At 37.6% G+C, this 72,089-nt stretch overlaps 3 protein-coding genes across 6 annotated transcripts; all 3 read left to right on the forward strand.

Moving 5' to 3' along the window:
- The first annotated feature begins 3,056 nt into the window (after window positions 1-3,056).
- On the forward strand, window positions 3,057-25,222 carry LOC148875355 (putative phosphoinositide phosphatase SAC9). Of its 3 annotated transcripts, none has more exons than XM_088965314.1 (15): window positions 3,057-3,206; window positions 4,418-4,500; window positions 4,612-4,683; window positions 7,382-7,977; window positions 8,720-8,852; window positions 10,131-11,344; window positions 12,621-12,728; window positions 12,855-13,025; window positions 15,679-15,921; window positions 20,035-20,490; window positions 20,665-21,504; window positions 21,892-22,089; window positions 23,247-23,702; window positions 23,825-24,058; window positions 24,768-25,222. In XM_088965314.1, exons 3-15 carry the CDS (start codon window positions 4,671-4,673, stop codon window positions 25,047-25,049), a joined length of 4,944 nt encoding a protein of 1,647 aa, XP_088821440.1. In that variant the 5' UTR covers window positions 3,057-3,206; window positions 4,418-4,500; window positions 4,612-4,670; the 3' UTR covers window positions 25,050-25,222. The 3 variants fall into 3 exon arrangements, with proteins under 3 accessions (XP_088821440.1, XP_088821441.1, XP_088821442.1); XM_088965315.1 differs by lacking the exon at window positions 3,057-3,206 and adding an exon at window positions 3,731-3,826; XM_088965316.1 differs by lacking the exons at window positions 3,057-3,206; window positions 4,418-4,500; window positions 4,612-4,683; window positions 7,382-7,977 and adding an exon at window positions 8,520-8,627.
- A 2,343-nt stretch (window positions 25,223-27,565) lies between these two features.
- LOC148875356 (uncharacterized) lies at window positions 27,566-32,556 on the forward strand. Of its 2 annotated transcripts, none has more exons than XR_016100810.1 (3): window positions 27,566-28,400; window positions 31,351-31,763; window positions 31,844-32,556. XR_016100810.1 is itself a non-coding variant. In XM_088950007.1 (3 exons), the coding sequence occupies exons 1-3, from the start codon at window positions 31,231-31,233 to the stop codon at window positions 31,985-31,987; spliced, it is 600 nt and encodes a 199-aa protein (XP_088806133.1). In that variant the 5' UTR covers window positions 27,575-31,230; the 3' UTR covers window positions 31,988-32,556. The 2 variants fall into 2 exon arrangements, 1 of the variants encoding a protein (XP_088806133.1); XM_088950007.1 differs by having other exon boundaries at window positions 27,575-31,273.
- A 23,086-nt stretch (window positions 32,557-55,642) lies between these two features.
- Window positions 55,643-65,622, forward strand: LOC148875357 (uncharacterized). Its single transcript, XM_088966541.1, has 9 exons — window positions 55,643-57,020; window positions 57,399-57,444; window positions 57,532-57,610; window positions 57,716-57,761; window positions 57,879-57,977; window positions 62,311-62,379; window positions 62,466-62,790; window positions 63,199-63,344; window positions 63,432-65,622. Exons 1-9 carry the CDS (start codon window positions 56,523-56,525, stop codon window positions 64,857-64,859), a joined length of 2,736 nt encoding a protein of 911 aa, XP_088822667.1. The 5' UTR covers window positions 55,643-56,522; the 3' UTR covers window positions 64,860-65,622.
- The last annotated feature ends 6,467 nt before the right edge of the window (window positions 65,623-72,089 follow it).

The raw sequence follows: 72,089 nt of genomic DNA on the forward strand, positions 1-72,089 counted from the left end.
AGTTTGCAAGTTGAATAAATCAACATATGGTTTGAAATAGTCACTTAGGGCATGATTTGACAAGTTCAGAGGAGCACTTATTCGTTTTGGGTACATACATACTCAATCTGACCATACTTTCTTTGTAAAAAGGAGAGAGACACTATTGTCAGTATTGATTGTATATGTAAATGATATAGTTGTTATAGGAAATTATCTGAAGGAGATTGATGTATTCAAGAAGTCACTACAACAAGATTTTGAGATCAAGGATCTAAGTGAACTGAAATACTTTTTGGGGATTGAAGTTGCAGGATCCAAGTATTGGATTTTCATCTCTTAGAGGAAGTATGTGTTGGACTATAGGAGATTGGGAAGCTCATCCAGACATCTCCTATATTGTTAGTGTTGTGAGTTAGTATATGCATGCTCATTGGGTTGAACACTGGGAAGCCATTGAGATGATATTTGCATACCTGAAGAAGCATCCTGGCAGAGGAATTATTTTCTTAGAGTATGAAAACTTAAAGTTGAAGTCCTACACAGATGCAAATTGGGCAGGTTTCTTAGATGGCAAGAAATCTACATCAAGGGTTTGCACTTTTGTGTGAGGAAACTTGGTTTCATGAAAGGTTAAAAAACAACCAATTGTGGTTAGTTTAAGTGTAGAGGTTGAATATAAATATATGGCTATGGTGTTTCAAACTATTTTGAGTGAGATTTTTATTGAGTGATATTGGAATAAAAGTTGAGGAGCCCATGATGTTATATTTTGACAACCAAGCTGCAATCAATATTGCCCACAAATCCAATTAAGCATGACAGGACTAAACCCATTGAGGTTGATAGGCACTTCATAAGAGAATGGATGGCAACTGGAGAAGTCTACTTGCCTTATGTTTCATTTGAACTACAATTAATTGATGTTTTCACCAAAGGGGTTGCAAAAAACAAGCTGAAATACAATATATGCAAGTTGGGAATGTGTGATATTTACTCCCAACTTGAGGGGGAGTGTTGAGGTTTTAGACAAATTGTGTGATTTATAGTAGTGGCTTTTGATTATTTGTTGTTTAGATAGAAAGTGAGGACCACAACACTCTTGTCGGGTCATTTTTTGAACAATTATTTTAATTGTTTTATGCTATTTTATTTGTTAGTCACCCTATAAGGGCATATTGATCTTTGCACTCTTTATTATTTTAGATTGTAAATAATAGTAGAGATGGCGACCAACATTATTGTTTTTTTTTCTCTTTCAAATCTATTATCTTCCTTTTCTCATTTTCTTCTCTTCTTCTTCAAGAAATATTATTTTCTCTTACATATTTTTTATTGAAGTACTTTTCTATTGATAGTTTTTGAAACTATAGGTTATAAGTAATTTCATTGAACCGCAAGATATACATATAAATATGTAATTAACCCATGTATTTAAGCCCAAAATAAGGGACGGAAATTTTCAGGAATTCACTAAACAAGAGTTGGATAAATTATAGTCTTACAAACAAGCACCTGCACTTAGGGGTGGTGATACATCTCTTTGAATTAGCAAAAACCTTCTTAAATTTTTAGATTTCAGCACTTTGCTACCTACTTTGTTAATGAAATTGATGAAGGTAAAATTTAAATTGTTCTTTCATCATTTGATGAACTAAGAGAAAAAAATTATCCAAATAACAAAAAATGGGCATGATAAAGTACAATATTTCTTTTTGACTTAATTAACATACTTCAAAACCTCAACAAGTTGGTCGAACAGACAATTGACTACAATCTTTGTGTTTATATGTTGCTATATTGTGTTCCATTGTAAGATAAGATATCACAAAGTATAAATTACCCAAGTACCTAATACCCTTTTGTAAGGTGAGTAAGTTACTTACTATCTTTTTTACTTGGGTAATGTGTATTGCACAAGGGCATTGGAATCTTACTTACCTAGGCAAGTGAAGCATAGGTAAACATATTTACCCAGGCAAATGAACACGAATGGATAGAGATGGCAACTAGGCAGGTTCAAGGAGGGCTTTATAAATTCTAGACCTTACCTACCACCTAATCTGTACCTTCCCCTAAACATGTAATAGGTTGGATTTTGAGAACCCAAACCCTCTTCGAACATGAGAACACAAAACCCTCATTCACACTACCCTCATTTCATTCAAGGGTAGGGTGGGTTGGGTTTTGAACCCGCATCTAATTTTCTATGATTTATTGTTATATATAAGTAATAAATAAGTAAAATAACACGAATAAACAACAAAATTATTTGATTAAGACATGTAAAAAAACACATAAATTATCAATTATCATTCACATAAAATTCAAAATACTATAAAATTCAACACTTGATACATAAAATTCATATGATTTTCTATGATATACGGGTCAGGAAGGATTGGGCTTAACCTAATACTACTGGTACATGTTGTAGAATCTCAAAACCCATCCCACGCCAAAGGTCCCTTTCTTCAACAAAAAAGCTCCATCCAAATGAGTATCCACGGAATAGGATAGAAATTGCCATTCCTACAAACGGGGCTTTAAAAACAACCCACTCCAAGAGAAATACCATGTTTTAGCACATCCAATTTCCTCATTTTTTTGATAGCACTTCTTTCAGGTTCATCAAGGTTAATGGAAATCTTAAAGTCCTTTGCATGATGGCAGTCTTACTATTACTTTAGCAGTGTAGCAGGCTGTGGGATCAGTACTAACGTGCCACAGTGATAGAATACATGGGAGCCACACTGAGTTGAATGATTGTAGGTCCTATATATTTTATGATCGATGTGGAGTCTTATAATTGATTCCACAGCCTGCTGAACAGCTATTGAGTTCAGCTAATTCAATCTCTTAATTTACTTTGGTGTGTTGTTTTTATCTTTTCTATTCTGTTACTTCTTTCTTCCTTCCTTAGACAGCGAACTTGATGCCAATCAGCCAATCACGCTGTTTGTATTGTTCTTGTCTTCTGTTTAATGATACTATTTTAAAAAAGGGGAAAGAAAATAAATAAATACAATGCAAAATAAAAAAAAAAACATAAATACAGCCCAAAGTTCATCTTAACCGCCACGGCAAAGATCCGAGGAGCTGAGAGCTCCAATCGTCCAGAAACTACTACCGAACAATCATCTATCGGCTTCTTCGTTTTCTCTCCTTTCTGATTACATGATATAATCGTCAGTCAGAATATCCAAAATTTCCATATCGCCAGCCAGGTATGACCTTTGTCAATTTCCATACAATCAGTTCCTTTTTGGTTTGTTCCGCACTCGATTTTGATCCTGATTCTGGTTGCCGTCGAACAATTAAATCACGCCAGTTCACTGCGTTTTTGTGAAATTAAGTTTTGCACACTTTATTCCGTTCTCTTTCGAACGACAAGTTGTTCAATGGTCATGTCGTCTAGTTTGGTTAACTGGAGTAACTAAACATCCGAAACACCGTATCTGTCCAATAATTCGACAGTTGCTTTGTGAAACTAGTGGCCTTCAGAGATATGTTGTCTTTACTCTTTACAAACTTTGCCGGTGTCCGGTGAGACTTTATGCTCCTATTGTTTGGTGGTTCACCTCCGTAGAATGGAATGGTGAAATACGAATGGTTCAGCTTGCCTCTATATAGTTGATTCGCCAAGGCATTCTTTTTCTCTTATCAGAATTGAGTAATTTTCCTTCTTTCTTTCTTTCCTTTTTTTAACTGAACAAGCCGAGTTTCTCTAGTTTTTTAAGTGGGTGTTGGAGACTTTGTTAGAGCAGTCACTTCTCCAAGGGATCGGACTTCTGCCTACCATTTGGTTTTGAGCCGTTGAGGTGTAGGAAGACAGAGATGTTTTAAGGTTGGATGTGAAGTTCCTTTTTTTGGTCCTAGAGATTGAGTCACCTTTCCAGATAGGCTGGATTCTTGACCTTTGAAATTGGATGTCTTCTTAAACTAAATTCTAGATCTGCTATCTTTAGTTGCCAAGGCTTGCTAGAAATGGTATCTTGAGGGGCAGGTTCTTTTCAGGTTCATTATTATGACAGATATATTTTTTTTTGGTATTTTGCACCCACATTTTTCTTCGAGGGGTCAAAAGTCTTTGTATCTTCCTTTTGCTCTTTTATTAACATATTTTATTTTCTCTTTGTTACTAATGTCTAATGAAGCATTGGTGATAGATTGAATGGTTTTTAATATTTATTTTTCAATGTTCTGCATACGTCAAAGTTATATTGTTCTTTTTTTCTCCATGATTCTGTGCATCAAATAAAATTTCAACCATTATTTTTGCTTGTCAGCCTTCCTGTTATATCTTGTTGTTTCTCAGACAATGGAAGGATTTTGAAAATGAAAAAAAGAAAAAAGATATGCAACTTGAGGAATCTTCTGAAAGGATTAATGATGATGGTATATATGAGTATGAAGTGAGATTTGTTTTGCCTTTCAGGTAGAGAGCTTTGAGGCGTGCATGGTCGCTGCTTCTTGAATCATCTCTTCCAACCCAAGAGAAATTTTGGGTGAACTAGTCAAGTGAGCCTCACTTACACCTTTTATTTGTTTAACCATTTTATATTCTTGAAATTCCCATTATTTATTTAATTTATTTCATCAAATTTTTGGTATTTCTCTGTTCCTTTCTAGTTCGGAATTGCCAACATTAAGCCTCCACAAAATTGTAGGAGTGATTGGCTGTGACACATATGGAAGCACAAGGTATCCTTTCTAATTGCTTTTCATTGTGGAATTAGACTTGATTTTTAAGTGGTATAAAAAACTTGGTTTAGTTTTGACAAGTGGGTGAGTTTCTGAGGTGTGTGAAGAAAACATCCCCCTCCTCTCTCTCACAGATACACACACACACACAGACAAAACCCAATAACCCTAATGACTCCTTTTTATATGTGTGTTATATAAATTATAGATTATAAATATTAATAGGGGGAATTTGAAAAAGTTGTTCATACAATAAATGCAGCACACATGCTCATTATTTCAGACGGTCCCTAAAGGGACCACCCTCTGCATGTGCCATAGCTCCAAATGTCACTAATTTAGCAACCCAAACTCTTATGGACATATGCCAAGTCAAAAATGGTCTGAAATTTGGCCAATTTTTGGATAGTACCACATCCTAATAATCCAGATTACATAATTTGGGGGCCTTTTTTTGACCAAAGAGCTGTCATTATTGATAGTAAGTGCTTTGCACAGATGTTTCAGTTTATAGTCAAATTCAAATGAAGGCTTATTATGTGATTAATTGGGAATTAGGACCTTAGTGCTCTTGATACCTGTTGGGGGTGGAGTGAATCTCTTGATACCAGTCCATAAATCCACATTTTGGAGGGATAAAATACGAAAGATCTGTAAATTCATATCATAGGGAGTGAGAACTGTGAAAAGCAAATGTGAACTTTGGGGTTGGAAAAAACAATGATGTTGCAATAACCTTGCAAATTTATGTTTCCAAAATTTAAACTATGGTTTCCAAGCCGTGAACCTAATTAGTTTTGGAGCTTACATGGAAAATAATGTAAAATAGGGTAAAAGAAAATAGAATTTAAGGCTCTTCAGTCCCTTGAGGAACAAAGTTTAAGATGACCAAAAATGGGGTCCCACCTTCTCCATCCTCTCACTCCCATGCATGAAGCAATCTCATAAGTAATGAGTTTAGAGTATTGATAAGTATTGGTTGACACAAATCTCATACAAGGATTAGAGTATCGATATGTATCAACCGATATGCATCTCATACAAGGTTTAGAGTATCAATACATATTAGACAATAAGATATCTTAACCTATCTTATTATCTCATACAAGGTTATTGATACATATAGGCCGATATGGTCCTATACATAGTGTTTTTTAGGGTTATCTGCACATTGCACTGGTGGAATGGCCCAGTTTTGGTGCCATATCACCCATATCCACAGGTATGACATAGTTTCAGTTTGGTATTGGTCTGTATTGGCCAATACAGATTGAGTATTGGTCTGTACGAATGAATACCAATACATATTGCCCATTAATGCTCCCTTAAATCCTGCATTAATACTGCTATTAACATTAATGCTCTTAGCTCTTGATTTATAATACCTTAAATCCTTGATCCTATATTAAGTCATTAACTCCTCAAATCCTTCAACTACTTATTTAAATTTTAAATTCAAATTAACTCCCTTCTATTATTAAATTTAAACCAGCATTAAAAATTAAATGTTATAATATTGCCAAGATTTTAACCCAACTTTGCATTGTGCAAAAGGCAAGTATCTTACAATTGTGCACCACATCATCACAACTTGCTAAAACTCAAAGTTACATGGGTTTTAAATTTTATAACATTTAATCAACCTTTATTGATCTTTAAAATTAGTATTTTTTAAATACTAGTTATATTGATATTAGCATGCATACATGATACACACATACAATGAATATGGCACTGAACAGAACAGAATGGCAAAGGATTCATGTAACTGATCCCATTTAGTTGGAGCAAGTCTTAGATGATATGTATCTTTTAATTCTACTACCATTTTACATCATTTCCGAAGTGCACTTCACACAAACTATTAAAATACGTGTTTCTTATGTCTTCATACCTTATTTGCAGTCATTTGAGCCTTAGGTTTAGTATAATCAATGTATTTTTGGGATTTATGCAAGTTTCCCTAGTGTATCCATGAGTATCTTAATTTTTTCCACTATTCATGCATTTACAATGCACACCCTGATATGTTTCTTTAAATTACCTGATACTCTTTATTATATCAATTCTTTGAATCTTGATCTCATAGATATTTTAGATATGGTAGTACCTTTGCTTCATTTTTTATTTTTTATTTTCAGTTACTTACATGTGACACAATGTGAAGTTTAAATATAACCATCTGGGTTTAAGGGGACTCCCTTTTGGTGATTGTTTGGTGATTGTTGAGATTGTATAAGACTTGTTGTTTCAGAGATAAATATGTTGGTGCACTGAAATAGTATATTGTGAGATTCTATAGTAGACAAATTATGTACGGATAAAAAAATATAGTAGACAACTTGTGATGTATCAAGTTATGAAATTCCATGACAGATAATCACCTTCTCCTGGAGGGGGGTGTCTTTCAAATACACCCTGGTGGCATGGGATAATCTCCTTTTATATTTAAACTACAAGGGGGTGTATCTGTATTAGTAATTGTTTGCTTTAATAAAATTCTCCATTTTGTTAGGTTAAAAATCCAACTTGAAGTGTATGCTCCATGGTTTGCATATATATGCAAGTGATACTTGACCTTTATTGTTCTGTTATTGTTCTGTTATTGTTCTTTCTTCTTTGTTGCATTAATATGGCTGGTTCTTTTACAATATTAAATGCTTGTCCAGTTCATGCATGTTTTTGGTGTTTATTGCAGTTAGTTTGAGGGATACCTCTGTTGTTGTTGCTATACTTGATACTGGTGAAGTATATATAGTTGTCAGCTTGTCCACAAGGAGTGACACCCAGGTGATTTATATTGATCCCACAACTGGATTACTTTGTTACAATGGGAAGATAGGAGTTGATATTTTCAGTTCTGAAGACGAAGCTTTGAACTGCATTACAATTGGATCAAAGTGGCTTTGTAAGAGTAAAATTTATGCTAGAGCAATACTGGGTTATTCGTCCCTAGGGAGCTTTGGGTTACTTTTAGTTGCAACAAAATTGACTGCCAGCATACCAAATTTTCCTGGTGGAGGATGTGTATATACTGTGACTGAGAGCCAATGGATCAAGATCCCACTTCAAAATCCTCAACCCCAGGGTAAAGGGGAACTAAAGAACATCCAAGAATTGGCTGAGCTTGAGATTGATGGGAAGCACTATTTCTGTGAAACAAGGGATATAACTCGACCTTTTCCAAGCCGCATGCCATTGCAGAAGCCAGATGATGAATTTGTTTGGAACGGATGGTTTTCAATGCCTTTCAAAGAAATTGGGCTGGCACAACACTGTGTAGTTCTTTTGCAGGTTCTTCTTCATACTTGGTGTACTGATTTGATGATTAATTTTAAATGTTAATTCATCCACTTCTTTCTGAATTTATTAAGGCTTCTAACATTATCTCTTTTGAAGTGTTAGTTAAGTGTTTTATTTAGTATATGATGCTTGCCATTAGAACATACTTTCGCTCTCACTCTCTAAAGACACACACAAAAACATACTCTCACCATCTCATCCTATTTTTAATTCCTTCTTAAGATTTTCCTTTCAATCTCTCCACTGTTATTTTAAAAGTCTATATGGATTTAGTGGGCTGCATGTTCTTTTGTTTTGCAACCTACCCTGGATGCTTTAAGATACTCTTACATTACTAGTAAGGGAGTTGATAGCACTTCTCTTGATTCTTATTAAGACTTAACTGTGTAGGAGATCAATGCATACTTCTCTGTACTTGTTTTATTCTCGTTTTTATCCATTGCGTTTTGTTTCAGTTTTCTGTGAACCTGCGCAACCAATATTGACATTGATCTACCTGCTGTAATTGATGCATATATCTGGATTGCTCTAAAATACCACCTCTGATTATGTTCAAACCTATGTTACCTGTATATGCCTCGCCATGGTAGGACATGGTATTAGATATAGAGTTCAAATAAAAAATTGAAGTATCCAACATGGTAAGGTGCCCTTGTACAGGTATCCAAGTATCATATCACAGGTTCAATCTAGCTTGTTCACAATGTTAACTTCTATTGACATCTATTTCTAGGGGTTCGCAGAATGTCGAGTATTTGGAAGCTCAGGTCAGCAAGAAGGAATGGTTGCTCTCATAGCTCGCCGCAGCAGACTGCATCCTGGTACTCGATACTTGGCTAGAGGGTTGAATTCATGTTTTGGCACAGGTGAAATTTCATCTTCACCATAAAAAATCATTTTATCCTTCCAACACAATTAGAGGCTTTCATTTGGTTTTGCTAGAGGAAGAAGATATAAAACATCATGGAAAGAGGCATCCTGTAACAAATAAGAGAAAAAAAAATCAAAGCATGTACAGTATAATTGCAAAACACTGAACATAATCCTTTTTTTAATGCCTTATAGCTGCCAAAAGTCTTCTGCCTATCCCAATCCAGGTTCTAGGTAGTAGCTATTTGTCTATATTCACTTTAATACAAAACCTTGCTACACGAAGCCTTGAACAAGGAGGAGTTGAACTGTCAACTTTGAGGACCCCTCCCATTGCTGCTGTAATCAAGGACAAACTTCATTGGAAACAGCAGTGATAGGAAAGGAGTTCATAGGTGTATCTATATAGGTTTGAATGATACCATGTTCCAAAGTGAAATAGAGAACCATTTGTTGAAGATCTAATATACCCACCAAAGTCTCACCATTAGTAATTTTCAAGTCCTGGAGGTAACTTGTTATCAGATCAAGGCAATGCCTTCCATGGTGAACTTCCCAATCAGACAGTTTCCATGGCTGTAAAAGTCAACCCATTTCTTTGCATGCGAAAGGGTTGGTTGGCTCTGCGAGGTGTCTAACTGGTTGACATAAAGAAATCTCTATTTTTGCTGCAGAATAGTTTCTGAAGAATGATGCATGGGATCATGAATCAATATATTGTCTTAGCACCCCTCTCAGAGTATCAATCAGCTTTTAGCTCTGTTCTCTTTCCTGTTGAAGTTCCCACATTTTATGTGATTAGTTGATTCCTAATGGAATATGTTCATTGCCCAAACTCCTCTTTAACGATGTGAGAATCCCTGTTAACCTGCCATTACAACTGGATGCTGCATTGCTTCATTGCTTTTAGGGATTGTAATACCTTAGTTTTGCTTTTTTTTTTTTTTTTCCCTCTGCAGCGAGGTCTCTGTTAGTGCATCACTTCTGGTGAACACCCTAGATTAATATGCAAGTAAAAATAAAAAAAAATGCATTTTATTTTTCAAATTCAGAGTATTTGTCACGTATTCATATTCTCTTTTTTTTTTTTCATTTCAAATACATTGTTTAGATAATGTAATTTCAATTTTGTACTCATACATTTCTATACTCCAGATACTTGCATTTTCATTATTAATGCAAATATGTTTATGCTATTTAGCATGCCAACTATAAAAACGGAGTTATTGGTACGATGTGATTCCTTTGAGCTCATTAAAAATGTGGATTGGCAGGAAATGAAGTAGAGTGTGAGCAAGTTGTGTGGGTTCCTATGAAGACTGGTCAAAGTATTCCTTTCAATGTGTATATTTGGCGACGAGGCACCATACCAATATGGTGGGGTGCAGAGCTGAAGATCACTGCTGCAGAGGCAGAAATTTATGTTTCAGATAATCCTTATAAGGGAAGTTTGCAATACTACCAGCGATTAAGTAAGAGATATGGTGGTTGTAATTCAGCTGCAACTCCTGGAGTTAATCAGAAGAAGAGTTCTTTGGTTCCTATTTTATGTGTCAACTTACTTAGAAATGGTGAAGGGAAGTCTGAATCCATCTTAGTACAGCATTTTGAAGAATCCTTAAATCATGTCAGATCAACTGGGAAACTTCCATATACTCGGATTCATTTAATAAATTATGATTGGCATGCAAGCGTAAAACTGAAAGGTGAACAGCAAACAATTGAAGGGCTCTGGAAACTCCTGAAACAACCTACGATAACTGTAGGCATTTGTGAAGGTGATTACCTGCGTTCACGTCAGCAACTCAAAGACTGTCAAGGAGAACTTGTCTACAATGAAGATTTTGAGGGTGTTTTTTGCTTAAGATCACACCAAAATGGGGTGATACGTTTTAACTGTGCAGATTCTTTGGATAGAACAAATGCTGCTAGTTATTTTGGGTCACTTCAAGTTTTTGTAGAGCAATGTAGACGGCTAGGGCTATTACTTGACACTGATGTCATGCTTGGTTTTCCATCGGTATATAATTACGGTGGATATAATGCTCCTTTGCCACCGGGCTGGGAAAAACGTTCTGATGCAGTGACAGGAAAAACATATTACATTGATCACAACACTAGGACCACAACCTGGGTGCATCCATGTCCGGATAAACCTTGGAAGAGATTTGACATGACTTTTGAAGAGTTCAAGAGATCAACAATATTATCACCAATTTCTCAGCTTGCTGACCTTTTTCTGCTTGCTGGTGATATTCATGCAACACTATATACTGGTTCTAAAGCTATGCATAGCCAAATTCTCAGTATCTTTACTGATGAACCTGGCAAGTTTAAACAGTTCTCTGCTGCACAGAATATGAAGATCACCCTGCAGAGAAGGTACAAAAATGTGCTTGTGGATAGCTCCCGACAGAAGCAATTGGAAATGTTTCTTGGAATGAGACTCTTCAAACATCTCCCTTCGGTTTCACTTCATCCTTTGAGAGTATGCATTTTTTTTTCATTGGTATCTTGTGGAAATATGTATTGCAGATGACTTTTAAGTGGCTTTGCAATATGTGTACGTTTTTTGTTTGATGCCTTTTATTTTATTTTTGATCAATAACAGTGATTTCACTAATTGATTGAGGAACGGAAATACATAGAAAGGGAGCTAAAATATCTTAACTCTCTCCACAACTGCCACTAAACACCCAAAATACAAAAAACAATTACAATTGAGGCCAAAAAACAGAACTCCTATTTACCCCTTGTCTAGCTAAGCCTTCTGCAAAAGAGTTTGCACTTCTCTTTATCCACGTGCATTTCTACTTTCATGTCTTTGGTCAATCATTTGTATTTCCTCTTCTCATTGCTGTAGCTCCATAATCTTGAGTTGTCTTCTTTTAACCAGTTCACTACAGTCTCAAAGTCTCCTTCTATGATCAGCTTGTTTATGCGCAAATCCTTATCTCTTTGAATCCCTTCCAAAGCTGCTAGAGTCTCAGCCTTCAATGAATTTCCTATTCCAATTGGCTCAGAAAACATGGCTTGTTTGATGCCTTTTATTGTGACAAATTGGACTAATCTAAAGTTGAGGTTATGTTTAGACCCGGTCACATTCAGGAGTACCCTTTTCTTTTTATTGGTAATAAAAATATTACATTAATACATGGAAAGGACACATGAAAAGGAAAGAAGTTTTTTTTTTTTAATTCCAAATTTACAAAAGGAAAAGGAAAAACATATTGAAGTGAATTCCTAGACTGTAGTGTAAGAACTTCTTTTTCTTTCTCCCAGTATCTGCCTTTTCTTTTTTCAATTAAAAATTCTATTTGAAGCTAGATGTGTGGGTTTCATATTGCTATAAATTATTGTGAATTCCCCTTTTTTGATGAAATATACTTTACCTTTTCTTAGAAGAAAAGAGCACTTGTATGTGGCCTGAAACTCAATTTGCAAGGCATATTAACTTTGTGCTCTAGGTTCTTAAAAATCTCAGCTATTGGCTGTAATAGCTAATAACAGAACTTTCTTATGAAAGTAACTAATGTAATAAATTTTGGTAAATTTGAGGACAAGATTCTGACTTGAATTGTTCCTTTCTAGATATTGCCTGTTATGGCTTCATTCATTAATGAAATTTACAGCTTTTGTTATATTATTGGATGAACTTAAGAAATACTTTTATCTCAGCACCTCAGAGTTTTCTTTTCAAGTGCTTTTTCATTTTACAGACTGCAGATTGGTACTAATTAACAACTCAATGCTGATTGGGACAGGTTTTATCCCGACCATCTGCTTGCTTTCTGAAACCAGTGGTGAATATATGCCCAAGTTCCAATGGTGAAGCTGATCTTCTGAGTTTTAAGAGAAAAGACCTAATATGGGTATGCAACTCTGATCTGCATTTGAAAGGGCAAAATAATCCATCAAGTTACAGGAATTAAATTCTGTTATTGTTGTTAACTTATAATTTCTGCTTATTTAAATGTTTCTGTTGTTCATTTTCACAGATTTGTCCCCAGGCTGCAGATGTTGTTGAGCTTTTCATTTACCTCAGTGAGCCTTGCCATGTTTGTCAGCTTCTTCTCACAGTTTCACATGGTGCAGATGATACAACTTTTCCAGCAACTGTTGATGTCAGAACAGGACGCAACCTAGATGGTCTTAAACTTGTTCTCGAGGTCTGTATTATTACTTCCATATGTCTTGCTTTACTGAACTTTTTAATTGGAATGGACTTTCTTTTTTTTGGATAAGTAATTTAATTAGAAGAGACTTGCACATCTGCATTCTTGAACCTGGAATTTGTTTTATTGTTTGACAAAGAGCTTATCTACTCAATCCAGAGCATGAAGAGAACTAATGCAACACTTCTTTGGGTGTTGACCTACCTTGTTGTCACTAACCCGAATGGGCCAACCCACTGCAGTGATGTATGATGGGATTTGTCATGTTGGTGCATGATTTATGCAAGCATTGGTATCTCCCAAAGTAGATCCCCACCCACCCAAAAAAGTCTATCAATTCAAGTTACACGATTCTATCAAATTGAATGTCCAATCCAACAAAAAGTGCAATTTCTCTGCACAAATCCATGGAATGCCTCAATTGAATCTTGAAGAACTTGGTTTTTGGTGGGAGTTGCCAACTTGGTAAAGGTTCTGGTCCATTATACTAGATGGGCAAATGGAAAAGGTAAAGGTCTTTGATCATAGATAATGTCATCATCTAAGCCTTGTCCCAACTATATGGGGTTGGCATCTGCATAGATAATGTATTGGCTAAAGGTGAGTGGTTATAAGATTTAATGTTCTTTCACATATGCTTAGTGATGCAGATATTGAAGCAAGGAAAGGATCCATGGAGAAACAAATTATTTTTTTCCATTCTTACACCAATTTCTAGTTGAATATGTCATAAGAATGGAATTATATTTTTTAGAACTTCATTGCTATTGCAAAATTACTATTTGTGGTAGCGTTCAGACTTACTATTAATAGCAATTTTCATAGTTACTTTTTTTAGGCCCCGTTTGGCGCATCTTTTTGTGCAGGCTGTCAGCTTTTTAGAAGCCCGACAGCCCACATTTTGGTCTTTTTTTGTTTGGTTGGGAAAAGATCTAGCTGTCAAAAGCCACAGCCCTGAGAAGACACGGGAAGCCCATTTCAGGCTATTTTCAGGAAGCTCCAAATGGAGCTTTTGCTTTTTTTTCAACTCGTCTTTGCGTGGAAAGACGTGCCTTAACCAAACGGTCTTCAAGCTGCTAAGATCTTGATGCAAAAGCTCACATTGTCTTTTGACTATCAGAGCTTCCAGAAGATCTTTCAAAAAAAGACTTGCCAAAAGGCCCCTAGTAAAGTTGCGGTTTACTATTTTTAGTAATTTCTGATGTCTTTAAATTGAGCTAGTTTTAGTAGGATTAGGAAAGTGCTATTAGAGTTGTTTAGGAGTTAGAGTCCTTATTTGTCTTTATACTTGTGGATTGTCTTAGTTTTAAAGAAACTATAAGTTGGCTTGTGTCAGTTTCCTGGTCCAAGTTGGAGTCTGTAAAGGGACATCTGAGTTCTTAAGTTGGGTCTATAAATAGTCATTGTAATTGGAGTGGAAAAAGAATTAGTTTGAAGAGATAAAGTTTGGTTTAGTGAATTCTTGTTGTTGCCAGGATTTTTTTTAATCTTTTTTCTCTCACCTATTTTTTCTTATGAGTGATCTTTCTCTTTGTTGTTTATCCTAACAGCAAAAGTTACAGCAAGCTGTCTACTTGTTTCTCTACCCTTATTCTTCATCCTAGATCACCCAAATCTCTTCCTTCACCCCATAAAGCCCATCATCTATTCTTTAAATTAGTAAGAACCCTACCTGATCCTTCATCACTTAGGATGCAAAGATGGTTATTTTAGCAGAAAAAAGCATAAAAATAGGCACTTGTTGTATATAGAAAACTCTCTTTCTAACCTTTTTCTTACTATTTACTTCTATAGTTGTCTTAATGAATCTTCTTAACAGCCTAAACACTTTCTCTTTTGACCCCCAGTCAAGTGATCAATGGACATGGAAATGGAAGGCTGATAGAAAGTTTCCGGTTAAATCTTTTTTTGAGGGTCTGTTAGAAGGGAGTCTGAGTTTCCTTTTAAACAAGTCTCTCATCTCCCTCCAAAATCAACTTCTTAGTCTGGGCTTCAGCATTGGGGAAATGCCTAACAAGAAGTAACCTGGCTAAAAGGGGAATCATTTTAGAGGATCTGAGCTGTGGAATTTGTGGGCTTGCTAAGGAGTCCATTGACCACCTATGCATTCATTGGATGGTTGCTTGGAGGATATGGTTCCATTTCTTACATGCTGTGGGCATTTGCTGGGTTATGCCGGGCTCAGTAAAGGAACTTTTACATAACTGGTGCCTTCCGGGCTTATCTTAAAAAGGCAAATACATTTGGAGGACTATTCCAGCAGCAGTGATCAGTAGAGCATTTAGAAATGAAAACAGGAGTTCTGATATGTTGATCCATTGTATTGTTGCTAGGATAGCTTCTTGGTTATCATCTATGCCTGAGAACATGTTTCTGATGCTAAACTCAGTTAATTTGTGGGATCTTTGATCGGTAGATCTAGTTCAGAGGACTGTTTCTGGTTCCTCTCTGATTTGTATGTTATTTTTCCAGAAATAAAATTACCTTACTTTTTTTTTCAAAAAAAAAAAGTTGTTTTAGTTGTGCTACCTTTGTCATTGGAATTCTACTTTTTTATATTGGCCCTTGATATACCCAATGAGGCTACAAATTTATCAGTTCTTATGTTTTTATTAATTGTTAATATTTAATTCCTTTCCATATGCAGGGAGCTTCTATACCACAATGTTCAAATGGGACAAACCTTATAATACCTTTAGCAGGTGCAGTTAGTTCAGAGGATATGGCTGTGACTGGAGCAGGTGCACGGCTTAATGCTCAAGATTCATCTAGTCTTTTATCATTGTATGATTTTGAGGAACTAGAGGGAGAAATAGACTTCCTTACTCGAATTGTTGCTCTTACATTCTATCCTGCTGTTCCTGGAAAAACCCCTATAACTCTTGGTGAGGTACAAACCTTCTTTTTGAAATGCTAATTGTGTTTATTATCTTTTCCAATTGTTAAATATCTCCTGAATTTAACTGTATTAGTTTCTTATGATATGTTCTTCTATTTTCCTTCTCCAAAATAAAGAAAATCTTCTATTTTAGATGAGAAAGCATTTTTAGGTTGATCCCTCTTCTTTGCTTTTGGGTGTGATAACTTTGTTCTCTTTCTTTCTGTGTGTTTATGTGTGTGCATGCATGAGCGTGTACATGTTTATTTCTGCCTCCCTTCCATCAGTAATTTGTTGTTTATTAGAGGAAAAATAAAAAGCATGGCCTTGTGAGAGTAAAAGGCCATTACCTAATGTTGGTCTACGCTATCTGGGGTCTTGGGATGGTATGAAGTGACCACTCTCAGACTTGAACCCGTCTTTTGAAGCTTGCCAGCCTGAGGTTTTACCATTACACAAAGTAAGAATGGAGAAAGAACTTTCAACAATAAGCCTAGAAACACCTAGGTGCAAGGCTAAAGGTCAGAAGTGAAGCCACAATGCGATAGTTATCCTACAACTGTTTGACTCATTCAAATAAAATTCTACAGTCCAGTTCAACTGTTTGACTCATTCAGATAAAAATGTGAAAAAATAAAAAAATTTAAAACATTAAAAATAATGTAGATTCTACATTATTTTTAAAGCTATTTTACATCATAATAAGTTTAAAACAATAAATATTAGAGGGTATAACACCAGACATGTTTACATATGTAAATGGGGTAAGCTTGACCAAGATCAAGTAAACATTTCTAAGAACTGTGCAATCAAAAAACCTTTTTGGCTTCTGGTTCCTGGTTCTGTCTGTATGATCAGATGGTCCAGTTCAGGTCTGACAATATACCTCTAGATCCATGGTGGTTATTTTGTTTGCTGGAAGGGGTTGAGGGTATGAGATGGAAGAAGCGATATATCTTATTATCACCCTTTGATACATGAAGGTTTGAAGAGTTATGTTAGAGTTTTGATGAACTTTGCACATTGACATCCACCAGAGTTGGGTGGTAAGGCACATATTGGCTTTTCTGATGTCCATGGCTGATGGTGAATGGGGTCGAGTAGTGCTCAATAAAAGAGGACTAACAATGCATTCTTTCTCAGACGTCAGCTTTGGAGTAAAACTTCCCTAAGACATGTAAAAAATGTTCAACCTCCCTAAGAAGTAAGAACCAATCTAGAGACACAAGAACAAGAACTGGAAAATCTATATAACCTCATTAAACTGTTAGGGAAACATCCAAGGACCTCTCAGGAGGCAGTCATAATCTGATTGTGGTAAAGAACCCTGAGATCATACCCCTAAGGTAAACAAAAATGGGCATAGCCTATGCTCTTTTAGAATCTTCCTTGCTTATGAGACTGCAACACGACCAATTATGTTTCCTTCCCTATCTGAAACAAAATACTATATTCCTGAGAGCCCTTAATTCCTCCTGTGCTGAAGCCAAGAGGTTATCATGAACAAGAGGTCTTCATGGATGAATGGAAGAGGGATGAAGTTGTTTTTGACAGTTCTGTTTCTCTTGTAGGTTATTCCCCCAATGTCCCACTCATTGTGGTATCCAGTGAAGAAGTAACTTCATAACATCATGAAGAGGATCACACACTGCCTCGAGCACACCTAAACAGCAGTTCCAAAAAAGAAGAGATAGATTGTTGATCAACTTCTCATTACCTAAAACTCATCTGCTAGAAGATTAAAAACAAGCACTCAAGTAACACAACATAGAAGTAAGCAAGACAATTAAAACCAAGTAGAATTACTATAACCAAAATTAATAATTTTTACCACAGACCTATTATCTATATTTCTACCATAAACCTCTTGCATCATATCCAAAACCACATGATGTCTACTCAAGGCATATATATGTCCCAGAGGATGTTTCCCTGTAACAAAGGGAATATATAAAGAAGATTATAATAGCAAACTATGAAATTGAGCCTTCATAGAGGAACACAACTTAGAAGTAACCAAGACAATTTAAAACCCAAGTAGAATTACTACGACCAAAATTAATAATTTTTACCACAGACCTATGATCTATATTTCTATCAAAAACCTCTCGCACCATATCCAAACCACATGATTTTCTATTCAAGGCATATATATGTCCCAGAGAATGTTTCCCTTTAACAAAGGGAATATGCAAAGAAGCTTGTAATAGTGAACTATAAAATTGAGCCTTCATAGATTGAAACCGTAGTTTTGTTTTTTGCATTGTCAAGACATTGAGTACAAAGATTCGAGGATATACCTACTGCAGGTTTTGGCCCTGGGTAGAATGGAATAGCTACATGGGATTTATGTAGTGGGTCCATGAGGTTCGGCTTTGAAAGTTGAACAAGATCTGGATGATGATGGATGTGACAAATATATGAATGGGATATTGCATGCCAAAGGGAACCCCTACATTCTGAAGTATTTTTGTTAACCTTATTATAATTTTTATTTGGCTGAAATAAACTTTTTTCTGTATAATCAACTTGTTCTGCTCCAAGTTCTTTCTTATCTTTTTCAGATCCCTCAACTCTGTTTTTTCATGGCAAAAGTGTACTTCAATGTTCTGTTATTATTGATAAAGATGTATTTTCTGTTACTATTTGTTGTTAGTATTGGATTGAATTTGACCCAGATTTTACAGAAAGTTTCTTCTCAATGTAAATCCTGCTACCATTCTGTTCAGTGTCATTTCCATTGTTAAATAATGAGTGCTTGAGTCATTTCTTACTACTTGAACTCACTTCCTTTTTAGTCTGCCCCTAGCCCTTCTAGCCTCTTCAACTTGCAACAAATCACTTCTTCTTACAGGTACTGTAGATGGTCTTTTTTGCATGTGACCGAACTATCTAAGGTACTGTAGATGGTCTTTTAAATTGCTGACTGCATGTTATTGGGATAATTATGCTTTTACTGGTGATGATAATATTGGCCTTTGAATTGTCTTTTCACATAGTAACATAAATGTAACATTCTTTCTTCATTTAAATTTGTCCTCAATTTTTATTTAGTTTTTGTTTTCTTCTAAGGATGCTATTTCTTTATTTATTTTTTGCTTTTGAGTGGAGATTAGGACTGTTAAGAATGAAAGAATAGCCATGGCTCATAAAATGTTCTGATGTAATATGCTATGGTTTGTAAGATAATGTAACCATACATTATGTCTAGAGAGGATAGTGATTTAAGTTTTCATCTCAGTCCTTCTACAACAACCTTGTGTCTAGGACAGTGATTTCCTTTGGGCTTTGATCTGGAATTCCCATGCTCCCCTCGAAAATTGCCTTCCTGGTTTGGTCTTGGTAAATGCCTAACATCAGATCAGCTGCTCAGAAGGGGGATGCATCTTCCTAGTATCTTATGCCCTTTTTGTAATGAGGTCCCTGAATCCTCCAGTCACCTTTTTATCCACTGTAATTTTTCTCATCAGCTGTGGGAAATGGCTTGGTCTTGCTTTGATGTTCGTTCCTGCCTGCCTGAATCAGTCCTTCAGCTTCTGCAAAGGTGGACTATCAAGGGTTTTCATGCTAGGGGCAAGCTGCTTTGGAGGATTTTTCCAAGTGCCATCTTGTGGGCTATTTTGGAAGGAAAGAAACTGCCAAATTTTTTACAACTGTTCTGATTTAGCTTCAGTTAGTAACACAATTATTGGCTTTTGTGTTCTTGGTTAAGTGTACAAAGGGCTTTCAATGGTGTCCATCTTTTATCTTTTTTGCAAGCTGGACCTTTTTTTCACTGACTTCTCAGTTTTTTTTTTTTTTTTTTTTTAATATTTTTTTGTATATTCCCAATGTACAAGCTTTCATTGTACATGGGCTGATGTATTTGGTTTTTACTTCTAATACAATTCAATACTTCTTCTTCTTCTTCTTCAAAAAAAAAAAAAAAGCTCGTCAGGAATTGTTGTTTTAAGTCCATGAAAGGGTTGACTTCTACTCTTTATACATTTCTTTATTTTTTTGCTCAACTGCTACTGTTGATTTGCAATTGACTTGATAAAATCTCTCCTTGTATTCTCTAATGTTATTTTTCTTCCTCTAGTTGTAATTGTTTTATGATAATTTATTTAGTTAATCTTGTTACAGATAGAGGTACTTGGAGTTTCTCTTCCTTGGAAGGGTATACTTTCAATGGAAGGGTGTGGTGAAAAATTCTGCAAGCTCCTTGACAAGTTTCAGGAGACCAATAACAAATCCCAGGAGACCAATCCTTTTCTTTGTGGTTCTGATACCAACCCATTTGTTGGTGCATCATTAGCCAATGGAAATGTTCCATCAACACAACCAAATGCCACCTCTGGCATCTGGGTGGACCTCTTGACTGGTGATGCCATGCTTCCCGATTCCATTGCTCAACCACAGACAAAAAATGTTAGTTCTGTGGGGGGTGAGTTGCTTGATTTCTTAGATGATGCTGTTACTAAATACCATGGTCCAGAAGCAGATTCTAAATTCTCTTCACCAAAAGATGGAGGAGGTCCAGATCACAGTGCCACCCAACATTACATAAATTGCTTGAAAGCCCTGACTGGTCTGAATATGGTATTGTAGCTATCATTGTTTCTTCAGATTCATTTTTTGATAACTCGAGCAGTTAGTAGTTTATTTGAGTGAAGTTTTATTTTCCACATTTTCATGTATAAACTTTCACTTTAAACATAAAATATGATGCAATTTCAGCTAACTATTACTACCTTCTTAAATTATGCTCTTCAGGAAAGGAAGCTAGACTTCATGGAAGCCATGCAACTTGAAATTGAACGCTTGCGTTCAAATATTTCTGCTGCTGACAGGGATAGAGTTTTATTATCAGTTGGCATTGATCCTGCTACCATAAATCCAAATGGATTACTTGATGATTCTTACATATCTCGATTATGCAGAGTTGCAAACAACATTGCACTGCTGGGGCAGGCTGCACTAGAGGACAAAGTTACTGCTGCAATTGGTCTTGAGACTCTTGATGATAACTCTATAGATTTCTGGAATATTACTAGAATTGGAGAAACTTGTTCTGGTGCAATTTGTGAGGTTCGCGCTGTAAACCATCCTGCTGCATATGCGCCTTCTATGGTTTCCCATGGAGGAGTATTGCCATCCACTTTGTTATGTTCTCAATGTGAAAGAAAGGTGTGTAAAGTGTGCTGTGCTGGAAGAGGAGCTCTCCTGCTTTCAAGCTACAACTCAAGGGAAGTATCAGGCTTTAATGGCTTGTCAAATAGGAGTGGGTCTAGCCATGGTAGCCAAACAGATGGTGTCTCCACAAACCGTTCTACCATACTGGATGGAGTTATCTGTAAATCATGCTGCAGTGACATTGTGCTTGATGCATTGATCTTGGATTATGTCAGGGTCTTGGTTAGCTCATGGAGAAGTGCTCGTGCAGATAGTGCAGCATATAAAGCTATGAATGAGGTGATGGGGCTTACCTCAATGGATCATCTTATTGAAAGAAACAGAATGTCTGATGGTCAACAAGCTGTTGATATCATAAAGAAACTACTTAACGGAGAGGAATCACTTGCTGAATTTCCATCTGCCAGCCTTTTGCATTCGGTAAAGTCCGGATGATGCCTTTACTTTCACTATTTATTTTTGATTATAAGCCTGAACTGTTTCATTTTCACTGCATAATCAGAAACATATGTTCATAACATAGATTTTTTTTGTTATTATCCATGGCTTTTTGGCTACTAAGCACTTACTATTGCCATATAGATATTTTATTAACCAAGAGAATTAACATGAACTATTCGGTGAAATCTATAGCATATTTAGGGTTGAAGACTTGGATCAAGGCTAAGGATCAAGAAACCAATATTCAACTAAAATAATCAGTACTTGTCGTATAGTGATGAACATCAGAAGTTGGTTGTAATGCAAAGTTTTTGTGGTTTTTACTGTATTTGTATTGATATCTTACTAGATTGCATGTTATCATAGGTTGAAACGGCAGTAGGCTCAGTGCCATCCTTGTCATTGCTAGCTCCACTTGATTCTGGACCACAGCATGCATATTGGAGAGCTCCTGCCAATACTTCGTCTGTTGAATTTGCCATTGTTCTTGGCAGTCTTTCTGATGTCTCTGGGGTGATCTTACTTGTTAGTCAATGTGGCTATTCAACAACAGACTCGCCTACTGTGAGTACTGAACTACATTTCCACTTTGTGCCATCATTTGTTTGATCAAAATGAATATTGGGAATGCTTTTTTTTTCATGTTGACATTGTAATTTCTGTTCCTTTTATGTGTTATGATATGTATCTATTTATGAAATATGCAAAATATGAAAGTCCCTTCATCCCAGCTATTGATATCTTGCATCAACTAGCAGAACATTCTCCAGGCAATCTGGTTTCCCCCTATTTTTAACATTTTATTATCAAGGTTGTGTTGGATAATAGCTGAAATGGGTGCTGAAAGTGGAATTAGAAAAGATTCCATATTAAATGCCCATGGATTTAAGCTGTTTGTTTGTGCTTTCAGTATCTAATTTAGCAGTTATCAAACACGATCTAAGCTTCCCTGTTGAAAGTATTCATCTTAATTCTCATTTAAGTTTTATTAAAAGCTGTTTCTAAGATCTCTTGAGTGATGTAAGTACTTTAAGGTTTAAATAAAGTCTCTTCCTAAATAGCCTCTTCCTGTGCAGGTAATGTATATCTATATGCATGCATGATAGGTTGGAACCCTTTTAAATAGTTACGCTATTTTTTCCAAGACGGGGGGCTATAACCATTAGTTTTATTTTAATTGATACTCTTTTGTGCAGAAGCAGGTATTTGTCCCTGTTTTATATTATTGCTTTTTTCTTTTTCTACCAGCATTGTCAGACTTGGACCAGACTGGACGTTTGGACTGGGAACTAGCCAGCCAAAATGGTTATGGACTGCTGATTCTTAGAATGTTGACTTGGTCAAATCTACCTAAAATATGTGTATTAATACCTGTCTAAACCTATAAAATTTATTGTTTTGAGTTTATTTTGATACCAAATAGCTTTAAAGGATAATCTGGAACTATTTGCTATTTTTTCTTGTTCTTTTTCTTGTATTTTTTATTTGAGCAAGTCAAATGTCTGAACTATATGGTTGGACCATTTGACCCATAACTGAGTGACCAAAATGGTTTTGTCTTCTCTGAGTCTGAGAACATTGGTTCTATTCTACGCTTAGTTGTACCTTACCCTTCCCCCCCCCTCTCAAATGTAACAATTTATTTTTTCCTCCTTATTCTGCACTGTGTTTTCTACTACCTATATGCCTGTCTTTGATATGCCTTCCATCATTGTTTACAGGTACAAATATGGGCCAGCAATAAGATAAATAAGGAAGAAAGGTCATGCGTAGGAAAATGGGACATCCAATCCCTGATCTCATCTTCCTCTGAAATTTATGGGCCAGAAAGATCAGGTAGAGATGGAAATATTCCAAGGCATGTGAAATTCACCTTCAAGAATTCAATAAGATGCCGTATCATTTGGATATCTCTATGTCTTAGGCGGCCTGGTTCAAGTTCTGTTAATTTAGAAAAAGGGTTTGATCTTCTTTCTCTAGATGAAAACCCTTTTGCATTTAGCCATCGTGCCTCTTTTGGAGGTAGTACAGTTGAAAGCAATCCATGTCTTCATGCCAAAAGGCTTTTAGTAGTTGGAAGTCCTGTAAGGAAAGATCTGGGGCTTGCATCACAAGGGTTTGACAAGATAAATTTGAAATCCTGGTTGGAGAGAGCTCCACAATTGAGTCGATTTAAGGTATGATATTTCTAACTCAGTAATCTTATACATCCAGTTTTCTTTTCCAGTTATTTTCTGCTGAGTAGCATCTTAATTCATCACTTGTGTTTTTTTTTTTTTTTTTTGTCTTGTCTTTCAAGGTTCCAATTGAGGCTGAAAGACTGTTTGGCAATGATTTAGTCTTGGACCAGTATTTATCACCTGCATCACCTCCACTGGCTGGATTTCGTCTTGATGCCTTCAATGTGATAAAGCCTCGTATTACCCATTCACCTTCTTCTTTGGATGTGTGTGCCTGGGATACCTCCTTAACCTGTTTAGAAGACAGGTGTCTCTCTCCAGCAGTCTTGTTTATTCAAGTATCTGCTCTCCAGGTAGTTAATGAATCTGCTTTATCTATGCTACTATTGCATTATCAGAATTGGCATAACTATTGTAACTAGTCTACCCGCAACTTGTACATGAATTTGTAAGGAAAAAGCATTTATGAGAACTAAAGGCAACATCATGTAGGAAGACTTGGAAGCTGACTAGACCTGTTAAAAGAACTTAAAGACAAGACTCGTATGACATAATACAAGTTTCACATTAATTATGATGGTCAAACCACTTACAGAAACTAACTTCTACCAAATTAATTCTAAGAATAATTAAAAAGTTAAGTCCAAAAATAGTGATTCCCGTCACCAACATATCTGCATATTTTAGGTGTTCTGTAAAATCATGTCATAATGCAATGCAGCTCATCGGATTTAAGGTTCATTTTTTGATGGTACAAAGCATTCATGAAAATTTGTACTTGTATGGCTGTAAAAAGCAACAATTGTTAGGTTATCTTCATTTTAACTGCTTGTTTAGTGGTCGGATGCCCAGATATGGCTTAAAAAGAATGAGCTATTTCATGCCCTACATCAGAAACTGTCTAGACACATCCTTGAATCTCGTGCATGAACTGCAATTTAATTGCTTCAATCTAGAACATGTCTTATTTATAACACATCACTAGTCCAGTGTCATTGGCTTAATTGGTATCAATGAAGAAAAGAAATAATAAGGTTGAAGCTATGACCAATAATTTTGCAGGAACCTAACAATTTAGTTACTGTTGGAGAATACCGGTTGCCAGAAGCTCGAGCTGGGACAGCTATGTATTTCGATTTCCCAAGACAGATACAGGCGCGTAGAATCACCTTCAAACTTCTTGGAGATGTTTCTGCTTTTGTAGATGATTTAGCAGAGCAAGATGATTCGGATTTCCGAGGTCTACCATTAGCAACAGGATTGTCTTTGTCAAATAGGATCAAGTTATATTACTATGCTGATCCTTACGATCTTGGGAAGTTTGCCAGCCTTTCTGCTGTTTGAATATCATTTTTCATTGTATGTTGTTACTTGTAACATATGAAGAGGATTCTGGGCATGGAGATGGCTGGTCGTTTTATGATTAAATTTTGTTGTAAGATGAGCTTTGTGACAATTTTTATGTATATTTATTGTTGTTGTTTACGGGAAAGATTGAATATTGATTCCTCTTGCTAGCGGACTGACCTCGTCAGGTGGTTTGTTTCCTCTCTGTTTTTATTAGAAAAAAATATCTATACGCAACCGTCGATGTTTTCTGTTTTTAACTTTTTTTTTTGTTTGTTTTTTCTCTACAACACAACCGCCAAAGTTACACTCCATATCTCCCACCCACACTCTCTTCCCATATCTCCACCCACAAGACCCTGATCCGAACCCGCAAAGTTAAATCGGATGATCAGGAACTAGTGGATTTTGTCACCAGTTAAATATATTCGATCAAAATAGCGAATTCGACAATGATACGATAAAGGCATGGTACCTAGAAAGCTGATAGCAATCAACTTGTGTCTTAGAAGTGGCGATCAATGAAGTGGCATTCATCAAATTGACGGTGGGTTTTGATTGGTGAAAGCTTTTCGGTATCATACAATTAAGCGTCACAGAATTTATTTTTTGATAGGGAAATCGAAGTGGGTCTAAATTTGCCAGCAACAGTTATTTATTCATTTATCTTGGTGGCAATGATACGACCAGCCAAAGATTTTATCAATCGAATCACCATCAGTCGATAATTTACTAATAACGAATAACACTAGATATATATTTGTATTTAACATCCTGGCAAAACTGCTGCAGAACCAGGGAGACGAATTACTTACAGATTATGTTCAAGGGCAGTGGCAGACAAACAGGGGCTTTGTGCAAATAGAAGGGGTGGAGGGTTCAGACAAACTCTGTAATCTGTATCGAGTCTTTTATTTTATCCAATTATGCTTGATTACTCAAAAGACACAATCGGCCGCTCGTCTCTCTGTATTGAGGTTAGATGATGGCTTTCTAGTCAGCTGGCAGCTTAGCAAGCTTTCATAAATTACGCGTGGCAACATGTTTTGGGATTTAACCAAACCTAACTTGAAAAGAGCACTTCCTTGATGGTTTATCACAACCACCCAAATGGAATCATGTTAGATTGGCCCCACTTTGCTGATTCACCTTAATTTGTGGTGGTTGTACATGTTTCGTATGACACTGATTTCAGTATTAGAACCAGTTTTGTTTTGTTTTTGATAACCAGTGGAAAAAGCATGATTAGCCTAAACTACTGAGTACTGATCATGATTTTGGTCAATAACGTTGGATAGGGCTGCAAATGGATCGGATCTTACATTCATCTAAGATTCAATATATATATATATATATGTTGGACACTGAGTTCTCATCTGGGAATAGTTTTATTTAACTAGGGCTTGAGATTTAGGCACTTTTGTTTTTATATAAATTCTTATTTTATATTTAGAGCTCGTTGGGTTGACCGAATTGCTTCGGAAAATTTATTTGAAATAGTTTTACTGGAAAGTCGATTTTATTGATCAATATAAGCCTATTTCATATTACAGATTTTTATTGAACATGACTTCATGACCTTTCAGTTTCTCAGCTCATGTAACGCCATAAGCAGCTATTGAAAGCCCTCCCAAATAGACGGGCACTTAGTTTTCTAAGAGCTTGTTTGGTATTGATGTTGTTGTTCCAGAAAACGGTGATACATTAACATCATATTAGAAAAAATGGTGCTCTAGAAAATGTCAGTATGTTTGAAACCGTTTTTTCATAAAAAACGTGTTTCAGGAAACACCAATATGTTTAGAACTATTTTTCTATAAAAAACGGTGTTCCAAGCCATGCCTTGAAAATTCAAAAGGCGTGGTTTTGAGCAATGCTGAATTTGATATTTTCTCAAATTGAAGCTCGTTGCTACCAATGAGGACATGATGTGGTATTGACGTAGACTTTCCATAATGGGTACTAGTGCTGAAAACAGATATAAAACACCGGTACCAAACAGAAAGTGATGTTATTGCTCTAGAAAATGTCCTACTTCAGCAACATTTCCAAACAAAAAAAATAATACTATTTTATGAGATAACGGTTCTTCTAACCCACATGTCAGCAGCACAATTTTCTAAAAAAACAGTACTATATCTACAATATCTATGCCAAACATATACTAAATTTATCCTGATTTTATATGAATTTACTAGTTTTAAGTCGGGATATATACATATACCCCGCTTACGAATTTGATCCGCTGTACATTTTGGGTGACAAATGCTGCTACGTCATTTATTGGCATTGTCCAATATGTCCACCTAAAAACCGGGGTTCTGTTTGGTTCGCGCAGGGTTTGATTCGTGTTGATTGTGAAATGCTGAACAGCCTGAACTGAACCCTTATCTTGTTTCTTCCGTTCCGTGTGTACCGTGCGGCGTTTACCTGCTTCACCGTTCAAAATCTAGAATGGTAAGATAAAAAGGGAGAAATAATAACTTGGAAGTTGTACCTACTCACCTAACACTAGAATTATTCTTCCTCTTCTCTTCTGCATTTTGCTTTTAGATTTCTTCCATACCAAACCAAATCATAGAGCAAGTTAAAGGGGTTCATTTGGATCCTACCCATCTTTTTCTCCTTCAATTAGCTTCCCTGATTGTCTACAGATTATTCAATGAGTGGCTTTCATTTAGCTTGGGATAGTGGTTGACGACCTTTGAAACTCTACAGAGCTCTTCATCAAACAGTATCCTAGCCTCCAACAAAGATCCCACCCTTATCCCCCCGTCTCACCCAGGCTGCAAAGACGTTGAATCCAAAGATAACTAGAGGACCCACTTCGAGTTTCTAAGCTGAATTCCATATGAGAAGCAAGGTAGCTTAGAATTATTTGATTATGAATCAACATATAACCCATTACTGCTCTCTTCTATGTCCCTCTCCTTCTCGCACTCGTCTCTCTGGTTCTCTTTGTTCTTCTCCTTTTTAGGCAGCAAAACGTCAGTAGCGGTGCCGGTAAGAGGAATATGAGACAGATTTCCGTGCTGAAGTAACTGTACTGTACTGTAAAGGCAACCTTTGAACGACGGCAATGGTTCATTACAAGAAGGAAATTAAAGGCAAATTCTCTCTTTCTGAGGATCGGGTTCTTCTGCAAAATTGCACAAGAAGTACCGTGGCCGTTCAGGAGCTGTGGTTCGATTGAGAGAGAGAGTATGTCAATCAGAAAAGCTGAGGTATTGACGTGCCTCAATTTGAAGACATGGTTAGACGACCCATAGCCATGTTTTCGGATTGAGCCGCGTCAATATCTCCTCTCTCTCTCTCTCGTTTACCGGCCACATTCAGATACAATCCAAGGTGCGATTAATAAATAAATCCTGTCTTCCTTCTTTTCAATTCTGCTGCTTTTCTTTTTCTCCTTGATATATATATATATATATATATATATATATATATATTAATAACTTTGTGGTAATTGTAAACATTGTTCACAGATTCATTCATATACACACTAAAAAGAAATTCTAGGTTGCCGACTTGCCATTTTCTTTTTCCTTTTAAATCCTTTTTAAACTGATTATACGAGGCATCTTCACTTTTTAGGGTTGTATAGTTTATTTTTGTTCTTCCAAGCTACCCAATTAGCAATTAAAATTTACTAAAACGAAATAGTTAAAACTGAAAATTTAATCATCATGGCCCACATACATAAAAGGGAGCAGGTAGCTAAGTCTGTGCGGCGTCAAGCTGACCCATAAAATTCATTAAAAAAATTCCTTCCACTAATCTAAAAAGGGATCCGGTGTTTACTGGTAGTATAAGCCATGCACCCATTATAAAAGTCGATACATCAGGCGGTTAGAGATTGATCATCCATTGAGGACTCAATGAGATCGATCATCCTTGATTAAAAGGGACATTGGGAGTATTCATCGGATGGTGGGTGTGATGCCACTACAATTAGTTCTTAATTTGCACCATGGACTATGGCTCTGTTCGATCGCTTTCATTTATCTGGATACTGGGTAAATATATTTCTCTCTCTATATATTATTTTTTAGATAAATACATTTTAATCATAAATATGGAGTATTTTTTTTCCATTCAAATATTAAACTTTTCTTTAGGTGAAAAAACTATTTATCCCATCTAGGAGATGGATGCCACTAACAAAAAAAAAAAAAAATTTACTGTTCTTTTGAAAATATATATCACTTACTCCGATAAGTGATACTTAAAAAAATAAACTTTTCCTTATCCTCATATAAATCTAAAAGAATATAGATTTTTTTGGTTAACATCCCCTCTCAAAATCTAAAAAACTAATGCCTCCTGATGATGTGCGATCTAAAAGCTTTTAGCTGGAAGATAGAGGATTAGAGCACTCGGGGTGGCTAACCCGACGAAGTTGTTCCAATGTTTAAGTCAGTACTGTGTTGTGATTGCGAGTTAGAATTTGAGTGCTAGAGAGCTTGGATGCAAGTAATCGCGTGTACTTGGACCATGGAGGGATTGATGCCTTTATATAGCTGAGTTATTGCGGGTTTCCCGGAATAGTTCCGAGATCTACGGTTTGAATGGACGAAATCTGTTTTCACTTTAGTCGGGGAGTAACGTATCAATCAATGGACCTTATTGTCGCCGCCCGATCTGGACGGGGAGAAGATAAGTCTTGCTGTTATGCGGTGTGATCCCATAATATTCTGAGTTTGCTGGGAAGCTACTGGGATTGATTACGTGTCACTTTGTTTCTCGAGCCCCTAACTCGATTAGGCGACGAGGTGGCATTATGCCGAGGTGGCCGATCATTCGAACTCCACATACCGCTGACTAGGCTCCTCTTGCTAACTTGTCATCCTACAGGCAGATTGCGTCTACGTGACTTTTATTTACTAGGTCGTGCCAAACTACCCCTCATCAATTGCCCCCCACTCCTCGTGGCAGGGGTCCTGACTCGGTGCAGGGAGTTCACGACAAGCTTATGTGGATTTGTCACGGAATCTAGGTAATGTGGAGGGGGAATCATTGGTCGGACCTATTCGACCGTTTGGCTCAACCGGGAAGTGACCCAGATCGCATACCCAGTAGTCACGGATGTCAAGCCGATTATGGACTCCGCGGACATCAAAACATGTGCTAAATCAATTTCAACTTCAGGAGGCGTGCAATCGGTTTTCCTAGGAGTCATCGAATCGTATTGATCTTGACCATTGATTCTCGAATATATTGGTTATAAATAGGGGCCAAAAGGCCCATTTTCTTTGCCACAATTCCGCAAGTCCACAATTTTTGAGGTCACGCTCAAGTATTCTAGTTCGGTATCAGCTTTTTCTAGGTCCGAGGTCGTCTCCCTTTCTTCGTCTTCCTTTTGGTGAGTCCACTTTACTTTGCTTTTTTTGATTTCGTTGTCCTTTCCTTTAATATGTCTAGCCTTAGCTTAGATAGTCTTCTAGACGGGAGTGGCAAGTCCGTTGGGACCGGGGTGGGTACCTCGACTCAGACTGTGGAGCCTCAGTCTGCCCGAGGTGGACTCACCTCGGTGGGAGTTAGAAGCTTCTAGCAAATCAACTTCCACCTCACACCCAGGTCAGCTGCCAAACAACTTCGGCCCATCAATAATGATGGCGAACAGGCTCCTAGCCTTAGTAGCTTTGTATAAACTCCCTAGCGACTTTGTATATAGCATCCTCTTAGGCAACTTCCCTTGGGATCATGATCATAACAAGATCGTGGTCTTCGAGAAGCAGCTCGTAGATGGTCAACGTCTTCCACTTCACCCTCTTATAATCGAGATCGTTAAATACTTTAACATCACCATAGACCAGTTACACCCAAACTTTATCCGTAATATCGTAGGGACTATTTCTCTTTTCACGAGTACAACCGTCCCCTTGACCTCGATGTCTTCTCTTCGATCATTTCCATTAAGGAAAACTCATCCTGTGTTCTGCCCGAGCACAGGCGAACTTATTACTTGTCTCCTCATCCCGGGTACAAACTGTTGCACAAGCTCGCTAACAAGGTCTCGGCCTAGAAGAGGCATTACTTCGTGGTCCGCAACACCAATGGGTGGCCCATCCCGAATCACTGGAGGGCAGCCATCCAAGACCCTGCGTTAGTCTGGACCTGAAGACAAGGGAGGAGGTCCGATCTTGGGCGGAGCTTGGCCTGAAGTTCGAAAAACTTCATGACCAAGGAGAAGCTCGTGCAAGCCGGCCTAAGCCTTCCTGGTAGGTTGCTACTTGCTGTATGTTTTCTATTCGTTTTACTTTGGTATTGTATTTGACTTAGCTCTTTCTTGTTGCAGTTTCCATGGACGACATCCCTGCCGATGAGCTCTTTGGGAGCATGAAAAAGGGAAATAAGAAGAAGAAGAGAGCACCCAAAAAGGCTCGCGTCGAGACTGGAGCCACCACAATTAAGTTTGCAATTTCTGAGCCCAAACACCCACTTGTCGCTGAGCAGCCTCCCGTAATCGATCTGGTTGAGGAGGACCCAAGCAAGGCCACCCCACCCCACATACCTGAGGAGATTATGTCTTCAGAGCCCGTTCCAGCGACCGCCACTTCTTTGGGCAGCAATGCTCCAGTCTGGAGCATTTTGACTCTGAAGTTCGGCCTTCTCAAGAGCAAGGACACAATGTTCACTGAGGAGGTCGCTCGTTGGGCAGACTTGCCAATTGCTCAGCTCGAGGCCCGAGCGGCCACACATTATATGGTGGTATGTTCTTGAACTTATCTTTCAAGTTGTCTTATACTTAGATTTTTTGTATGTTGATACTTATTTTCTTCTCTTGGCAGGTGAACTCCTTTACCCATGCCATGGCCTACCAGTCCGGGGTCAACCTAAAGCGGTCTCTCGAAGCCGAGGAGTCTTCTCAAAATGCCCACGTTGAACTTAACTTAGCTTGTAACAAAATCAACCAACTGAAGAACAATGTGTGAGAAGAAGGAGCTGCTAACTCTGTTGATGATAGAGAAGAGGGAGCTCGAAGAGCGTGAAGTGGCATTGAAGAGGGAGGTCGAGAACCTCGAGGCCCACATGAAGGAACAGACCAAACTCCTACTTCAAGCGATGGTGGAGGCCAAGGTTAAGGCAGTTGAGGAGTACAAGTCTTCGATGGAGCTTCGAGAAAGGTTGGTCGAGGCTGGGACAGAGGGCTGCCACAAGGGGTTCATGCTCAGTAGGTGGTTGACCCAGTGTGAATTTTCCCACCTCGACCTCAGTGCCATCACCATGTTGAAGATCACCAAGGAGATGGCTGTTGAAGCTACCAAGGATTCGGACTCCGAAGCGGAGAGCGATGACGACCTACTTGATAACGAGGTAGAGGAGACCAGTGCCGCTGAGGACCATATGGAGACAGATCCTCTTACTGAAGTCTCCATTAAGGATGAAGAGCCCCAAATAGATTGACGCCTCTTTTCTTGGAGACAGCTCGGTTAATTGTAATCTTTCTCTCTTCTTTTTTGTACTCGAAGTTTTTTATCAATGAAATACAAGTGTTTTGCAATCTTTGTGTGCAAATTTTTCTAAGTGTAGATTCCTCCCGATCTTGTGAGCTAAACCAAATATTTTTTCTAAGTATAGATTACTCCCGAGCTGGCGAGCTAGACCAAATAGGAGTGAAATTTTTTCTAAGTATAGATTACTCCCGAGCTGGCAAGCTTGACATTGGTAGGAATGATCTACTCGTCATTGTATGATAGGGCGAACAAACACTATAGGGTACATACCCGACCAGTTTGTGCCTGGGTCACTTTGCTTTGCCCATGCCAAAGCGACTAGGTTTTAAGCTGCCTATGCCGAAGAGGCACTAGGACTTTTATCGTGCCGAGGTCTGTTATCAGCTTGGCACCATAGTCCTTAGGATTCTGGGAGTGACTTATAGTCCTCTTTCCAGCTCGTCATCTATTTGATCAGTTCGGTGATCTCATGAGTACCTTATACATGGAGTTGTGGGCTCATACATAGTACCTTCTTAAGTTGTCGATGCTCCATGCTCGAGGTACCGGCTTCCCTTACAAAGTCTCGAGCTCATATGTGCATTCCCCGTACACCCATCTTATATGGTATGGAGCTTCCCAGTTTGGTCTGAGCTTACCCACGTCGGGCTCAGGTACCATAACTTTCTGTAGAACTAGATCGCCAACACGAAAATGCTGCTTCTTGACCTGAGCGTTATAGTACCGAGCCACTTTCTGCTAGTATGCCACAATCGGGATGTAGGCCAGGTTTCGTACCTCCTCTACGGGGTCCATGTTGGTACGGGGCTCATCATTATTTGCTTCCTCATCTTAAGCCTTAAGTCATAATGTGGGCATTTCGATTTCTGCCGAGATCCCCGCCTCTGTACCATATGTGAGGTTGAAGGGGGTCTCACCTATCATTGTCTTGATGGTAGTCCGTTAGGCCCAAAGAACCCTGGGTAGCTCATCGACCCACAACCCTTTAGCTCGTGCAAGATGATCTTTCAACCCATGGGGGATAGCTCTGTTCGTTACTTCGGCCTGCCCGTTTTCTTGTGGATATGCTACCGAAGTGAAGTTCTGCTGAATCCCCATCTTAGCGCAACAGTTTTGGAATTTAATATCTTTAAATTGCTTCCTGTTATCTGAAATCAAGACTTTGGGGAGTCTGAAATGACACACGATGTTTTTTCAAAAGAAATTTTGCATGTTCCAAGTTGTAATGCTTACTAGCGGTTCGGCTTCTACCCACTTCGTGAAGTAGTCTACTGTCACGACTAAGAACTTCCTCTGTCTGGTTGCTAGCGTGAATGGGTCGAGGATGTCAATTCCCCACTGTGCGAAGGGCCATGGGCTAATAAGATACTTCAAATCGGCAATAGGTTGATGAAGGATGTTGGCATGCCTTTGACATCTATCGCATTTCTTGACGAGTTCGAGTGTGTCCGCTTTCATTGTGGGTGAATAATAGCCATGCCTTAATGCTTTTTGGGCAAGGGCCCTACCCTCTAGGTGTCATCCGCATAAACCTTCATGGATATCGCGAAATACAAGCTCAACTTCTGTGGGTTGCAAGCAACGTAGGTAGGGGAGCGTGATTGATCTCCTGTATAGTCGTCCATCTATGAGGATGCACTTAGCTAATTGACGCTCTACCCTCCGAGCTACATTGCGTTTTGCAGGTAGGGTTCCGTGGAGCAGATAATTAACAAGCGGGTCAATCCAGTTCGGTTCCGCTTGCAACACGAAAGAGGCCTCGTCTGCCCCCCTGATAATGCTAAGCCAAGGTAAGTCCTCTATGTACACAGTCTGCATAGTGTTGTCGGTCATGCTTGCCAGTCGTGATAGAGCGCTGGCTTCGGCATTCTCAGACCTTGTGATTTTTCTAATGAAGTAGGAGCTGAAGCTTAATAGGATCTCTCTGACTCTGGCTAAGTAGGCTGCTATAGTCAGGTCATGAGCTTCATAGCCATCTTTGACTTGGTTAACTATCGGTTGAGAGTCACTACAAACGATGAGGTGCTTCGTTCTCATTTCCCTTGCAAAGTTGAGTCCAGTAATTAGCGCCTCATACTCCGCCTCGTTATTAGATGTCTCGAATCCGAACCGGAGAGCATACTCCAGCTTCACCCCATTCGGGCTGTACAGTATTAGTCTCGCTCCTCTTCCTCGTTGGTTGGACGAACCATCAACATGGAGGATCCAGGGCTCCTCGTCCCAGGTCGGTATTACTACGATCGGGATCGGTGCCACACTGGTTGATGCCTCCGATGTGCGAGCGGGATCAGTCAGTTCAGGGGCCGGTGTGTTGAACGTGCATTCTGCTATGAAGTTTGCCAAGACTTGGGCTTTGATCGCTGGTCGTGGCTCAAACCGGAGGTGGTATTCGCTGAGCTCAATGGACCACTTCGTCAACCTCCCGGACACCTCGGGCTTAAGTAGGATGTGCCTCAGAGGTCTATCCGTAAGGACAACGATGGTATGGGCTTGGAAGTAGGGGCGTAATTTTCGAGTTGCTACCACTAGCGCATACACCAATTTTTCGATGTCGGGGTATCTGGTCTTTGCATCCTGTAGTACCTTACTTACATAGTAGACAGGCCGTTGAACCCAGTATACCTCCTTAATTAGTACTGAGTTGACTACCTCGTCACTCGCAGAGAGGTACAACTTCAAAACATCACCTTCCTCAGGTCGGGTTAAAATTAGGGCAGTACTTAGATACCTTTTGATCTTGTCAAATGCGAGCTAGCATTTTTCAGTCCATTCGAAAGTCTCATTCTTTTTAATTGCTTTAAAGAAGGGGAGGCATCGACTTGCCAACTTAGACATGAAACGACTTAGTGCTGCTACCCGGCCAGTTGGCCTCTGGACTTCTTTTATTTTCCGAGGTGGTCTCATATCTATAACTGCCTTTACCTTTTATAGGTTGGCTTCAATACCACATCGGTTGACTATGTAGCCTAAAAATTTCCCCGAAGTGATTCTGAAGACACATTTATTCAGATTTAATTTCATATTATATTTTCTCAAAATTTGAAAAACAACGTCTAAATCATTAATTAAAGATTCAGAGAACTGGGTCTTTACAACCATGTTGTCAATATAACACTCCACTTTATTGCCAATCAAAGGCTAAAAAATTTTATTTACAAGTCGCTGGAAGGTTGCTCTAGCGTTTTTCAAACCAAAGGGCATAACATTATAGCAGTATAGCCCTAGTTCGGTTACAAAGGCAGTTTTGTCTTGGTCAGCCATGTCCATTCTAATCTGATTATAGCTGGAGTGGGCGTCCATGAAACTCAGCAACTCGTGCCCTGAGGTCGCCACTTTTCATTGACTTTCTTCACGAGCACTGGGTTTGCGACTCAGCTCGGGTAATGGACCTCCCTGATGAAGTGTGTAGCGAGGAGCTTCTTGACCTCCTCATCGACTACTCTCCACCATTCCGGGGCGAGGTTGTGTTTTCTTTGTCGGACTGGCCTGACTAAAGGGTCCACATTCAGTTTGTGAGTTATGACACGACGGTCAATTCCGGGCATTTCTGCCTTGGACCAGGCAAACACATCTAAATTTTTGAGTAGAAAACTTACTAGTTTATTTCAAAGCAGTTCGCTTATGAGTGCACCGATCTAGAGAGTCTTGGTCGGTTCGGTATCGGACACTGGTATGTGGACCGTCTCTTCCATCCGGGCAGCTCACTCCTCGTTGTAGTCTGTTGGTCGCTCCAGTTCGACGTCCTCTACTAACTTTGCTTTTCCTTTGAGAGCAGCCACATAACACCTCTGGGATTCGAGCTGGTCGCCTCGTACTACTCCCACTCCGTAATCTGTTGGGAACTTCATCGCGAGATAGTAAGTCGACACTACTGCGCATAAAAGATGTGTAATAGGCCAACCTATGATGGCGTTGTATGGTGATGGGGTAGTGACCACCAAGAATGTGTGCTCGAACCAGACAATATTTGGCCACATTCCCGCCTCCACTGGTACTGTGGCACGACCTATAGGCCTAACTTCCTCTTCGTTATTGTGCACCCCGCTACAATAGATCCCCCGGTGATCATATTAATCACCCTGCGGATCGGTCTCTCTTCTGGTAGTGGGCGAGGTGGCTGCTTGTTCTGTCTGCTACTCTCTGGGGCATCTTTTTTTCCAATCTCCCTGTCGGTTCCCCTGTTCATTTTCTTCATGTAGAATGTACTTTTTCAAGTACCCACAACGGATCAACTCTTCAATTTCATCGTGAAGGTTTCTATAGTTTTTTGTGTTGTGACCATGGTCCCGATGAAAGTGACAATAGATGTTCGGGTTCCTGGTCATTAGGTCTCCACGGGGTCTGGGTGGCCATTTGACGATAGAGGAATCCTTTATTGCCATTAAGATCTCTCCTCGCTTCGCGTTCAAGGGAGTATAGTTCGTCCTCTCCACTGGAGGGGTCCTGAAACGCTGACCCGACTTGTAACTTCGTGAGGGGGATTTATTCCTCGAGCTCGGGGACTTACTTTTCTTTCTTTTCTTGTTGTTCATCCTCTCTTCCTCCCTCTTCTTTTTTTCTCCTGGCTGGTTGTCTGTTTTCTGGTTTATCTCTTCTTCAATGCTGATAAACTGATCTGCCAACTGGAGGAACTCGGTGATGTTCTTTGGTTTGTTGGTTACGACGTGCCACTTGAACTCTTTATGGGTGATGCCTTTGCGTGCTGCGGTGAGACGTACTGCTGGGTCAAGGTCCGGTATTTGCAGGCATGTGTCGTTGAAGCATTTAATATAGTTGCGGATTGACTCTCCCTCCCTCTGCACCACGTTCAGAAGGCTCTCCTGTGACTTTGGGCACTTCTTACTAGTGATGAAGTGGGTCGTAAACATATCTGCGAACTATGTCCAACTCCTAATGGAACCCGGCGTTATGTTTTTGTACCAGGTTTGAGCTACTCATTTGAACATGGTGGAGAAAGCCATGCACATACAATCCTCATTGGCCCTAGCGAGGTGCATCTGGGACTGGAATGTGTCCACATGATCATTAGGATCAAAGGACCCATCGTACTTGTCTAGCGGCGGGACCTTGAAATCTTTTGGCATTAGGGCTGCTAGGAGATCGGGTGTCAGGGGAGAAGGCCGGCTCAAAAGAGAAGGCGTTGTTCCTGTGGCCACCAAGATCACCTCCTCTCTTTCCCGACCTTGATCGGTTGGATGGCTGGGCTTTGCTGCTGGATCATTTCTTGCCGATGAACAGTGAGTCTTGCGACATCACCATTGCTGCTTTTTCGGTGGAGCGACGTTTGTACTGTTGGCCTCCGTGTTGTTAAGTACTTCGATCTTACTTCGAATAGTAGGGCGAGCTGGTTCAGAGGTTCTTCTCGTTGCTTCCTCTTCGTCGTGCGTTCGATGCTGGCTGCTGCGAGGAACCGAGGGGTCTCTCTTGGAGCCCGCACCTCAAACCTTGGGTTGGTGCTCCCCATGGGAAATTTGTCGGCTGTGCTTCTCAGGATGGCTGGGTTCGGGCCTATTCCATGAGCTTTCTCTTTGAGAAGCAGGGGGAGTATGTCGGTCACCTACAACACCCTGGGGTAGGGTTCGTCCCGAATGGGGGACCGGTACCAGCAAAGTTCTCTCCCTGTGGGGAGGGGACTAGTGCTGATTGTTCGTTGGTTGGCTTGGTTGCAGTGGTGGGAACTGCTGCTGATACTGTTGATAAAAATAATATTGCTAGAACTGATGAATTTGTTGAACCTGAATCTGCATTTTTGAGCGCTCTGGACGATGTCGCTGAATTAGGAGTGCCTGATCCCAGGGGGAATCATGGAAGGCTCCGAGAATGTGGCGCTCACCTGGGGGAGCGAGACACTCACCTGTTGGGCAATGTGGGGTGCAGACAGTGATGGGACCCCGGATACGGTCCGAGGAATGGTGAACTGGCCGATTGTCATCGAGGGTCCTTGGGGAGTGACTATCTACTACTCTTGCCTTCAGTGATGTTCATGTTACCCTTACCGTTGTGGCTGGAAGATGCCATTGAGGTTGAGACTAAGTTTGAGACTATAAAAAAATTGGGATGACCTTTCGATCGTTTCCCACAGACGACGTCAATTGATGATGTGCGATTTGGAAGCTCCTAGCCGGAAGATGACCTGGACCTTAGTCGTGTAGCAAGCTGAACCAAGCTGTAAGATAGAGGATTAGAGAAATCGAGGTGGCTAACCCGACGAGGTCGCTCCAATGCTTAAGTCAGTATTGTGTTATGATTGAGAGCTAGAATTTGAGTGCTAGAGAGCTTGGGTGCAAGTAATCGCGCATACCTGAATCATGGAGGGATTGATGCCTTTATATAGCTGAGTTATTATAAGTTTGCCGGAATAGTTCTAAGATGTACAGCCTGAATGGATGAGATCTGTTTCCGCTTTAGTCGGGGAGTAATGTATCAGTCAATAAACCTTATTTTTGCCACCCAATCTGAATGGGGACAAGATAAGTCTTACCGTTATAGAGTATGATCCTATAATTTTCGGAATCTACTGGGAAGATATTAAGATTGATTATGCCCTGAAATCAATTAGGCACTGAGGTAGCGTTATATCGAAGTGACTTTATGCTAAGGTGGTCAATCATCCGAACTCCGTATACCGCTGATTAAACTCCCCTTACTGGGTTATCATCCCATGTGAAATGAGACCGTGTATAATCACTATACTAATATTATTGTTTGATGGTCACGGCATTTTTTCTTTACACTTTAATTATGGGGAGATATATTTTTTCTTATTTGGTGGAAGCTGAGGGCATGAACTAATTACTCATTGATCATATTCTTGAATTCAGAGTCAAGTAGTACAGACGCTTTATGAATCAGACTTTGTTCCTTAACAGAAAACTTAAAGTTTGCATGATAAATTTCCACTTTGGAACTCAGCTGCCTCTGTGCTGTTTGAGCAGTATTTTTTTTTTTATTTTTTCCTTTTCCTGTTTAATAATATTACAGAGAGAAAGAGAGAGAGTTGATGCAGGGATCATCATATCCATGACCAGTTAAATAAAATTAAAAGGCGCCATGGGTAATGCAGAAGGAGCCGTGAAGACGACACCTGCAGAGTCCAGGGTCCAGGGTGCAGCAACCCTTTCACATCACATGAGACACCAGATTTGGTCCACTCAAAATATTTTGTTTCCACGTTGCTGAATGCTGATGTGGTTGGAAACATGGTCTCCTTTCCATCTGTTTCAACAGCATTTAATGCAATTACGTAAGGTCTTATCTATTTGTGGCAGACCTGCCATGCAGTTTACATCATCATCTCTTACTGGGTCCCTCTGCATTTAAATGCCTATCTGTTCATCTGTATCCCATTAATCATTTATGAGTTATGAACTGCTTCTGCTTAGTTTATCTCATCACTGTCCTCGTTTTGATTGATTTTTACTCAGAAAATTCGGCCATTTTTTTAATTAATTTTCTTTTCTTTTATCTTTCAGAGTTTAAACAAATTAGTATGTATTCAGTAGAGTTTTCCTTTATTAATTAAATTTTTGTATTCGAAGAAAAAAATCATGTCAATTATTTATGATAAGTAAACACATAAATAAACGTTTTAAAAGCATTAAAATAAAATTTCTCTAATGGTAAAAATACACATAAATCAAGGTCAATTTTTGTAAGTGTGATCATTTGATGCATGGATTTCTAATTAAAAACGAGTAAGGGTGTGTTTGTGTGTGCTACGAAAAAGCTAAGCAAGCTAGCGATGGAATCCCAATTCCCAAACCACACCACACTGTGAGAAGTAAAAGCGAAGCAGGAGCCATCAGTCAAAAAACTTTATTTTTTATTTTTATGCTTTCTGCCTTAAGTAAACGTTTGTTAATCAAGGATGATGACCTTAATTACCGTCTTATGGTGAACTATTGAAACAGCAAACTCAACTCTCACATAATCCACCCATTGGTTTTTCCCCATCGCCTCACCCTTTAAGCTGTGGAACTTGGACAGCCAGAGTTTTTTCCCATTTTGTAGAAATCCATGTATAATTTAGGATATCAAACAATCATATGTCAACTGGAGTTTGTCTGTGTATTGGAGAGATGGGCTCATTCTCATGTGTGTATTTCTTGATTTAATTTGCATATTGGAACGTATTAGGGCTTTGTGAGGGTTGAAGCTTAGGTTAAGTTACTTTCACTTTTTCACCAAACAATACTTGTTGTTTGGATGGATATATAGAGCCCAGGACCTTACAAAGCCAAAAGCTACCACGGGATAACACTCTCAAACAGGATGTAGAAGGGGGGTTTTTGGAGTGTCTATGTAAAAAACAAGTGAAATACGTGGGACTCTTTTGGGACCCCAACAATGATGTCATAGGTTTCGCATTTGATAACTGCTGAAATGGTGTAGCTAAATCTTCAAAAATAAAAAAAATAAAAATTCAATTCAAATTTTAAGTGCTGAGCGGTGAATATATACTGGCCAGGATGATTATTTTACCCTTAAGAATATCACCATGTATGACTTATAGCACTTATTTCACAAGTATCCAAATTTAAGGTGATGTTTGACATTGATGCCGTTTTTTTAAAAAACAGTGTCATATATGTGTTACATCACAGAAAGCGGTACTTCAAATAACGTTTTTAGCAATGCCAAATTCAATGTTATTTGAGAAGTGGTGCATTGCTTTCAATGGTGCAATGATGTGGCATCAATGTGGTATTATCTTGGACGTTGGAAAATATAGATCAATGTTGAAAATATTACTACTGGCACTGGTACCAAACAAAACCAATGCCATTTTATGGCAGCACTGGTTCCAAACAAAAAATAATACAACTCTCCATGCTCAACACCATTTTTATGAGAAAACATTGTGATTTTTGCAACACTGATGTCAAACACCTACTTAATTCATATATACCAAATTTAGACTTTTACGGCTGAGGCTTGGGCTCTATTGGATGCCCCAACCGGAATTTAGATTGAGACGGATTCTGAGGTGCTCGTGAACAAAGTGAAGGGTGTGGTTGTCTATGCCTTAGACCTTATTTACTGTCCATTTGGGATTTGGGATGAATTTAGTTTTATTTACAGAAAGCGAGTTACTCACACGTATAGCTTTATATAGTTGGGATAGGGCAATATATATATATATATATATATATATATATATATATATATATATATATATATATATATTCAAGAAGAGCTCATTGTTCAGTGGGTTTGGGGCAAGGCAGGCCATGTCCTCTCTAGCAAAATGTAATCTAATTTTTGAAATGATTAATAAAATTTTAAGGTACCTGTGCCCCTCTAGTTGGAGTAAAGTTTGGGGTTTAAACAAAAAATCTAGATTTTACATTTTTATTATAGATTTGCTTTATTAATGAGAAATATATTTGAAACTTTATTTAATATAGCTATTGAATAATAAATTTTCATTTGCCATTATTTGTTATTAGAGGGTCAGTGGTCTTGCCATCATCGTCTATTCTTCTTCTTCTTCTTCTTTTGTAACAATTATTACAACTATGTTTAAAGTGAGAGCACATTAACAATAACTCTATGAAAGTGGAAAAGGAATAGTCCATTTGGAAAACAATTGATGTTTCCTCGGAATTTTAATTATTGTGGAGCTTAATTGTGTACTCCTCATGGTAAATTTTGTTTAATGAGATATAAAGGTCAAGGAAATTTGGATAACAGGCTGTATTTGGTTTGAAGGAAAAGGTAGGGAAGGGAAGGGAAAGGTAGATAAACCTTTACAAACCTTGTATAGGTTTTCCTGTCTTCCCCTTCCTTTTCCTACATTTTCATTCAAACCAAACATTGCCTAAGTTTTAGATTTTCTTAAATTTTTAGTTATAGGTTGCCTTTGATTGCAGTATAAATTTCATTTACATTAGTGTATATGCATGGGAGTGCAAAAAGGGTAAGTAAATTCTGGTCTACTTTTGCTTTAGATTTGACTTTGTCTAAGAAGTAAAATAAAATGACCTCCACTTTAAATGAAAGAAAATGGAAATAGGAGGAGGGTTATCTTTTTAGGAGTAAGGTAGGATGCATGATAATGTGGTATCCACTTTATATGAGAAAGAATTGAGATAGGATGGTGGTACAAATTTTGTATAAGTTGCTGGGATGTGAAATTTGCACTGCCAATGAGTTCAAAAGAAGTAAAAAGTACAAATTTTGTATTAGGTACAAATGCTAATCATAATTACAAATAAACGAAAGCAAAACTGAACTTTTTTTTTTGAAAGAGAAAGCAAAGCTGAACTTTTTTTGAAAGAGAAAGCAAAGCTGTACTGAGTACAAATTTTGCACTGGGTCAAGATTTACACAGCAACCAAACATCTGATTTTTATTTTTCCTTTTTTTGTCCCTTTTCCACGTTCAATATTATAGTTTGTTTGGTGATTGGGTTAGTTCACCTGAATAAAGGCTAGACTATGTACAGTATTATTCCGCCATCTATCTAGATTTTGTTTATTCAAAACTGCCAGGAATAGTGGTCGAGGATGCTCCAAGTCTCTGGTTAAGGTTCAATTTGGAAAGAGTATAAATGCAAATATGTACAGTGTAAATACATATAAAGTAATACAAAAGTATTTTTATGAGAGCATTTTTATGAAAGCATTTTTATAAAAGTACTTTTATGAAAATATTTTTAAAAAACAACTTTTACGAAAATACTTTTATAGTAGCACTTTTATGGAAGTACTTTTGCGAAAGTGTTTTTATAAAAGCATTTTTGCGAGAGCATTTTTATAAAAGCACTTTTGCAAAAGTATTTTTATAAAAGCACTTTTACAAAAGTACTTTTATCAAAGTATTTTTATGAAAACACTTTTATAAAAGTATTTTTACAAAAACATTTTTATAAAAGCACTTTTACAAAAGAACATTTACATAGGGCACTTGCCAAACTGAAAAGAATTCATTTTTAGGAAAAAAGCTTTGGTTCATAGTAATATTTTCTCATTCTCCCTATTTTGACCCATTCTTGTCCATTTTAGAATTTCATCTTAGGTAAAAATGAAAACAAATGAGAATTGAACCAAACATGGCCTAACTTTCCCACATAGGAAGAAAGTTGCTAACACTTGAATGGAACAAAAATTCCCCATTTAATAATGGATTTTTATGACTAAAATGGTCATTACCTTATTTACTTGAGAAATAAAAGAACACGGGTTATTGCACTTACCTAGGTAAGTGTTTCTCAGGAAAAACTTACCCAGGTAATTGCGTATACCCGAGTAAGTAACTTATCAAAAAGCGAGCGAGGCCTTATAGGTATAATGATCAGATTTAGTTTGAGTTGATATGTCAAACTTGGATTTTTTGTCTGTGTATTATTTAATTATATTTTTTTAGATAATATATCTTTTCCATATCATAGTCAAACCCTTTTTCTTTTACTTTTTTTTTTTTAAATTGGGCCATAAACCCAAATGAAATGAAGAAAAGCAAATACAATCAAGAAAACTTCAAAACTAGACCAACCTATCCCACCCATCAAGGTTTGAGGCTTTGAGCTCAGTGTGAGCTATGCGGAGATTAGGCTAACAAGTTGGGTTGGCTCTAGGCTTGAGTTCCAAGTATTAGTGTTGGGTGTCAAATGGCCTTAAAGCCAACCTAATCTACCCAAGTGGTACCCTAAAGTTGTGTTTGGTTTGAAGGAAAAAGTAGGGAAAGGTAAGGAACTTATACAATGTTTGTGAAGGTTTCCCTACCTTTCCCTTCCTTTCCCTTCATTTCCTTACCTTTTCCTTCAAACCAAACATAGCCTAAAGTCAAATTGATGCTATTGGCTTGGGTGAGGGATACTTGGATATGGGGGAGAGAGAGAGAGAGGCCTGATGACAAAAGTAATCCCAAAGAATAATTCTAATTAATGCTTCCACATAATTACCCATTAAACCAATAAGAAAATAACACAGGTTTAATTATTTCTAACAACCATAAAGAAAGAGTGATTTGCCTTTCTATTGTTTAGCCAAGCGGCACCACTTTCCCCCACTTTCTCCTAAATTCTCTCTAATTCCTATTTATCTCCTAAATTATCTCTAACTCCTATTTATCTCTTAAATTATCTCTAATTTAGTAGAGAAATTCTCTCCTAAACTATCTCTAAATCCTATTTATACTCTCCCCCATTTTTTATCTACATCTATCTAAAAGAAAGTTTCAATTAAAAAAAAATCAGAACTATTTAAATATTATAATGAAATTATATACTAACTTTAAAATATTTATTCAAAACACAATAATAGATTTAATAATATTCATATTATTAATAATTCTATATTTTTATAAAATTCATCATGAATTATGTAGTAACAATATAAATTACAACTTTACAAATTATTCAATTTAAATGTTATTCAAAAAATAAAAAATAAACATAAAACATTATTTAAATATTTCAATAACTAAATATCTTAAATAAAAAAAATTAAAAATAGCTAAATAATCATATAACAAAATATCTAATATTACATAATAACATTAAAATAAATAAAATTCAAATCAGGAAAATTTTTAAATATTGTACATATTATTTAAATAATGAAATATTTAACATGATTAAATTTTAAATAGTTAAAATAACAAAAGAATGCAATAAATTTAAAAAAATTCTTAAAAGTAGAAAAGCTAATTGTAATAGATTTCATAATATTCATATTAATAACAATTTAATATTTTACAAAATTCATAACGAATTATGTAATAATAGTACTAATTATAATTTTATGGATTATTAAATTAAATAATTAATTAATATTTAAAAATTTAAATAACAATATTATTTAAATAACTACATAATATTGTAAATAACTAATTTCACTTATATCAATTAATAATTATAGAAAATAACTTTTAAAAATTTAATATTTATTAGTAATAATTTTACAATAATAGTGTATATTCATTATATATTTACATATTCTAAAATTAATATTTATTTTATTTTTAGTAATTATTTATTGTATTTTTTGATAAATATATTTCCAATAATTATTTATAAATATATTTTTGTTTTGTTATTTAGTATAAAATTTTCAATAATTATTGGAGATTAAACAACTATTATTTAACTTTTGAAATTTAATTTATCATATTTATTATTTTTTGTTATAAATTTATTTTAAATAATTATGTATTTTTTATAGTTTATTGAACTATTATTTGAGATTGCACTATTTATTGATAAATTTAATATGTTTTCAGTATTTATTGTATTTTGTAATTATTATATTTTTATTATTTATCTATTTTATTTTCATTATAAATTTATTTTCAATAATTGTGTATTTTTGTTGTAAAATTCCAGTAGTTATTGAATATTAAACTATTGTTGTTTATTAGAGATTAGACTATTAATTTAGTTGAATTTAAGAGTGTTCAAGGATTTGTTCAATTTGGTTGTAGGCTATTTCGCCGACTAAATCGACTTGGTTAGGTTGGGAGTTTGTCACCCAAAACTGATTGACCATTAGTGGAAACCCATTAACTCGGGTTGTATTGGTTTGGATCTATTTTCGGTTTGATTTGTTTGTTCAAAATATTTAAACTTAAAAATTAAATTTAAATTTAATAAATTACAATGGTATTATTAAAAAATAAATTCATGATATGGAATATTTTAGACTAAGAAATATGAGAATTTTCCCACTTTACCATATTAAAAAAGTTATATTTATAACATAAAATATTAATATATATATCTATGGTAGGGCCGGTTCAGTTTTGGTCAGTTTGCAAATGGCCAAACCGAAACTAACCTAACTTGGTCAGGTTGGAAAATTGCTAAACCAAAGCCGATAAAAAATACTAGAAAATCAACCAATTCAGGACGAGTTCAATCAAATTGGTTATTAAAAAGTTAAGATATAAAACAATTATATACTCTTATGATTTCTAACTTTTGCTTAACAAAGCCCGTGGATCGCATGGGTCCCCGCTATATATGTAGCAACCCTACATTCTCCTTGACACTCTCTCCTCTTCCCCTTCCCACCACTCCCCAATTTGCCATCTCAACACCCTCTCTCTTCATTCCTCTCCCTTTCCATTGGGTTCTCCCCTCCCCCCACCCACAACTCACTTCACTCAGTTTCTATAACAACCTAACTTCTCTCATTAATTAGCTCAATATATGTTTTATCCTCTCCTTCACTTCTATCTCTAATTCCCCTCTATTCTCTCAACTTTCCTATAAAAATAGGGTCATAATTTATAAATATTTGATTTTCCAAACCAAACAATATTTGTTTGATTTGGTATAAATAAACAATGTTTATATCTATAGATGTGATTTCAAGAAAAGAGAGGGGAATAAGAGCAATTTGATGTTTCCTATATATTGATGACATCTTCAAATATTGTTAAATAATCTATTATTAAATAATCAATTAGTTATGAAAATTATTAAAAATTCTTACAAAATATTATACCAAAAATTATGAAATAATTATTTTTAAAATATTAAATAACTTAATAATCTTCCAAAAAATAATAAACAATCCATTATTTAATAATTTATGGTTATTAATAAATGTTCAAAATTTCAATGCTTATTGTAAATTACATTAATCATTGTAATTTAATAAATTTTCATTAAATTTTATAATAATAATTTATTGATAAAAGATATTACTAATTAGCATAATTTACTAATTTCTATAAAATCAATAATTATAGTTAACAATTATCAAATAATTTAGGGAAACTATTTAACTAATAATCCAATTATTTTTTAAAGAAGTAATTAAAAAATTAGGAAATTAGTTTATGAAAAAAATATTCTCCAAAACTATTTAAATAATAATCCACTATTATTATTTGACTAAATAATTAAAAAATTAGGAAAGTTAAATTAGAAAATTAATCTATCAAAAGTTGTTTCATAATTATTTAAATAAGAATCCATTATTATTATTTCAATAAATAATTACTAAATAATTTAGGAAAATTATTGTCTATCCACACCGATCTAGACCACTTGGTTGACTTCGATCATACTTGGTTTTACATTAATTAGCAAAAAATGGTTTACTTTTATTTAAAAATAATATAATTTACCATAATTACATTAATTTACTATAATTACATTTACTTTGACTAATAGTAAATAATTTAGGCTTAAAAATTAAATATTTTACATTAATTTATTGTTATTGTAAATAATTAATTTACTATTCATTATAAGAGTTTTGATAATTTTTTAGAAATTATCATAAAATATTATTTATTATTATTTAATTTACTGTTAGTTAATTAGTTATAAAAAATATTAGAATTGTAGGGCTGAAAATTTTCCCTATAAAACTGGGGCCCTACCTTGCCTCGCCCCAAATGGGACAAGTTTTCTCAAATCTTAAACGAGATAGGGCAGAGACAAGGTAGGGGCAGGGAAAATATTTTTGCCTCAAATTAGGGATGGCATTTGCATATAATTCCCCGAACCCGATGGTAAATTAGTAAAATATCCATAGATTTAATATTGATTTTTAAAATATATCTAAGTTTTCCTTGTATTTTTATAATCCTAAGATTCCATAATTTCATTTATAAAATACCCCCAAATTCCCATAGTCCTATTTGTAAAATGTCCATAAATTAGATTTTTTTAGGTGATTGCCTCGTGGTAGGGAAAATTTGGGGATTCTCCATCCTTGATGGGGAATGGGTGCCTTGCCCTAGGGTTGGCGTAGGGATGGAGTAGAGTGTCTTGATTTACAAGGTCAAGGGCACGGGCCCCCACTAGTATATATTTATATATATATTGCTTTTATGCAAGGTTTTAAACCAACCTAGAATCGAAATCTTTTTGGCCATTGGTTTCTGGGTCTACAGTTTGATTGTTAGGTTGAATGGATGGCCCACTCCAATTTAAAAATAAAAAAGTAAAAAATGGTGGATCAACAGTTTGACCACCCGGGTCAGTAGGTCACTAACCAAATCAACGGTTTTTGGCCAATGGTCGGGTTAAAGGTGAAATGGAACTGATTGCTTGGATTGTCCTCGGGATGAACAGTCCAACTGTCCAGGTCAGCAGTGGTTCGAAAACACTGCTTTTATTTATACATTTTGGAAAACTCTTAGAATTTCTTATTTATTGAAATGTTCATCATTGTGGAATGGTTATTAATTCAGAGGGATTCTGTTCAACACTTTAACTCCGCCAATATTGGGTAGCCCGATAATTTGAATGTCCATTGCTTGAGTTGTTTAACTGAACTAGTCTCATGTATTTATTTGCAATTTATAATATGGGTGTTGATAAAATACAGAAAACTGAATTTAACCGAGAAAAGTGAACTAAAAACTGTGGGCAATTGAAGTGCTCAGTTTAATTTCAATTCGGTAATTTTGAAAAAATAAAAGATCAGTTCGGTTTTCAATTAATTTAAAATTTGTAAGAAGAAAAAAAAAACTAATAGTTAATCAAAACAACTGGTATATATTTATATATTATATATTTTTAGTATATGTCAAATATTATAAATATACTATATTTTAAGGTATTTATAATATATTATATATATTTATAATATGTTATATATCATTTATTATTTATAGTATAGTATACTATGCATATATATATATATATATATAATATGTTATATATCATTTATTATTTATAGTATAGTATACTATGCATATATATATATATATTTATAATATATGTTATAAATATAAAAAACTGAAACCTAAGATTATGCTTGGCATCATTGCAATTTATTAAAAAAGTTTTGGGGTTGACGAATAAAAATTGATGAAAAAGATGAATTGTCATATTAATAAGAGAGTCACTTCAACCCAAACCGTTTCTGATTGTTTGACAATTCATATTTAAACTCTTATTTTTATTGATCAACTCCAAACATTTCATGAATAAATAGCAATATACCAAACACAATCTAAAAGTACCGAAACCAGTGAACTGCTTCACAGATGGTATCAATTTGATTTTGATTCAGGGAAATGCAAAAATCGATAATATAAATAGATTTTAAAGAATAACTCATGATTCAATTAACCTAACCGTGAATAAGCCTAATTTTTTTATTTTTTTTTGAAAGATGAATACGCCTAATTGATAGCATGCAGTATCCTCTCAGGTGCGGAGACTGTAGCCCCCGTAAACCGACACAAATGGCGTATGACCGTGGAACCCAATGGATTCTTCCAATTTCTTACCTCAAAATTACAAAACTGCTACAGAATCAAAGGACAATTTCAGCTTCAGCTGTCCTGCCAAGGACTAGGAGTAAGCCATCAATCACTACGTACCTTCCTTCTTCAGTCTTCAGAGGGTCGTCGTGCAAGCGAGAAGATGTAATTCACATAATTGTTGTGTAGTTATAACTTATACATAGGGAGATCGGCTTCAGTCAGTGCAAGGGCCGTAGGAAATCTGAGCTGTCCATTAACACCTATGTTCTTATCTTATGGATCAGATATTGGCTGATTCCAATATAAATTTATTATGGACAGACCAAGTCCATTCCAATTAATGTTTAACTTATTGGTCCATCCCGTCCGTCCAAATTCAGAATGTAATAGTTATATGGGGTTGAGTGAGTGGGCTGAGGATTTGTAAATTTGTTTGGGTCCTTTGTGAGAGTGCATTCTCTAACATACAACTAAATCACTTGTCCGTTGGCTTGGGCTTATACATCTTTGCCACCATTTGTCAATCCAAATTAAAAGCCGAGGGAAAGACAGGTTGAAGGGCTCAAGTTCAACCGGGCGGGCAGTTCACTGACCTAATCAAAACAATTGGATATCCCACACTCCACAGGAGTGGGTTAAGTGGTTCAAGCATCCTGGTCAAGGATGGCTTGTCCAAACCCATGCACGTAGCGACAAGCGACCCCAATTATAGCAATGACTATCACGGAGTCCTCATTCCTCAATTAACAAAGAATCAAATCATATCTAGTTTTTAGGAAAAATTACGGATGTAATTTGGCTTGAGTGATTTGATCCCTAAATTTTAAAATGCAATAATCCAGTACTCAAAATTTTAAAATATGATAATTCAGTATCTATCGTTAATCAGCCATTAAGTGACATTTGAAAAGTTAAAAATGTCATTTGAATGACATCTAATTTTCTTTATCAACCATTTAAATATTGATAAAAAACTGAACAGTCCCAAATCCTAACATCTTCTATTCAAAAAAATTGGTGACTGTTTACTGGTTAACGACAGGTACTAGATTGTCACATTTTGAAAATTTGGGTATTGGATTGTTACATTTTAAAAGTTTGGGTATTGAATTGTCGCATTTTAAAGCTTGGAAACTAAATTATCACTCAAACCAAAGTACAAGGTACTGATCAAGAATTTTCCCTAGTTTTTATTTGGGTATATGGAATTGTACATTGTTTTTTGGTCAATGTTTTAGCGATCAATGGACAATGTCATGATTAATTGTTTTGTTTCGAAAAACAAAAATCACTTATCAACGAACACGGAACATCCCCCTTACTTATTTAAGCCTAAACAAACAACCCACTAAATTAACTTACCATCCATCGTCCCTATACAAGTTAACATAAGCCACAACCACAAGAGGTTTATCCCATTGGGTCATCGAGAGAAGATGACCTTTATTTCAGCGCATGGAACCACGGATATGTGCATTGTGAAACTCTTCTTCGATGGCAGAATCCTACAACAATCCCTCCTTGGTGACTGCACAGAAAAAAAGAAATCTGATTAATAACCAAAATGCAGAAAAATACACCTCTCATCTCCTATAAACTACAGTCTATAGATGTGGCTACAGGTGGTTAATAGAATAATAAGTACTTAAAGAGCTTAATTAATTAATTATTACCTTTCACCAGCGAAGGTTGTCTGGTCTCTTGACGACGACAATGGACTCGATTGCAGTTGGGAAAGCCATTTTCCATCGGCAGTAAAGGTTGTCTCTCACTTAGCGGGACACGATTTCTTCTTGATAATAAGGTTGGCATAACGCAGGGCACGGGGTTGAAATTTGGAGATAAAGAGAAAAGGGAGTGGGTGACATTTTTTTTGAAATGTGATTTAAATAGTTGTTTTTAAAACTGGTTACTGGGATAAACTGTATTCACCCAAATAAAAAGTTGAATGTTGATTGGTCCATCTCATCCGATATGATTCTTTTCCATATCATAGATTTTTCCCCTCAATAAACTGCCACCATACCGGTATTTTGCATTTATAATATAAATTCAAGGGGTTCGCATCCGCTCCCCACTGGTTTGTCCCCCAAAAAACATCCCACGGACTCACAGCGCACCCGTGTCCTCCCACACGCGAATTAGACTCTCGTGTGGAGCTAACCCACTTCGCCCAAAGGGTCATCCCCTCTCAGACTCTAACTCCTCTCACTCCTCTCACTCTCTCTCTCTCTCTCTCTCTCTCTCTCGAATTTCATCCTCACCTGAACCTTCAACCTTCTGTTTTCAGAACTGAAACCCGCTGGAGCTTGCTCCCTTCGAGTTCCGTCGGTCGACGCCAACGATCGTTTTGACATATTTATTTACTGGAGGTAAGTTTCATTCTCATATCTGTTTATTCTCAGTTCTCATATTTGTGTTTTTATATCCAGTAATATTTGACACTTATTCATTGACTTGCAGGCTCATTTGGTTTGATTAACCTCATCTTTGACACCTTTTAATCCTCAAAATATTTGGATTAACATTCTTGCAGCTTCAACAGCAACCTGTATCCAAGATAGTTCATAGTCTGCACCTGTCCCTCCCTCTACACCCAATACAGCTTCAGCACTTGTTGTTGCTGCAAAGGCCAAAGGCCTTGCTCCTGTGGGATCATAATACAAGTGAGTAAGACTTTGGTTAACTCGTTGCAAAGGCCAAAGGCCTTTCTCCTAGCGGAACTCGGAGGGGGGCGTTCTGATAATGAAAGTGATGTAATGATTTCTGGTCACGTATTAGTTTTTTTTTGGTTAAATATCTCGTCATTTTGTCTGCTCCCAAGTGGCCGATGACTCAGAGGCTAAAGTGGAGCTCCCTAGTATAATACAACCTGGCTACTCCCTGTAGGAGATGATCTGCTCATCTTTGTAGACGGCGAAAACTGAGGAACCCACCATCCCTGCAGGAGATGATCTGCTCATCTTTGTAGACGGCGAAAACTGAGGAACCCACCATCCCTGCAGGAGATGATCTACTCATCTTTGTAAACGGCGGGAACTGAGGAACCCGCAAGAACTGAATCAGAGAACCTGGGGGTGTTTACCCGGTGAGGTCACTCCGATGGCTAAGTCAGCACTTAGTTGTGAGCTGAAAATGATATTAGAGAATGAGAGAGCTAGAGGGCAGAGATTACTCATCTCATCTTCTTTTTTCGCCATTAGGGGGGGGGGGTGAGGCCTTTATATATTGGAGTCCTCGTGGGTTTGGTGGAGCAGTTCTTGGATTCCCCCTGTGATAGGATCTGTTTTCGTGTTAGGTGAGGATAATGCCACCAACCGGTAAGGTTGCCCATTTCCTCTTGAATCGGGGTAAGGTGGTGAGTTCCTCGAGGTTGTCATGTGGTGGTCGGTCTGACTAGGAAGCGAGCTACCCATAAGGTGCCAAGCTGCCTAGTGGCGAGCTATCTGTGAGGTGTCGAGCTGCTTGGTAGTGAACTGCCTGGTGGCCAGCTGTCTGTAAGTGCCAGGCTGCTTGGTGGCGAGCTGCCTGTAAGGTGTCGATTTGTCTGTAAGTGCCAGGCTGCTTGGTGGCGAGCTGTCTGTAAGTGTCAGGCTGCTGGGTGGCGAGTTGCCTATGAGGATCCGAACTACCTGTGAGGATCCAAGTTGCGTGGTGGTGAGCTGTCTCTAAGGTGCCAAGTTGCATGGTGGTGAGTTGTCTGTAAGGTGCCAGGCTGAATGGTGGCAAGCTACTTAGTGGCGAATTGCCTGTGAGTGTTACGTGGTGGCGAGTTGCCTAGTGGTGAATTGCTTGTGAGTGTTGCATGGTGGCGAACTGCCTAGTAGTGAACTGCTGTGAGTGTTGCATGGTGGCGAACTACTTGTAAGGTGTTAGACTGCACCTATTTGTCATGTCATTGGAGGGCCAAATCCGCCCTCTTGAGAAAGATTGAAGGCTGAAGTGAAGTTGAAATTCGAGAGAGAGAGAGAGAGGAGTGAGAGGGGATGACCTTTGGGGCAAAGTGGGTTAGTTCCGCACGAGAGAGTCTAATACGCGTGTGAGAGGACAAGCGATGCGCTATGAGCCCGTGGGATGTTTTTGAGGGGCAAACTTGTGGGAGCGGATTCGAACCCAAATTCATGGCAGAATGACCATTCACCCTAGGATTAGAATTCATAGGCGCGCAAAGTACAATAATCGGGGTAGGTGATTGATGCCCATTCATTGAGATTTATGAATGCAGGACTGATTTTTTGTGTATTGGCATGTCCTTTGGAGTCGCAGGAACCAAGATAATGAAAAAAAAAAACAAACATCCAATCAAATCAGGTGCCCGTAGGTTCCGTACGTATATTTACATCTCTATCACATATTAAACAAAGGTAGTTCATGATTGATTCTGAGCACTCTAGGGTCATTATCCATCGCAATTAATAAGGTACCGTAACACATACGAACATAATACGTTACCAGCAAATAAAAATTTCTAAAGAAAATAAATCATAAATTTCTCTAAAGTGACAATTCATATTGATTTTTGACTTAACTTGGTGAAAAGTGCGATAGAACGGAGAGTCACCAGCTAGTATACCCTCCAATAAAATATATAAAGAAATCAAGGGGCCACTGGCACTGGCAGTCGTCGTAATTCATAACATAAAAAAGGTTTAATTCAGTACAAAAAAGTCCAAAGAATTAGATACGTGTCTTGTCATCAGACTCATTACTCAAAAAATAAAGGGAAAAGAAAAGATATTTTTGTGCGTTGTAGACTGCATTTGGCATTTCTTATTGTTTCTTCGAAAATTGTTGACTTGTTTTATTGTTCACTGATCCAGCAGATTGAATCATTGATTTATTCCGTTTGGACAATGATTTTGACTTTATTATTTTTTACTTTTTACATTGCAATGATCCATTTATTCAGATCGGACAGTCAAACTGCTGATCCAAGAAGTGATTTCGGTTCCTGATGGGTTTCTAAAACTTAGGCTTAAAGCTGGTAAGTGAGTATCTGAATAGGTTTTATTGTCTAACAAATACTTGCTTTAAGATAATATAAGCTTTAAAACTTCAGGCTGTCCGTCTAATATGCATCCTGCTTTGATCCCCTGTAATAAGGGGAAGGGGAGACTTGTAGATATAAATGACAGGTACGACACTGTTTGGTATAAAAAAAGTTTGAGGAATACTAAAACTAGCAAAGGATTTAGCTTCTCTGGAAAAGAGCATTGCATAACAGAAGCAATGCGGATATAGAAATTAAAAGAAACTAACACAAGACAAGATGGTTTTCATCATCGGTTTCCCCGTTCTAACTGGCCTGATGATTTACTTGTTTTTGAGTATATATGAGCAAAACCATTTCATACTGGAGCCTGGAGGGGTGCCCTGCCCTTATTTTGGACAACGAAGGAACAAAGCATAGCTGGAGGAATCATTTGACAGAAAGTACGTGGCTAGTGATGGGGCCATCAGAATTTATATCTCATCTCTGTACGATCGATCCACTACATGGCTTCAGGAGACTTTTGACGACAGTACAACTCTCAAGTCTCAAACTCCGAGCTTATCCTTAATTAATAAGTTGGTGGCACTGGAGGAACTACTTGTTTGTAGCAGTGAAAACTATTGCATTGTATTTACATGGGAAGCTTATATTATATTATACATAGGATCCTGACTGTAGAGACTGAACATAAAATGATTAAAGAATTTAAAGGCCCCCATCCAACAGTTGTTATTAGTTTTTGAAGCAGTGGACACACCAGACCAGACAACAGGCACTGGACTCGTTTTCCCAACGCCATAAACTCGGCTTTGAAGGACACGACAGAAGCTGACTACGACTTTTCTACTTGCATTTAATGGCCTTCATTCAGATTGAATTGAACATTGAAGGAGAAGGACCACGACACGTATCCCTAAAAAGTAGAAAAGTAGAAAGATAGTGGAATCATCGTCGTATTCATGGTTATTTTATTACTATTCGTTTAAATATTCGAGATCGGCTTCCATCAGGGCAAATTTGTGCCCACACCGATTTAACAATCTTGTATTGTAAATATAAAGTACAGATATTTTCAACACAAGACAATAAAAATGGTTAGAATGGACTTTGCCCTAATTGAAGCCGAACTCTTTCAGATACACATACATATGTCAGGCGCGTGCGCGCACATGCTATACTTGGAGTCGGAGCGAGTTGGCAATTAGTCTGCTTCCTTCACTCTTCCCTTCTAATTTCTCCATCGCAATTCACAACTCACTCTGCCCATAACGCTTCGAATTGAATTCGAAGTCGGCAAGTCCCTTACGCTTACGAGAGTTCGGATCTGCTAGTGCTTACTACAAAACGCTGATGGCAATGTATGGCACTCCATCAATGATAAATTCGAGATGTTCCCGTTCCCGATATGCAGTTGTAAGATCCGGACTCCGTTTACGAGCATTTTACTACCAGCGTTGAGTCTTCTTTACATTTTTGTTGCAAAATTTCCCCGTTCCGTTCCGTGAGAATTGAGAAAAGAGTATGGGTGAAAACACAAAAACGTGGAAAATGACGTAAGCACAGGTAGCAGCCTAGTGGACACGCAAGCACTCCTGGGCAACGGGCAGCTTCAAACGCCGTCATTCCTGACTAATTTACGCCGTCGCCGGTTCTCACGGAGAAACAATCATTCGCTTCTTTCGAACGGTCCGAACCTAAGCCTCGGTACTGGAATCATAGGCTCGGGCACGGGCTTGGGAGCAAAAGTGACTCGAAAAAAGCCAAGCGAAAGAAAGAGAAAAAAAAATGGCGTAAAGAGGAGAGAGAGAGAGAGAGAGAGGGACTCGGAGGCTCGGGTGGGAAAAGATGGGTAAGATCGCCAGGAAGAAGAAAGGCCGACCGTCAAAGGCGGATCTCGCCCGATGCGACGGTCTTCGCCGGAATCCGCCGTCTGAACAGCCTTCGGAAACTGACCTACGCCGCAGCCTACGCCGCCGGAATCTGACGTACCATGTCGACTTCGACGACGAGGATGAGGAAGATGACGACGAGGACGAGAGGAGAGAGAAGAAACTGAAGTTGGTATTGAAGCTCCCTCATAAAGCTGGTTTTGGTGGTGTTGACTCGTCTGAGAGTCTAAGTCGAGCAGATGCGGAAAACGTGGCCCACGCGTCTGCTCCGGAATCTCGTGCGGAGGCTGCTGCAGCTGCTCTGTCTGCTTCCTCCTCGGAATACGGAGACGGTAATAAGCCCTTTAAGAAGAGGAGAATCGACGGCGATGATGGCCCTTACGACGGCGGTGACGGCGATGACGACGAGGATGACGACGATGCTCGGTCTATTGGATCTAGTGACCAAAAGAAGGTATTTGTCATTCTGCTATCTGCTCCAGTTCATTACTGCTACGACTAACAGCAGTAGTGGAAGGAAGTGGGTTCTGTGTGGTCTCTTCTTCGCAGAGTCCAGCTCAGCTCATCACCTAATCACTGATATTTTTCTAATTGGTCCAGGCTTCTATTTTACTCCTCTGTCGGGTTTTCTTCTCTTGATTTTAACTGTCGGGGTCAACTGTCAAATTGCTCCCCACAGAATCTGCTCTCTCTCTCTCTCTCTCTCCTGTCTCCCCTTTCTCTGTCACACATTACACACGCATTTTCTTACTTAAGATATATTTGTTATTATATCTGGTTCATGTTTGCTTCCAGTTAGTTATTTGGAATTAATTTTCCCCTTTTTTTCCAGGGAAGAGGGAGAAATGCGGTTTCGAAAGGGACCGGATCTGTTCCAGGTCCTTACACTTAATGGATTTTACTTGATTTTTCTTTTACTATTAAGTTTGATTGATTTTTGAGTTTCTTTTATTTCATCCGATCAGGCACACCGTCTACTTCCCCGTTGGGCACTCCATTGCCGGATAAGAAATTGTTGGAGTTGATTCTCGATAAACTTCAGAAGTAAGGGAAAATACCAAATACTCTTTTTCTCTTCGCCATGTGTTTTTTTTTTTTTAATTTTTTTTAACTCTAAGCTAAGAGCTTCTCTCGTGTTGGATGTGTCAGGAAAGACACCTATGGTGTTTATGCAGAGCCTGTTGATCCAGAAGAGGTACTTTGAGAAATTGTTTGTCTTTTTTTTTTTTTTGTAAACGAATTCCCCATTTACATTTTATAACAGTTCAACCAGACATTTAACTGAATTTTGTGATTGTGCTTGCTCTTGTAGCTTCCTGACTATCACGATGTGATTGAGCATCCAATGGATTTTGGCACCATAAGGAAGAAGCTGGCTAGCGGGGCATATTCTAACTTTGAACAATTTGAAGTATGTGTCCCTAGTTTGATGTTTGTGATGTTCATTTAAATTTTCGTGTTATTGAAGAGAAAAGAGAAATGACTCGTGTTTATACTATGATGTATAGATTGTTATATAGGGCTTTGGAATGGCTACCAGTATCTGTAATGTAGCCTTTGCTCTGTTGTTTCATGCATTCTATCATCCAAAGAATGCACGTCTTTAACTTAAATCACAGCTCATAATGCTAAAGGTCTGTTGCTGTTTTTTCTTTTAGTGTTTCCTTCTCCATCATACTCCTGCCACTGAATAAGGTTATTTGTCTTGTTTCCTTTACAAGTTTCACAGAATAAGTTAACATATACTACAGTTTCTTTCCAGTTTTGCATTTTCCTTCTTGTATAGGCTTATGTTCCAACATTCTTCATTTTCTGCTGTTAAATCTATTATAATGCTTTACCTCCCTCAATCTAATATAATGGTTATATTTTTATGAAAAGGAAATCTATTAGCTATTCTCTGAAGTGCACACACTGTATTTCTTATGGTTGGCTTACCATTCTCAGATTCTGGCACACAATTTTTATTAGTGTGACATGACAATGATTGAATACCAAGCTGTAAACCAAGGATGGTTAGCTGGATCTTATCATGAGTACATGATCAAGATAATTTTATTGAAGAAGTGATAAAACACCCCTTCTATTAGAATAATCTACTAACATGTAAGAAAACAACTGTGAAACAAATGGAACAGCATGTATAAGACCAGCAAATAGCTGACCAACACCATATGATATACATTTCACTTAGCTTGACTTCATTACTCCATGCCCCAGATCCTGCCCACCTCATCTCTAGCTAGTCTGCTAGAGTATTGGCCTATCAGGTATCCCACCTGAATGAGCAATTCAGAAGAGAATCTAAGGCCTTTGCTTCTCTTCACGGAAGGCAAAGAGCCTATGGACCTCCTCCAGCTAATCATACCCACTCTATTACCATCTGACAGGCTGGCGGTCCCCATCTATCATTAGGGTGCTCTATCCTGATGCATGAGCTAGCTTGAAGCCCTATTAGAGTGCTATAAACTATCAAGGAGGCTGATAAAAAAAAAAGAGATGCACTATCAAGGAGTTATCTTTACCAGTTGGCAGTGAGAAACTCAATAAAATGTTGCTTGTATGATCTTAAGTACTTCCCTGTTGGGCTTTTGCATTGGATTCTTATCATGACTATTCTGTAGTCTCTTGTAACTTTTGATGTTTAGACTTTCATTAAGCTCCTAATTTGCATATATCTTCAAATACTCTTTCTCACCCAATCAATTGAAAATTAATGCAAAGAGAATGCATGGTTAAGAGGAAAAGTTTTAGTAATTTATTAAGGCCTTATATAACCAGTAAACCACTGCAAAGTGTATTACTATGGATGACTATGGTCTAAAAAGTGCTATAAGAAGAATCTTGTAAAACTACTGACAGAATACGAAGATGTTCAGTGTCTAAAAAGCACTATAAGAAGAATTTTGTAAATCTACTGACAGAATATGAAGATGTTCAGTGTCTCCTCTAATTTACAAGTTCGACCATTAGAGGTTCCTCATCCATTGTAGCTTCCATTCAGTAAACCCAGTGTAGGTGCACCTAGGCTAACAGGCAAGGATCATTATGCGGGGGTGCATCTTTCCTAACACAAGTGTACCTCATCTATCCTAGCTTGTTGTTATGTTTTGATGAATCCTAACTGAATTTGATGTTGAATGGGTAACCTAATATATTGTAAACTAGTAAATGTGATGTTTAACCAATTAAACTAATAGGCCTTTTGAAATCTTTTATTTCTTTTAGAACTTAGATTTCCATATACTTGTATGCCAAGTTTATTCCTCAACCTCTATTTTACTCAATTTATTTACTGGTTAAGTTGATAACAACAAAGGAGCTAATTTAGTGCATGAAAAAAGTGAAAAAAAGAAAAAAAAAAAGGTTCAGTAGGCTCAATTGCTAACTTTTGTTAGGGCTCTAATTAGGTTGGATTCGAATTGGATCTGGTTACATTTGCATCCAATCCAATCAACAAAATGTCAAGTCCCAATCTGATCCGAAATCCGATATGTTGAATTGGGTTGGATTTGGATTTAATCCTAGTCAGACTTATTGTGCCTAAATATAAAATATAAAAAATTGATATATAAAATTTTTTATAAATATAAATTATTCAATGTATTAGTTATAAACTTTACATAATTGTATATAATGCCCATATATAGACACAATTATATTGCATATAATATAGAATAACAATATTTAGTTGGAATCAGATTTTAATCGGATTGAATGGGGTTAAATCACATCTGATCTGATTATTAATCAGATGCACCTTCCAACATCCAACTCTGGCATTATCAGATCAGATGTTGAATTGGGTATCAGACTTTTGGAGTCCATTGACAGCCCTGCTTTTGATGTGATGTTCTAACCTGTGCCTTTTCCTGAGAATAGGAAAGCAGAGATCGCAATGGAGATTGAGGCCTTTTAATCTCTCTTCACCTTTGGGGGGCGGGGAATTCTGGAGAAAATGTTCTAGAAGAAACTTATCAGTTATTACTTATTACCTGTACATTTTAGATGCTAAATACTTGATTCTTCACTTTATTTTGTCAACAAAACTGAGGACTGGTAAAGGCAAGTAGGGCTGTAAACAGATTGGATCCAAATAAATCTGCATCCAAACCGATTATCAAAACCTTGGATTTGTGTCTGATCTAGTCCGACCTTTCAGATTTCGGATTGGATTCAGGTTTGATCCACATCCACCTTAGGCCCTGTTTGTTTGGTGGTAAGTTACTTACCTGGGAAAATATTACCCGGGTAAGTACATTTACCATGTTCTTTTGCCAGATGGGTAAGTGAGCGAATTTCCTAAAGCATCCTTTTTTTCTGTTTAGATAGGAACATTTTAGTCCTACACAGTTTGGCCAATTTCCCCCCTCTATGGGTAAGTAACTTACCCACCTCCCAAGTGGGTAAAGTTTCCTAGGTAAGTTGCCAAAAATTTACCTAGGGGAAAGTTTTGTTTCCATGGGATCCACACTTCACTAGTAAAAGAACACAGGAAAGTTGGTCAACTTTCCCATTGACCAACTTGCCACCCAAACTTACCCCCAAATGAACAAATAGTAATAATTTTTATTGGACTTGGATTTTAATCAGATTGAATGGGGTTAAATTCACATCTGATCCAACTATTAATCGGGTGCAACTTCTAACATCCCAATCCAAGATAATTGGATTCAAAGTTGAATCTCAGACTCTTGAAGTCTGTTGACAGCCCTAAGGAAAGTATCACACTCCAGATTACCTCTGAAGTACACTGACCCATATTACCTGTTTTTCTATACTTGTCAATGGTTTAAACTTACTAACCCAACCAAAGATTCCTTAAAAGTTTGGTGGCTAGCCAATTGGCTCAAATTTGAACCTTTTCTTTCTGTTACAAGTGAGATCAAGAAGGCTGATTCCTTCTCAAGTGGATCTACCTTCTTTCTGGGTCTTTATTCACTTTTTTGAAATTGTCCTTAAATTTAGTTGTACTCTATATCTTGCTAGACTATTTGACTTGGGCCTACCTAATAGATTTATTATCTTGATATTTGTTAGGCAAGCATATGTAGTAGAAGCTTGTTCACCATCTAAGTATCTAGTTACCACAATATTTTCAAGAATTTATGCTTTATGCATGCTTGGGGATTCTTCAGTTGGTACCCTGAGGGTTCAATATCTTCCAATCTAAACTGAATTTTCTCTCACACAAATCTTAATAATCCTCAGATATCAAACCCTCTTTTTGTTGGCATGTAGTATATATTTCTTGTCCATATTACCGATAAAAAATGGTAAAAGATATTTCTTATCCCCATGCCTAATATAGTTCTTATGGACTGTGTAAATAGATGATATACCTTGTGTTGACAATGGATTGTAATCTATTGTCAACTGTTATAATGGCAGGAGGGGTAATGTCATTCTTTCTTCTCAATGAAAGTTCCATAGATTGCATTGAATAAAAGAGTGAATAAATTAATGTAGACCCCCCATTATGAAACAAGATATGATTTCCTTGGCATTAGTATGCAACTTGGCAAACTATATTACACTGCTACTTTGTTTGAATAAAATGTTATGATGCTGTAAACATAGCTGTGAAAGGTAATATTTCTCTTTACTGATAAAAAATCTAATCTCTGCATTTTGTTGCTACTTCCTTCTAGGTTTAAGAAATAATATTCAAGGAGAAAAAGATGCTGGTTTATCTTGTGATTTATTGTGTAGAGGTTTCTAAAGTTCAATTGTCTCACATGCAGAGTGATGTTTTCCTAGTTTGTACAAATGCAATGCAGTACAATGCCCCAGAAACCATATACTTTAAACAGGTAAGGATTTTTATTTTGTTATTTCTTTTTAGTTGGGTTAATCTTGTTTGGTGCATTCATGCCAATACCTTGTTCTTTCAAAAAAGGCACGATCCATACAAGATTTGGCTAGAAAGAAATTCCAGAAGTTAAGGATCGATATTGAACGCAACAATACAGAGCTCAAGTCAGAGCAGAAAATCAAATCAAACTCTACAGTGAAGAAGCCAATAAAGAAGTCCTTGTGCAGGAATGCTCAGGAACCTGTTGGTTCCGATTTCTCCTCTGGTGCCACTCTTGCCACCACAGGCGATGCCTATACCTGGCCAAATGTGATGCAAGCTGATAGACCTAACAATGTTGATGGGGCAGGAGATGGCAATTCCTCCCTGACTGATAATAAACCAGAGAAGGCAGAGGAGCAAGTTTCAGGTACAGTAAAGTGCATACTATCCAGCATTTTATAATTCTGAAATCTCATTTGAACATCTAAATGGAATGACTGAGATACTTCAGGATGGAAGTAAGGTTCTAGATATTAAGATTGTATTCTCAGTGTTGGAACCTTCCCGCTTATGACCAAACACAAAGAAGCTGTTATGACTTGGACGAGTAATGAATAAAAAAACATCAGGTTTGGGTTAAAGTAGCTAATTCTGCTAATGCACAGTGGGCATGGACAATTCTTATCATCTATTGCAGTATTGCACAATCTTACCTTATGGGGATATGAATGATGCTAAGATGGCTCTCCTGTTATTTCTGAATTATACCTGAGTGTATCAATATCACAGATTTTATGGTCCCTTTGTTAACTGAACCATTTTTCTCTTGTTTCAGGGAAGGGGTTCCCATCTAAATTTGGGAGGAAGCCCTTTGTGCTTGATGAGAACCGTCGTGCAACTTACAACACTTCTATTCAACCTGTGGACATGACTGATTCAATCTTTGCAACTTTTGATGGTGAAAACAAGCAGCTGGTTGCTGTATGTAACTAATCACTGTTTTTCCCCAGTTCCTCTTGCATAGTTGGCTTCTCAACTCATCAACCTTATTTATTTATTTTGAATCAGGTTGGATTTCATGCTGACCATTCCTATGCAAGAAGCCTGGCACGTTTTTCTGCGACTCTTGGACCTGTTGCTTGGAAAGTTGCCTCTCGGAAAATTGAGAAGGCTTTGCCTGTGGGATCTAAATTTGGCTGTGGGTGGGTCGGAGAATATGAATCACTCCCAACACCTGTTCTAATGTTTGAAAAAAATAATATGAAACAGCTGGCTTGCAGTACAAATCTGAACTGTAAACCTGAATTGAGAAAAGATAACAGGGTTACTGAGGGGTTAAAGGTTGCACAAGATGAGGTTAAATTGGGTTTCAAATCTTCAAACTCATCTGGGATAGCAGCTTCTAGTAAGATCGCAGATTCTGCAATAGTGCATAGTAGGCCTAATTTAAATGGGAAGTTTTTTGGTGTTGTTGGAACTAAATCCATCATCAATTCTGTGTCTCAGCAGCAGAATCCATTAACTGCAAATTTTGTCAAATCTGATAATAATGTTCTGCCCCAAGTTGAGTTGAATTGCTCAACCTCAGTCAATGGGAGCCCCATTGAGGTTGTTTCAAGAAAGCAGTTTGAGTATGGTTCAGAAATGACGAGTTCAAGGTTGTTGGAGATGTTGTCAAGGAACAGGAATCTTATACAATCTGTAGCCTTTAAGAAGACAGAATCTGATGGGGCTGCTGCTGGAAGTTTGCCCAATGGGAAGGTTGTAACTAGCAGCTCTGACATTAATAAAGTAATCAGTTCATCCTCTAATTATGTTTCTAGCCAAATGGCCAGAGCAGCAACTTACTTTCCTCGTGGAAATCAAGAACAGGGTCTTAGTGACCCAGTTCAGTTGATGAGGATGTTATCTGAGAAGACACAAAGCCAGCAGAAATCTTCAATATGCCCTGCGGTTGATGGTCCACCAGCGATGTCATCTGTTTCATCCTCAAGAAGAGATGATTCAAGCACTGCTGCAACTAGTGCTGCCCGGTCATGGATGTCCGTTGGGTCTGCAGACTTTAAACCAATGGACAGTTTAGGCTCACCCAAAATGCAGGTTGCTGCTGCTTTTCTGTACAACTCAGCACGGGAGCTCCCTCAACCCGTTTCACGATTTTGTGAAGAACCTCCTGTTTCTGGTGGGCTGCAAATGCAGTCTGAGAAGAGTAGGTTTCCCTCGCAGTCATTCCTTCCACAATCCATCCGTATGGCCAATGAAGAACAGTATCAAAATAATAGACAAATTCTTCCTCAACTAGTAACAACTGACTTAGCAAGGTTTCAGGCAGTGTCTCCTTGGCGAGGTCTTGTTCCACATGGCCAACCAAAGCAGAAACAGGAAATGCTTCCTCCGGATTTGAACATTAGTTTTCAGTCATCAGGGTCTCCAGTGAGGCAGTCCTCAGGCATCATGGTTGATTCCCAACAACCTGACCTGGCTTTACAACTCTGAATATGAATGGGTATCTGAGAAGAACAAAAATGAGAACTGAGATAGGTGCAGTGGCGGGACTTGATTCCTATTGTATTGTATTGTTAGCAGGCACTGATGGATTCTGCTTTCCCAGGAAGGAATTCTCTTCCTTCTTCAGAGTTTTGCCACATGAGAGAATGGCGCAGATTGAATTTATCTAAATGCATTCCAGTTACCACAAATCCACAATTAAATTAGTGTCAAGGATGGAATACATTTCATTTTCCATCTTCAATTGGATCCTATAGGCATTTTTTTTTTTGTTCAGGCCGAGAGTTTCCCATGAAAAGAAGGATCTGAAGAGTTAAAAAGAGTTTTGAGTAGGCAATGTGCTTTGATCAGGATATCCAAGACCCAAGGATATTTTTAGCAGATTCATCTGGGCCAAGTTGATTTCTAATTCTTCCCTTTTTGACTGAGGATTTTGGCTTGCAGCGGGAAATACATGTATAATCTCACACATATATGAACGGGCAACTTACAAACCTTTGGCCAAGTTCACAGGGTAGTCTAGTGGAAAAGAATATGTTATTATTAGTCAGTCTTGTAAGTTCATCAGCGGGTATTATACAGGAGAGGCCCACTGGGGATGTTTTGTACATTGATTACAAAGAGGAGGATTAACTGTTTAGACTTTGCTTCATTCCTTTTTATATGCGTCTACTACTATTGGTATGTACAACAATGTACTCAAATTTCTAAAATGGAAGGGTTCTCTACTCATCGCATCTTTGCTGTTCAATTGTGTACTGGTATGTTTCATTTGCCATTAGCAGAGAAGTGAATTCACGTTAAGGGTGTTTTATATATGGATGTATGCATGCATGATAGCATTAATTTAACCGTTTAAGGCAATATCTCAAATGATTTGGGCCATGGCAACCGGCTGAAGACATGGCCTGTTGATTTTCATGTGCAGACGTTATGATGTAAAATTTTGGCATAAAAAATTTTCATCCATGTGTATACTGATTGCAGCATTGAACAACTCATGCGCCATGTTCAGAGTGCAATTCTAAGATGAAATGTATGGATAAAGTGGTGGAATGATTAGGATGCCAAATGCATTATTAACACAATCTGAGGTTCAAGTGACTGAATAAGGTATGAAAAAAAAAAAAAAACATTTTCATAGTTTATGTAAAATGTGAATTACCAGGATTCACCTGGGAAATGTAGAAATTAATTGGTGGACGAATTAAGGCATCGATGTGATTCGGAAACCAATATAACTCTTGATGCTTAAAAATATTAATTTTAACATCCGGTTCATTTTTCTTTGTTTTAGATATTTTGATTGATACGAAATATTATCTGTATCGGCAAATACTGTTTTTTGTTTTAGTTTTTGATAAACCTCTTATGAAGGTATAGCTGTATCCCTGTAAAGCTTCACTCTTTATCTCAGACAGTAGGGAGTCGATGCGGTTGAGTTAGAAGGCAGCGACAACAAACACGGATATACAGAAGGATAAACTGGGGTAGCAGTTACTTTCTCTCTGGTCAAGTCAGGCCGTCTTCTCTCTCTCTCTCCCTCCTGCATTATAAATCTGTAGCAACCTTAAAGTGAAGGCAATTGATCTGAGATAGAAAGTCTGAGTACTTTTGTATATGTCCTCCACTTTAGTATCAGTTAGTTATAGTAACCAAAATATGGAAGGAGAATGCCAAGGAAACTTGAGTAGCGCCATTCATAATCATATGCAGCCCTTCTTTCCAGTGCATCTGCTACAGCCTACAATGGCAATACAGAAGGAGAGGACCACCTCCGTCGATAAAACTATCTGATCAATGCTGATTGTTTGGTACTTGAGTTTCAGAAGCACTTCCCAGTTCCCAAGAGAGAAATTGATGTATCTTATTCACGAGAGCGGCTTTATTGGTTGAATCCTTTGTTGAAAAAACTGAAGGATCAGGGAATCTTTCCATGTCGCAGAAATGTGGGCTCCTGTCACGTTTAGAAATATGCTTATGCTTTTTATGTTTACTTACCAAACAAGTATCACTAAATATAAGTGCTTTCATCATTCATAAATTTGTTGGGAAACTTTGTTAATTCCAAAGAAACTAGCAAGTCAAAATAGGCAAGCATCCATCTTTTTTTAACTTTGGCTTATAATAAGCTCTCTATATATTGAAACATGAAAAGAACCAGAAACAGTAATTTCCACATCCCCATGTCGCAGTTGTCAGTTTTGTTGCAACTGCATTAAGCAACTTTAGCTGTTACACTATCCATGTCTTTCACATGAAAGAACGGAGAAACAGTAATTCCCATATAGATCTCCTCCGCAGAGATGTTCAGTGGGACCGGACCAATCAATGATTATTCTATCCAAGAGCTTCATCGATCTTTTCTTCAACTCTTCCTTTCCAATATTCCATCAGTTTAATTCTTTCTCATGTTTAGGCAAAATTGTCATTTGCTTTCATAATTTTAAGAGAATGAAAAGACAGGCACAAATTTGTCCATCAGCAACAGCAACAGCAACCTACCATCAATCAAATGGGTCGGGTCAAACAAATCTACACAACACGTGCAACCCAGTTTGACTTGCATGCACGTACTTCTATTGGAGCTGAATCGTAGGAAACCCCTTCTAACTTCTAATCTGAGCCAGACAAACCTTTGTGGACATCCCCATTCCGCCCGGCCCGATAAAGGCGGCAATGGGCATCGGTGTGGAAATTAAGGGTCCGTTGGGTTTGTGGGACGGGGTCCGGAATCGGTCCATTTCGATTCCATCTGTTTGATTGGGTGGAATTAGAATCTTATATATTCCCATTTGGGATGGAATGACATACTTTTAAAATGAGAATCCATTCTGATCGATTCTGATTCTCACTACAAACCGAAACCTAAATAATGAACAAGAAAGAAGAAAGATATATAAAAGGAAGTCTGAATAAGTGAACTAATTTGGTTCAATTTGAGGTGACATACAAATAAAAGAAATGAAATAAGAAAAATAACAATAAAGGGCCAATTCAATTCTAACTGATGAATGTAGATTATAGAACTGCTATAGTTTATAAGCGAGAAAGCGTTGTTCCAATAGGGAAGTAGGGCAGAGGAATTGGAGTCGTCGTCCCTGTGGACTTGTCTTTGGATGATTTAGTTTTGGTGGCATTACAATCATCCCCTTCGCAGGTAATTCGGCCGGAATTGAGAAAGCAACCAAAGAAGTCTGAAAAGAAAACCACGAATAATATTAACTGTGTGCATTTAATACAGAGACACAGACAGAGAGAGAGAGAGAGTGATTCTCATCTTTGTTGGGTTCCAGTTAATAGGGAAAGGAAAGAGGGATGAAACAGCAGGAAAGTAGGGAATCCTTAATTACGAAGTATTATTTGGTGTTAAAATTAGAACCGTTTCAATATAATCTCAGTTTCCCTCTCATTTCTTAAGTGGGCTGCTTTTGTAAGATAAAATAGACAGTAGTGATGGTGACTTGTAGTAATTTGAGAGAGAATACACCATGAATATATTCGTTAGTCGCCTGAGACCAAGATCAAGAATTTGATGCGTGTCCAAGACGTCAGGCTTAGCAAGACGAGAGGACTAACAAGAAATTGAGGACGTGTCCGTTTTAGGAGAAAGAATCTATGCAATCACAATTGACCATTATTCCCTATAATAGAAGCAACAAATAGTGTTTTTTTTTTTTTTTGATCAAAATAGTTAATATTTATATGAGCTCCACAAGGGTAAATAGCTTCCCAAAAACCTAACGGGCCTGTAAGGTACCAACTGGAATTTTCAGTGGGTTTGTCAACTGGAATCTCTGCCATTGTGTTTCCACCTTAATTGGCTTTGGGGGACCAGGGACCAAATCACGAATGATACTTCCCCTTTTTTTTTCGGATTTAGGAGGTATTTGTCAAAACAAAAATGGCTGTCACATAAGCAAAATCATTTTTTGTGAAGGTCCGTTTTTTGGCACAACAATGCCATAACAGTCTGTTTGGTTGCTGTGACACGGATGAAAAATATAGAATATTCAGGTTAGGTTCTTTGAAACCCATGTTTGTTTGATGGGATGGGGTGAGAAATGATGGGATATCACTTCTCAAAAAGAAGAACTCGCAACTCATCAACACCCTGTGACGGCCACCGCAACACCAAACTTAACATGCCGCTGAATACCAATGCTTCCCTAACCATTGGGAACAACATTGGACTGAACTCCCGGCGGCCACCGTGACTCGCCCACCATTTCAATTGAAGGCCAGGTTTCGACCCCCAAATGCTTCTCGTCGAACACCATTTTGATGCCGAAACCAATGGTCATGAATGCCATTAACCAGGTTTCCGATCCCCAAACTGAACATCCTTGCATCATCTCCATCTCAAAAGCAAAGAAAACTAATGAAGAAATAGGCAGAAACCCAGAGGAGATCAGAACCTGTAGCAGAGAGAGAGAGAGAGAGAGAACGAGCGGGGAGATTAGAGATGGCAAATATTTTTTCCTCAAATCGGGGAAAGGGCGGGAACGGGTTTTGTATATAATTCCCTGAAGCACTCTAGATCCAAAGTTAAAATTAGTAAAATATTTCTAGGTTTAATATTGATATTTAAAATATTTATAAATTTTTCCTAAATTCTTAAAATTTTAGAATCCTATAATTCTATTTTTTAAGTATCCCCAAAATATTATAATTCAATTCTTAAAATACCCCCAAATTCCTATATTATGTGTAAGTTGTCCACAAAATAAATAATTTTAAGTAGTTGCCTTGGAATGGGAAAAATTCGAGGATTAACTATCCCCGACAGGGAGTGGATGCCCCGCCACTGGGGGGATAGGGTAGGGACGAGGAGGGGGTGCCCCACTCCATTACCATTCCTAGGGGAGATCAATAACTTGATCGAGGTATGGATCTATGTTTCTAGCATCTTTAAGCTTTTGTTATCTTATAGCCTCAAAGGTCGCAAAAGGAAAGCTGAGGTTGTTGACCATCCTCCCCATCTGCTGCCTCTTTCTTCTTCTCCCACAAGCCTCCACTCAGTCCATCTTGGTGGCACCACGACTTTCTTCATGGCTTGGCTGGCTAATTTCAAGCTTCTCTTCTTCTCTTTTGGTCGGGGTCCTCTGTCGTTTGATCCATCCATCTCTCTCTTTCATTTCATCTCCTTAGCTAGGGGTGTCCACGGTTCAGTTAACCGAACCATGGCACTTTTTTGTAAACTAAATCGGTGGTACCGGTTTTTCCAATTCTCCAAACTAAAACTGAACCGGTACCACTGGTTAATTGGTCCGCCAGTTTCGGTTTTTGACCGGTTCGGTTCTTTGGTTTTTTATATTTATAATATATATTATACAAATATATATATAATATTATATTATAAGTAATAAATGATGTATAATATATTATAAATATTTGAAAAATATATAATATATGATATATAATATATTTATAAATAGACCATTATGAATATATATTTATAATACATAGAAAATATGTGACATATATTAAAATATATATATATATATATATAATATACATAAAAATATATATACTGGTCGATTTGGTTAACCATCGGTTTTTTTGTAGGTTAACCAAAAACCAAACCGGTCCTTCGGTTTTTCAAAAATCCCAAACCGAACCAAACCGATCGGTTTGGTTAACCGCATTTTGCGATTAGGTTTTTCGGTTTTTCCCGGACACCCTATCCTTAGCCTGTTTTCCTATCAAAAAAAAAAAAAAAAAACAAAATCCATCACCCTAATTAACCAAAAACTACACCAAATCGCTTCTAAACTGCCTCCACATTTACTTCCTCGTGGAAACCATTCTTGTCGTCATCTCATACCTGGCTCGTGCCCTACTTGGTCTGAACTGGAACCACAGTTTGACGAACACTCAAAAATTAATTTTCTCATATATTTGGTATCAACAACCAAACACATGATTCAAAATTGAAAAAATAAAATTTCCTTTTTCATCCAATCCCTTCTCATCTCATTCTTTCTCATCCCTTTCTTTCTCAGCAGCCAAACAGACCATAATTGACACCTTAGCTTAATGGTCATTTGACACCCCTCCAACTCCAAATACTAGAAGACCCACGATAGTCTCAATTTGGTACTTGAAGAGTGGCTTAATTAACACATTTCAGAGTACAAGGAGAAAGCATGCTTAATTAGCATACGCCACAACTAATAACTTGAACTTGGTCCTTAATTACGCCCTATTAGGGGTGTGAATGAACCGGTTTGGATTGAACCCCATGCAAATCAAAATTATTTTGGACGGATTGGATGGGCCAATAATACATATTGAATTGAACCAGTCTAGGCTCAATGGTCCAAATTATTTATTGGATTGGATTCAACATGTTCCACCTCTAATGGAATTATAGTGGCTTGGGTTGGATTGAATCAATATCTAATCAATTGATAGAAGATAAGAATACAGATGTCAATGGACCAGATTGGTTGGAAGTTGGAACCTATCTAAATTAAAACCAATTTGAACAAATTGGATGGTCCATATATACATTGAATTGGACTGGTCCAAAATAGTCCAAGAGTACTATTCATCATATTGAATTGGACCTGGTCCATCTGTACTGTAATGGACTTATATTGGACCGGATTGGGTTGGAGCAAATCAGGTCCAATTGACACCCTTGCGCCCTAAGCACCCTCAGTTAGAGTACTATTCACCGGCACATCCTCCAATTCGTGTAAATGATTGAAGCATGTGAGGGATGCTTCACGCCATTAGTTACTCAAAGAAGGAGGTTAGGAGGGACTGACCTGGTCTTTTCAGAAAGCAAAGCGATGAAGCCAAAGATGAAGAATATTAGAAGCATCCCAGAGTGCTCAAAGAACTTGAGGAGGATTCAGGACACCATAAACGAAGAACTTGAGGAGTTGAGGTGGGTCGAGTACAGGAGCTCGGTGCACATGTTGATGAAAGCTCCAATTGCAACCACATAAAGCTCCGTGTACTTGAGCCTCCCGTCGAATCCCGGTACAGGGTTCCAAACCCTAACCCTGAACCCTTTAGGGTTCTTTATGTACCTCACCATCGAGCTCCATATGTGTTAGACCCCAACCAGAAGAAACAACGTCCCTGTTGATAGTGCTTCAAACTAAGTGGACTTAGTGGGTGATTTACTTCCTAATTGTTAGGCATTATATTGCATAGTGTTTCAAACTTAGTGGACTTAGTGGGTGAGTTACTTCTTAGTTGTTA

This window comes from Nelumbo lutea, chromosome 1, assembly GCF_056320005.1.
Source record: "Nelumbo lutea isolate HS-2025 chromosome 1, American lotus-T2T, whole genome shotgun sequence".
NCBI classification, from domain to species: Eukaryota; Viridiplantae; Streptophyta; class Magnoliopsida; order Proteales; family Nelumbonaceae; genus Nelumbo; species Nelumbo lutea.

Bases quoted from the DNA above. Each gene is read 5' to 3' on its own strand.
- LOC148875355 (XM_088965314.1), top strand. The intron at 15,922-20,034 runs GTACAAACCTTC...ATCTTGTTACAG, and splicing joins CCCCTATAACTCTTGGTGAG to ATAGAGGTACTTGGAGTTTC. The intron at 23,703-23,824 runs GTATGATATTTC...TTGTCTTTCAAG, and splicing joins CACAATTGAGTCGATTTAAG to GTTCCAATTGAGGCTGAAAG.
- LOC148875356 (XM_088950007.1), top strand. From the start codon at position 31,231: ATGACCAAGGAGAAGCTCGTGCAAGCCGGCCTAAGCCTTCCTG. The intron at 31,274-31,350 runs GTAGGTTGCTAC...TTCTTGTTGCAG, and splicing joins AGCCGGCCTAAGCCTTCCTG to TTTCCATGGACGACATCCCT. The intron at 31,764-31,843 runs GTATGTTCTTGA...TTCTCTTGGCAG, and splicing joins CGGCCACACATTATATGGTG to GTGAACTCCTTTACCCATGC.
- LOC148875357 (XM_088966541.1), top strand. From the start codon at position 56,523: ATGGGTAAGATCGCCAGGAAGAAGAAAGGCCGACCGTCAAAGGCGGAT. The intron at 57,445-57,531 runs GTCCTTACACTT...TCATCCGATCAG, and splicing joins AGGGACCGGATCTGTTCCAG to GCACACCGTCTACTTCCCCG. The intron at 57,611-57,715 runs GTAAGGGAAAAT...TGGATGTGTCAG, and splicing joins ATTCTCGATAAACTTCAGAA to GAAAGACACCTATGGTGTTT.